At 38.6% G+C, this 72089-nt stretch overlaps 1 protein-coding gene across 1 annotated transcript; it reads right to left on the bottom strand.

Moving 5' to 3' along the window:
- Nucleotides 1–24624: 24624 nt before the first annotated feature.
- On the bottom strand, nt 24625–50025 carry MEX3C (mex-3 RNA binding family member C). The gene is made up of 2 exons (XM_043978547.1): nt 48992–50025; nt 24625–27695 (listed from the first exon to the last, which is right to left on the bottom strand). Exons 1-2 carry the CDS (start codon nt 49776–49778, stop codon nt 26470–26472), a joined length of 2013 nt encoding a protein of 670 aa, XP_043834482.1. The 5' UTR covers nt 49779–50025; the 3' UTR covers nt 24625–26469.
- Nucleotides 50026–72089: the final 22064 nt, after the last annotated feature.

Raw genomic sequence — 72089 nt, 5'->3', positions numbered from 1 at the left:
TATTATTCTGATTGAATTACATTGTGTGCCCCTAGTGTGAATAAAAACAACTCAAAATTATAGCACTCACAAAGGAGCACCGGGGGCAAACCATTTTAAGTGGGCATTTTTATCCCCATTTAACAACAGAGCAAACTAAGGTTCAAAGATGCTAATTTGCTCCAGGTCATATAACTAGTAAGAGTGAGAACCAGGACTCCTGGCTCTTCCTCCCACTGGACACCATCTTCTACCTGCAAGCATTTTCACTGGCTGTCCTCTAAGCCTGGAATGCTCTCTCTCCTCCTATCTGCCTCCTGGCTTCCTTGAAGTCTCAACTAAAACCCTGCTTTCTATAAACAGCCTTTCCTGTCCCCTCAAAGTTCCCCCTCTATCACTCATCTTCCCAGGTTCAAATGTGGTCCCAGATACTTAGTAGCTATATGACCCTGGGCAAGTCACTTCACCCTGTTTGCCTCGGTTCTTATCTGTAAAATGAGCCAGAGAAGAAAATGGCAAAGTACTCCAGGATCTTTGCCAAGAAAACCTCAAATGGGGTCACAGAGTCAGGCATGACTGAACAACAATTTTACCTTCTCAACATTTCTCTGATAAAACTCCAGTGACTCCCTATTACCTCTAGAATCAAATATACTTTTTCCTTTATTTTTCATAACCTTCATAACCTGTGCTTTCTCCCTACCCTTGCAGTTTTCTTACACCTTAAACCTCCCACTTCTCCCCTATACAACACACATTTGGAGATTCAGTGATCTTGGTCTCTTTGCTGTTCCTCAAACAAGACACTCCATCTCCCTGCTGGCCCTTCCTTATGCATGAGATGCTCTTCCACCTCATCTTTACCTCCTTGTTTCCTTCAAATTCCAGTTAAAATCCAATCTTTGGGGCAACTAAGTGGTGCAGTGGATAAAGCACTGGCCCTGGATTCAGTAGTACCTGAGTTCAAATCTGACCTCAGACACTTGACACTTACTAGCTGTGTGACCCTGGGCAAGTCACTTAACCCTCATTGCCCCACAAAAAAAAATGAAAAAAAAATCCCATTTTCTACAGGAAGCCTTTCCCAACTCCCCTTAATTATAATGCCTTCCCTCTGTTGATGAACTCCAATTTATCCTGCACACAGTAGGGACTTGTTTATGGACTGATTGTACAGTAGTTTGTTTGCAGGTTGTCTGCCCCACTAGACAGTGAGCTCCTTAAGAGCAGGGACCATTTTTTGTATCATTCTTTGTATCTCTAGCACTTAGCACACAGTGCCTGATACATAGTGGATGCTTAATAAATGTTGACTACTATGTATCTTGTTTGAACATAGTATCTGCACATTGTCTCCCCAACTTGATTTTAAGTGCCACAAGGGCAGGGACAGTTTTTGCCTTTCTTTGTGTGCCTGAAGCTCACCTTTGCCTCTCTTTGTATCCCTAGAACAGCGCCTGGCACAGAGCAAGTGCTTAATAAGTGCTTGTTGACTTGACTTGATTTAACAATTTCTCACAGCTTTGGTCCAGTCATAGAGTTACAAAGGTTCTATTTGACCTTACTCCCCAAGCAAAGAAACTGAAAAGGTATATACTGAAGATTTGGAAAATGAGGCAGAAAAGCTGAGTCTTGATAGTGGTTGGTAGTAGTAAAAGAAGGCTTTATAAAAGTGAGAAACTTGTTTTAAAAAGAGTTGAAGCAGACAGAGGTCTCATCCTGAGTCTAATTTGATTAGCAAGCCCCTACCCACAACTCTCAGTTGCTGACATCTGAAATCACACCCTTGTGTAAGTTTTAAGAACTTAAAAAATGGAAATACAATTGGGGATAGAGTGTCAGTGTCATCTCCCTGTGAGAATTTAATAAGATACTTTGTGACACCTGGGACCCAGGAAAAAGTCAGAGCTTAGGGCCTAGGGAGGAGGGGTTAAGAAGAGTGTTCTAGAACAAAGAGTAGAATAAGAAATTATCCAGTCCAACCAATTAATTTTACAGTAAGCAAACTAAAACCCAAAGAGGGGAATAGTTAGGCTGCTCAAAGTCTTATTTCACATTCTTCCCCTTTATGGAAGCCTGGGTTCAAGTCTTCTCTTTGGCATAGACTGTCTGAGAGACCCCACTCCCCACCCCCCAGTAAGTCTCTTAATCTCTTAGTGCCTCAGGCAACAAGACTAAATCTTGGAAAGAAGGGGCAGAGACTTGAGTTGGTAGAGGAAATTCTCTAAACTAATAAAATCACAGGTCCAAGTGCCTAGAATAATAGGCAGTTAGGAGGCACAGTGGATAGAGGATTGAACTTGGAGCTAGAAGTTGTGAGTTCAAATTCTTAAGTCTTTAAGTGTCCCTAGACTTACAATGTGACCCTAAGCAAATCACTCAACCTCTCTGTGCCTCAGTTTCCTCAACTGTAAAATGGAGATAACAGAACCTACCTTTCAGGATGGCAGTGAGGATACAATGAGATATCTGTAAAGTACTCTGCCAACCTTAAACACTTTAATAATAATAGCTGGCATTTCAAAAGCTTTTCAAAGAGCTTCATATATGTTTAATTTTATCCCTATCCCCTTCCTAAACCTTACAGAATAGCCAAAGTAGACTACTGGCTGTTCCCTGGCTGAGATCCTTCTTTTCCTTCAAGGATCAGCTGTGGTGCCACCTCCTCTATGAAGCTTTCTTTGATCCTCTCACCTAAAAATATTCCCTTCCTCATTTTTTGAGAGTACTTTGCCCCTAACCCATTTCACTTTATGTTATGCTTAATTGTATATCTGTTGTATAGGCTCCTTGAATTAAGTTCCTTGAGTGTTAAGCTGTTTTTTAATCTTTGTACTCCTAATGCCTTGCACATAAATGTTTGTGGAATTGAATTGAGAAGGGCAGGATTTGGAGTTTGGAATTGGTGGGGTTGACTCTAAGGGGAGCTACTTGCTTTTCTTGTTAACTATCAACTTAAGTCGGGGCTGGATGCATAGGAGCTGGCATGATTCTACGATGAATGGCTACATTCTGAAATTATAGGGGATAAATTTACCAGCTTATTATAGAAGAAAAATCACTGCTTCTGGAGTATAGGATCTTGGTTCCAATCCCAGATTTGCTACTTGCTACCTACATGACTTGGGCAAATCCTATCATTTCTCTGGACTTCCTATAGGGAGCTGGATTAGAACAAAGGTTCTTAGCTTTTTTTTTTGTGGCACAGAACACTGGCAATGTGATGAAGCATATAGAGTCTTTCAGAATAATATTTTAAAATGCATAGAATAAAATATGTAGGATTTAAAAAGAGTCCCAATGTCTTGAAATATGGTTATGATTTTTTAAAGTTGTTGAACCCCAGGTTAAGAATCCCTGGATTGGAGGATCTGTAGGGTTCCTTCCAGCTCTAGAACCTATAATTTAATGAGAAATGTGAGTGGTGCTGTATAGAGTATCATGTTCATGATAAACAGGTGATAGAGAATTTGACAGTAATTATTCATACTTTAGAAGCCTGTCAATAAGTTGGCATTCCAAATCCCTTTCCTATAGTGGGATTCACAATGGGGAGGGGATGCAAATTGAGGGGAACAAGTTGAGTTGCTGATTTACCAGTTAGTCTTTTCAGGAAACATTAAAGTTTTACATGATAGTACATGTACAACCTATAGCAAATTGATTACTGTCTGGGAGGGGAGAGATGAGGGAGGGAGGGAGGGATAGAATTTGGAATTCAAGATTTAAAAAACAACAACAATGGATGTTAAAAATTGTTTTTTATAACTAATTGAGGAAAAAATATTAAATTCCAAAGAAACATTAAAAAATCTCTTCTCCTTCAGAGAAGCTCCATCACCTTCCACTGTATCCATTATCATCTCTGTTTTATTGCTTCTCAAATCTACTTATCTATCCCTAACCTCTCTGCTGACCTCCAGTATCATATCTCTGACTACTTGTTTCATATCTTGAACTGGACATCTGAAATCCAACTTGCTCAAAAACAAACTCATTCCTGCCCCCATGCCCCCAAGTTTTCCTTCTCTTTCTAACTTTCTTATTGCTGAAGAGGGTACCCCCATCCTCCAAGTCACCTTGTTTTTTTTTCTAGGTTCCCTCATTCATTACATTCTTTCTCTAGAGACCTATTTCTCAGCTGAAGATGCCAAACTTCTGTCCTCCCATCCAATTGCAAATGCCATATATATGTATATACATACACACATAAATTTATCTATCTATCTATCTATATCTTAGACCTGTAACAATCACTCAGTCCTGGATTCTGTCAATAAAAGTGAAAGTTATGTCCTCAATAGGAGTACTAACTACTTCTTGGTACAAAAATATAATGGAATATTACTGTACTTTAAGAAATGATGAATATAATGAATACCTAAAGCATCTGAATGCTACAAGGTAAGCAGTAGGAAGAAAAAATGCATATGATTAAACCAAAATAATTGAAGCCCAATGTTATGAAATGATAATGATCAAAATCAGCCCCAAAGAAGAGACCACTACTCCATCACTTTAGAATGGGAGGGCTATGGGTGGAATACTACAGATGTCAGACTTTTTTATTGTGATGGTTAGTTTTGCTGAATTGTTTTTTTTTTTCTTTTTTTTCTTTTTTTTGCATTTCTTTTTTTGGTGAGGCAATTGGGGTTAAGTGACTTGCCTAGGGTCACACAACTAATAAGTGTCAAGTTTCTGAGGCTGGATTTGAACTCAGGTCCTCCTGACCCCAGGGCTGGTGCTCTATTCACTGCGCCACTTAGCTGTCCCATTTTTTCCTTTTCTTAAAAAATATTTTTGTTATAAAGGCTGATTCTCTGGGAGGGGAAAGGAAGAAGAAAATGTGGATGATGTAAAACCAAAATATATCAATGACAATTTACTTTAAAAAGGAATACTGTTTCTTAAAGTCCCAGAAGAAACTATGCTTAAGTGGATATGCTTCATTGGGATTCAGGGCAGTTTTCCTTAAAGACCTGTGACAATTTGCTGAGCATTCCTTTCACTGATAAAGATCCCAAACCTAGTCCTCATTAAGGACATAGTCTATAGGGATTGTTTTGACCTAAACAAACAAATAATTGAATAAACAAAGCAAAAAAGAAAAAAGAAATCACCTGGCAGCTAAACCTTCTAGGACTGAGCCTCTTCCAATTTAGCTATGTGGGTGGGTCCTCCAGCACAGGCTTTGCTCAAAGGTGGGTTGTGTCTAAGCTTGTACTCTGCCAGCATGGCCTTTAAAACCCAGCGTCACCTTCATGATCAGGTCACACAATGGAAATGAAAGTCTGCTTCCAGATCAAAATCAGGTTAAGAAAAGCTCCACGTTATTTTGCAAGCATCTGTGGATCTTTTTGTGATCGATCAAAGTCTACTGTGACACACCTCATCACCAAGTGGAGGTCAGTGACCCTGGGGACTGGAAGATTATGCCAAAGGAGCACAAGCTCTGGCAGGTTTACCAGTTCTCTCAAAGGCTTTGAGTAAACAGACTACATCTGTTTCCTGAGGGCCAGCTTCTAAGAATGGTCAGTCTGGTCAGTCAATAAGAATTGATTAAGTGCTTACTGTGTGCCAAAAACTATGCTAAGCTGTGTTACAGAGAGATTCGTGACTAGTAGGCTGGCAATGTGATGATGAATTCTTTGGCCATGGAAACCCATGAAACAAAGAAAAGTATGCCACGTAGTACTGAATTCTCTGGCCATGTCAATATATGAAATAAAAATATAACATGATGATAATACAGGCTAGCATTTATAAAGCACCTTCAGGTTTGTAAAAACCTTTTACAAATATCTCATTGTATCCTCACAGTAACCCGGAGAGGTAAAAGGTAGGTATTATCAACAATTTTCATGTGAGGAAACTGAGGCAGGAAGAAGTAAAGTAGATTTGCTCAGGGTCACACAGCTAGTAAAGTGTCTGAGGCTGGATTAGATTTCAGGTCTTCCTGACATGGAAGCCCTTTATCCCCAGACCACACTGCTTCTTGGGAAGTTTGAGTGATCAAGTGTTTGCAACCAGAAGGCAAAAGAAGCCTAGAAACTGCTTCATCCAGTAAACCCCTTATTATCTTTGCCAAGTGTAGTCAGATGGAAGCCAAGGGTAATAATAATTTACAATAAAATTTATTTGTAAAATCTTATGGAAAAGAATAGAAAATTACAAGTGGTATGCCTTTATAAAATGAAGTAACTGAGGGGAATGAGCTTACAAAAAGATTGGTTAGAGACTTAATTAAACCACATCTTTCCAATTATATTTTAAGATCTGGAAGGAAGGCAACAGATAAAAAATATTTTTAAACTTCTGCAAATTTTTTATAATAAATGCCTTTCTCAATCAAAGACCCCTAACAACAAAATTCTTAGTGTGTCTCATTGAGCTTCTCTGGTTTTTCTTCATAAGATAGTACCTTCCTACCTTTCCAGGCTTTTTATACTTTGCCGCCCCCCACCCCCCAGTACATATTCTATGATCCAAAAGCACAGGCCTACCTGCTATTGTTTGAATATGACACTCCCTCTCCTGTAGTGCAGGATGAGATAGTGTGGGTTGTAAACTGTCTTCTTGGAGGCAGTACTTACATCAGTGAGATCCATCAAAGTACAGACAGAGACACTAGACACCTTATTTTGGGCAAGAGAGTCGTCATTCCTTTTTTATAGTTTTAAAAAATGTTATTCTCAACTTAATAAACATTTCCATAAGAATAGAAAAAAGATAATTGCACATGAAACTGAAAATCTATTATGTATAACTTGCTTTTCCTTTTAAATATAATAAAGTTATCATGTAAATTTTTTCCTTCCCTCCATTAGACATAACTATGTATAAATATGTGAAATCATACAACACATACTTCTATTTATCAGTTCTTTCTCTGGATGCAGATAGCATCTTACTAGGTCCTTTGTAGTTAAATTGGGTATTTATAACAGTCAAAATGGTCGTTCAAAGTTGTCCTTAAAATGATATTGCCATTACTGTATAAACATTCTGCTTGTTTCACTCTTCATTATTTCATGCAAGTCTTTCCATGTTTTTCTAAAATCATCAAGCTCTTTATGTCTTATAGCCCAGTAGTAATCCATCACAATCCTATACCACAACTTGGTTAGCCAGTATCCCCTCAATTTCTAGTTCTTTGCCACCACAAAGAGAGCTTCTATTGATATTTTAGAACATATAAGTCCTTTTCCTTTTTCTCTAATCACTCTGGGAAACAGAAATAATAGTGGTATTCCCGGGTCAAAGGGTGTAACTCTAGATTGTTTTCCAAAATCCATTCACAGTTCCACTAACAGTGTAGTGCCCCAATATTTTCACATCCCTTCTAACATTTGCCATTCCCCCCTCCATAATTTTAACCAACCTGATAAGTGTAAGATGATATCTGTTATTTTAATTTGCATTTCTCTAGTCAATTGTGAATTAGAGCAATTTTTTTTTTCATCTGACTATAGTTTTGATTTGTTCATCCCCAAACTGACTATTCATGTCTTTTGAGAGTGTCATCATTCTTTAAGACATGTGGGATACAAAGTTTTCTAGATGGACGCTTGAATGATTAAACTTAGCCACATTCCTTGTGTCTACATCCCCAGGACCCCTAGGTCTTGCCATTAGCCCTGCCCACTCCAGCCTAAAGTTAGAGATTTTTCCTCTCACCTGTATTTAAGCACATAAGTGATGTCTCTTCTATATAGAATGTAGGGTCTTTGAGAGTAATCTGTCATGCTTTTGTATTTGAATCCCAAGTTTTTAGCAAAGCGTTTAACAGAAAGGAGGTGCTTAATGAATGTTTTTTCATTTACTCCTTCATGAAGCAAAATTAAATGAAGTTCTGTGAAAAGCTTTGTGAATTACCATACCATATCAGTTTATAAACTGTTGTGTCCTAGTATATATCTATCTATATGTGCTATCTGAGGGCTGGACAAACCAAGAATGGAGGCTCATCACTATCCCATGCCACAGCCACTAGGTACTACGCTCTTTGGTCATCGTGATCAGTGAAGCAAAAGGCAGTAATTCCTGTGTGGCCTCTGTCTGCTTTTGCAGTGATAGTGATGATGCAAGGAAAGGGGGGAAATGTTAAAAACCAGTGTTTAGACTGCTTATAAAGGTCAATTAGCCACAATTTTGTTCTACAGAGAAAGCTAGTGTGTTGCCTCTTGATACTACAAGGTCAGGGTGGCTATTTTGGACAATCAATGGCTTAGAACCTCCATCTAAGGAAAACTCTTTCATACTATACCATTTAAGATATATAAATATATATTTAAGATATATAGTACCTCCTCCAATCCTCCTGAGTCATCTCCCCAACTTGGAACTTGAATGTTACAGGTTGGGTTCCCAGTAGAGCCACTATTTATTATCCAGGGTTCAATGTACTCTTTTGGGTCAACACTCTTAAAGCTAAAGGCATGAAGCTCCTACTGGTGTGTTTATTAATCATTAGCAGTCTCAATTAGCTCATGGCAAAGGGATTAACTATGAAAACATAATAAAAATGATAGCAATACACATTTGCCTCCCAAATCTGAGGCTCATTCTTGCACAAATACATACAGTATTATCGGGAAGAGGGGAGACATGCATAGGATACACTGGTAGAGAGGCACACATATGGCCAAGGCAACCTATGTTTCCACTGCTGGGTAGGTTTCTCAGCAGGGTTCCCATGGTCAGCAGTGTCAAATTAAAATAAAAGGGGGGGTCACTAAACTATATATAATTATCTGTGCAGACTGCATATTGATTTCATTTTAAAATGCAATCTTATATATGCTTTATTGTATTTTATTTTGTTAAAAATTTCTCAATTATTTTAATCTGGTTTGGGCTACACACAGGAGTGCTATAGGTCACATGTTTGACACCTGTACCCTAGGCCTAGCTTAATTCTTAATTACCAGCTCTTTAAAATCTATAGCTGGTTCTCTTCTCTACTGTCAGTCATCTGCAAGGTGCCATGGCTAATGATATGAGGAAAGAAAAAGACATTTCCTCTCCCTTCTCTCCAACCGATCTGGCTGTTCTCTGATAAAGACCCAAGAGGAAAACCCAAGGGCCATATCCTGTTAAACACTAAATTTTTCCTCTTCCCACCCCCATAACTGGCTCCTCTTTTTCCTTCCAAGAATCATATTCTTTAAGAGTTGTCTAAACTGACCACTTAGAGAGTATATGTCAATTTATTTAGTTTGTTTTTGTTTTGTTTTTTAGTGAGGCAATTGGGGTTAAGTGACTTGCCCAGGGTCACACAGCTAGTAAGTGTTAAGTATCTGAGGTCGGATTTGAAGTCAGGTCCTCCTGAATCCAGGGCTGGTGCTCTATCCACTGCACCACCTAGCTGCCCCTATGTCAATTTATTTTGAAGGATCCTTCTAATCCAAAGGCTACCTGCCATTTAATTTAATCAATAACATCACATCATAAAGAGGTAGCAGTGAAAACCCTTCTCTGCATTCAGTTTAAGACATTAACACCCAGTGGTCTTTGTTGCCTGCCTGTTCTATTATTTCATCTAGGGGCTGGAGTGTCCTGCCCAACACCTCCCACCTCCACTATAGATTCAAAAATTCAATAGTAAATACATTTAATTAAGGCATATGATTATGTAAATAACAAGGAAGGGAATCAATTAGTAAACATCATGCACCAATTATCTATGCCTTTAGGGGAGTTGATATCAGGAAAAGGAAATAATCACTTCAGAACTCAAGGCTCCAGTGGTAAATATTTAGAATGCAGTTATATCTGCCTCATGAGTTTCTTGCCTAGAAGTCTCTCATAACAGAGTGGGAAATGGTTGAAATCACTTACCTAATACTGGAGAGTATAATTTAGTTGCAACTCCAGTGTCTAGAAAACCATTCCACGTGTCATTTGCCCCTGGCAGCCCCACTTTAAACCTCCTACCTCGTAGAGGATTCCTCAGCAGAGTCTTCATCTGGTGACATTTCCGTATTACAGATGCAAATACAACCCTCTGGGAAACATAGTCCAGAGAATCTCCCATACTGATTGATATTCTCTGGGCTCCAAGCACTGTAGGAACTGGGGTCCTAGAGATATGCCTTTTACACTAACCCAGAAGCATGGAAATACATGAAGATGACATTCTGAGGTTTTAGGTAATCTAGATCAGTCAACAAGCATTTATAAGTACTTAACAATGTGTCAGGTACTTCACCAGGTGTTGGGAATACAAAGAAAGTCACTGCTCTCAAGGAGTTGTCAATAACTAGGTACACGAGATTTCTACAGAGTAGGAAATCTCAGAGGGGATGATACTGTTATTTGTGGGGACTGGAAAAGGACTCTTGGAGAAGTTGAGGTTTTGAGCTGAATTAGAAGGAAAGTAGAGAATCTAAGAGGTAGAAATGAGGGGGCAAAGCATTCCAGGAATGGGGATCAGGCAATACAAAGGAACAGAGAAAGGAAGACAGTTACGGTATGTGCAGGGAGGCCACTGTGGCTGGATTACAGAGTGCAGAGAGGAGTGAGGTGCAAGAAGACTGGACAGGTGGGAAGAGGGCAGCTAATAAAGTACTTTAAATGCCAGACAGTTTACATTTAATACTGGAGTTACTGAAGTGTACTGAGCAGGTGGGTGAAATGGTCACAGACCTTTGCTTTAGAAAAATCACCTTAGCAGATAAGATTAGGGAAGCTAGGTGGCAAAGCAGATCGAATGCTGGGCCAGGCATCAGGAAGACTCATCTTCCTGATTTCAGATCTGGCCTCAGATACTTTCTAGTTGTGTGACTCTTGGGCAAGTCACTTAACCTTGTTTGCCTCAGTTTCCTCATTTGTAAAATGAGCTGGAGTAAAATGGCAAGTAAAATGAGGTCACAAAGAGTCAAACACAACTAAACAAGGATGAAGAACAATCAAAGAAACCTGAGGAGATAAAACATAAAAGACTCAGGAGAGAGAAGTGTTACAAAAATCTAGAGAACTTCTAGGAGGACATGGTGATTAATACATGATGTCAAATGCTGCAAGAGAGTTTTTTTCCTTTTCTTTTTCAATTAAAATTTTTTATTTAAAAGTTTTGAGGGGGCAGCTAGATGGCGCAGTGGATAAAGCACTGGCCCTGGATTCAGGAGTACCCGAGTTCAAATCCGGCCTCAGACGCTTGACACTTACTAGCTGTGTGACCCTGGGCAAGTCACTTAACCCCCATTGCCCCACAAAAAAAAAGTTTTGAGTTTCAAATTCTCTTCCTTTGTCCTTCCCTCCCTCTCCTCCCCTCCCCTCTCCCTGAGGCAGCAAACAATCAGATATAGGTTATACATGTACAATTATGTAAAGCATTACTATATTAGTCATTTTGTATGAGAAGACTTGAATAAATTCAAGAAAAGGTTAAGAGGGATGAAGATTGAGGAAAGATCATTAGATTTGGCAATTAAGAGATCAGTGACAACTTTGGAGAGGGCAGTTTTGTTCAATGTCAGATTGCAGAGAATTTGAAATGGAGAGGAAAAGAAGTGGAGGCACCAATTGTAAGATGGCTTTCTCAAGGAGTTTAGCAGAAAGGAAAAAGATACAGGACAGAAGCTAGCAGGGAAAGCAGATGGACATTTTTTAAAGATAGGAGAGAGATGGGCATGTTTGTAGGCAACATGCAAAGAGTCAATATATTGGGAATTAGAAGAGGAAAAAATGGGGATGATAGTGGGTGCAATTTGCTGGAGAAGTTTAGAGATGATGGGCATCAAAGGGGCATGTAGAAGGTTTGCTTTGCAATAAGGATGACCATCGCTTCATCCAAAACCATAATCAAGGAAGAGAGGAGAAAGAACAACGAAACTGAATATTGCAAAATTACAATGACCAAGCCTGGTTCCAGAGAAGAACTAAGACACTTCCCAACCTTCCCTTTGCAGAGGTGGGTGACTATGCATGTGGGAAAGTACATAAATGTCTGACTTTGTTGATATGTTGACTAGTTTTGCTGAACATTGTTTTCTTCCTCTTTTTCTTTGACAGTGACTGGGAGTTGGCCTCTAGTCTTGTGTAGGCAGAACCCCTCTTTCCTAGTTCTTCCCTTCAATGATCCTACAGAGTATGATTTGACTTTAGTCACCACCCTCCATTTTGAGGGATTATAGGGGAAAGGATGAACTTCTTTTAACCTACGTGAGAAATAAAAAATAGGAAGGGTATTTTTTCCAGAGGCTGACTTCCTCAGAGGAGTTTAGAAAAAAGCTTTTCCCTACCAAGTCTCCTTCCCATCCAAATATCACTAGTTCACTTAGTGTCTAGGTCCAGATTCATTTGGGATTCTTCGCTTTGGGGGAAGTTCATAATATGCTTTCAATAAAGAACCCTTTGGTTTATGTCAAGGCCCAAGCTGGACACCGCTGCAATCTGCAAAGAGAATTTCCTCCTTTGCATGTTCCAGAGAAGCCATAGCCAATCTTGGATTGTTTCCTTTTAATCCTCACAAAGACACCCCCCCCCACACACAGAATGATAAATTGGAGAAACTGGTTTCTTTTTGAGAACACTTAGCTAAAACAGAAATAGAACAGACTGTTTGAAAGAAATAAGGAACAGGAAGTAGAGTCTGTGAGAGAGCTGGCACTAAGTAAAAGATGGTAGGGTGAGAAATTCAACATTGTAGTCCCTAGTAGACAGGGACAGATTACAGTCTCCATCCTCTTACTCTTATTCTCTCTCAAGGTCAGAGCAACAGCCTTTCATGGCCAAGTGACTTCCCTAGCCCTGGCCAAATCACACTTTTCATCCTACCTCTAGTGCCTCTTGGAGGATTTATGATCTATTCATTTGGATGAGGGGAGAGGGAAACTCTCTTTTCCTGGGCCAGTCACAACCCCTAAGTATTCTAAGATTAGAATACACTAGTGATTTCTATCTTCCTTGCCAGCTTTCATCTCAGTTGTATTTCAAATCCTTGGGTAGAAGTCTGGGGAATATGTGGGAAGCAACTACATTCGTACATGTATGTACAGATACATTACATACACAAGGGAAGGCTCTCTGGGAGGAGGTTGGGGAAAGGATAAGTAAAACAACAAGATATAGCAAAACACTTTTGAATGATATAATTGCTGTTCACTGTCAGTGATTTTTGAAAGATCATGCACAATTGGAAGTGTTATATGACTAAAGAAAAGCACATGTTCCAATTTCCCAAAGAGAGAGGAAGGTGAAATCTTTAGGCGGGTGAGCTTAACTTCAATTCTTGGAAAAATTCTGAAAAGTATTATTAAAGGGATGATTTGTGAATGAGAAGTGGTGATCACTAAGTAACAGCACAGCTTCATAAAAAGCAGGTCATAAGAGAATAACTGCATTTCCTTATTTGACTGTCTTCCTAGGCTGGTAAAACTAATAGATCATGATAATAACTAACATTTAAAGGTTTTCAAAGGATCTTATTTGAGCCTTACAACATCATAGTGAAGTACATTTTACAGATGGGGAAAACTGAGGGCCAGAGCTCATTTCGGAGGTGAGATTCAAACTCGGCTCTAGCCGGCTCCAAGTGAAACACTCTTTGTGCTATACTTCTCTGTTCCTGTGGATCAGGGGTAGGTACGCTGTAGACACAATATATTGTGAGATTACGGCCAAACATTTGACAAGGTCTCTTCATGCTTGATGACAGTATTGCATAGTAGATTCAAAAGTGGGTGAATGACCAGACTAAAAAAACCAAATCAATGTGGTCATGTCCAGTTTTTTGCAGCAAGCAAATTCATAACCATGTGACCCTGATATCAGGATGATGAATACATGAAGAAAAGCAAATGGTTTTTTGGAACCATGATTCTTCTTCCCCAACCACCTCTTTTGTTTCAAAAGGTTTTTTGTTTTTCCACATTATTTCTGAATATATTCCTCTGTACTCCCCAACCCAGGGGAATAACCCCTGTAACAAAGATTTTAAAAGAGGGAAAAGTATGGCAAAATGGGCAAATATTTTGATGTTATCTGACAATCTGCAATGTCTTATATAGCCACAGTCCCTTCCAACTTCTCAGAGGCAAGCTTCACCATAATTATGGTATGATTTCTTTTCTTTTGGTTCTTTCAAATGACATCATTGTAGAAATTTCTTGGCTTTGCTTACTTCACTGTGGATCTGTTCATGTAAGCCTGTTTATGCTTCTTAAAATTTTTCAGATCATTGTTTCACATAGGGCAGTAATATCCCAATGATTTAATGTACCACAATTTGTTTAGTAAATTTCCCCAATAAACTGACATTTACTTTGTTTCCATTTTCCCCCACTACAAAAAGTGCTGCCATTAATATTTTGGTGTATATGAGACTTTCCTGGTTTTTTTAAATCTCCTTGGGGATGTCTAGCGATAGGATCCCTGGTTTAAAAAAGCCTGAACATTTAGGCATTTTTTAAAAAGCACAGTTTCAAAAACAAAACAAAACACTTTCTTGAAGTTGGACTGTTTCATAGTTTCTGCAACAGTGTATTTTGTACCTAATTTCCCAAAGCTCTTCCAATATATGTTCAGCATTAGATAGCTTTTAAAAACTTGACATCTATTGGGAGAATGTTATGTATGGAGGTTGGGGTGAGGAGAGAAACCAGACCTATGATTTTCATTAGCACAAGGAACTTTTAATTTTTATGCAACCCTGGGTATATAGATATATAAAATAGGTATGCATTACCTTTTACAGTTGCCAAATTTTTCACAACATCCATGTTCAATTATGCAACCCCATAAGGGATAGAGACCCACAGTTTAAGAAGCTTTGCTCTACACAGATCAGTAAAGTCTGTAAGTAAAGTAAGACTCTAGGGAATCTCAGAGTTGGTTGGGGCACAGAGAAGTTAACTGTGACTTGCCTGTGGTCACATAGCCACTGTCATTCATTTGCCAGAGAAAGGACTTAACAAGTCTTCCTAAGACTTATGAACTCTGATCAATGCATTGACCAACCAGGATTCCAGGGGACCAATGACTGATACATATTAACCAATTCCTGACAGGAATGATGGACTCAAGATGTAGAATGAAATGCATTTTTGGATATAGCTAACATGGGAATTTGTTTTCCTTGACTATGCATATGTTACAAGTTGTTTCCCCTCTTTCCCCACCCCATGGTGGGAGAGAGAGAAAAAAAAGATTTTGTAATTTCGGGGGGAGTGGGGGTGGGGGAGCCTTCCAGACTCTAAGGTCAGCCAATTACTACTACTTCATTCTGCCTCACACAACATGTATACAGAGAATTATAGAAGTATATAAAAACCTAAAAGAAGTTTCAAAAAAGGAGAGTACTAAATGTTGGAGGCTCAGGAAAGATCCCATATAAGATGCAACAAATGAAATGTGATTTGAAGGAAGCTAGGGATCCCAAAGGTGGAAGAAAGGAACACACACTTTAAGTAGTTTTTACAAGGTTCATTAATTTTCTACTAGTTCTACTAGTATGGAGGATCAGGGTTCCATGAATGCAAGTAGCACAAAGTAATGGAGAGAGCTTGTTGTACAGTTGTGTCCTGGCTCTTTGCGACCCTATTTGAGGTTTTCTTGGTTTGCCATTTCCTTCTCCTGTTTATTTATTTTTTTTTTAGTGAGGCAATTGGGGTCAAGTGACTTGCCCAGGGTCACACAGCTAGTGTTAAGTGTCTGAGGCTGGATTTGAAGCCAGGTACTCCTGACTCCAGGACCGGTGCTCTATCCACTGAGCCACCTAGCTGCCCCTCCTGTTCATTTTTATAGATGAGGAAACTGAGGCATACAGGGTTAAATGACTTGCCTAGGGTCACACAGCTACTAAGTATTTGAGTCCAGATTTGAACTTGGGGTGAGAGGGGAAGTAAGCAAGAAGAGGGCACTACCTGTGCAGAAGCTGGAAGGTTGGAGATGTCATGTAGAGGGTGGGCCAAAAGTCATGAAGGAGTTTCAATATTTAATAACTCCTTTATTTTTTGTTTCTAATTAAAATGCCATAGCACCATGTACAGTATAGGAAATGAATTTATATTACTGTGAAAAAAATCTCATAGATGGCAAAAAATAATTTTCAAAAAATTATTAAAATATTGTGACTTTTGGCCTACCCTTTAAAATGAACACCTAGCATGTTAGTTTGTCTACAATGGAGAAGATAGGAATGCCAGTAATATGAAATAAGACTGGAAAGATAAATGGAGACCATATTGTAAAGGTCCTTAAGTCCCAGGCTAAGGATTTTGCATTTTATCCCAGAAGAAATAGGGAACCACTGAAGCTTTTTTGATTAGCAGAGTGACATGGTCAGATCTGTCCTTCACTAATACCAAAGATTAGCAGAGGGATAGGTTAGAAGAAGGGAGACCAATTAGGAGTCTACTGACGAACAAAAATGAGAAAAGTGATAATTGGAGTATAGTATAGAAGAGTGGCCAGAGATTATGCAGGTGGAATCAACAAGCTTTGACAACTGACTAGAAATGCAAGGTGAGGGAAAGAGGCAAGAATGATTCCAGAACTGTTACAAACCTGGGTTAAGTAGAAAGATGGTGATACCTTCAACAGAAAAGGAAATTATGGAGAAAGGGTATATTTAAGGGGGGAAATGAGCTATTTTAGATATAGATTTGTACAGATAACTCCTATAGATAGCTCACTGAACCCACACAATCTGGTAAGGCCACCAAAGGAGTAGAGAGAAAAGAGGGCCTGGAACAGAGCCCTGAGGAGTTACCAACCCTAAGTGGATGGGAGGAAGATGACTGAACAAAGGAAACTGAGAAGGATCAGACAGGTTGAAGAACCAAGGGAGAAAGTCATTGAAGCCTAGGGAGGAATGTATCCAGAAGGGAAGGGAATAAGTATTTATTAAGCACCTACTATGTGCCAGGCACAGTGCTAAGTGCTTTACAAATCTTATTTGATCCTCACAACCACCCTGGGAGGTAGATGCTATTATTATCCCCATTTTATAATTGAGTAAACAGAGGAACAGAGGTGACTTGTGCAAGTTCACACTTGAACTCGTCTTCCTGACTCCAGGCCCAGTGTTCTACTGTGCCACCCAGTTTCCCGTAGGAAGAAGGGGTGGTCAACAGTGCCAAAAGCTGAAGAAATTTCAAGTAGAATACAAAATGAAGAAAAAGTAAATGCATTTAGGATGCAAAAGATTTTAGGCAACTTTTGTGGGTCAAACCCAGGTCTTTCCTGACTTCGGATTCAGCACTCTTGAAGAGCATCATATTAAGTCCCCTTTCAGCTCTAAACTATTATGATCATTTAGTCTACCACCTCATTATTTTACAAAGAAACTAGCCTCCCCCCCCAAAAGAAACTATGGCCCAGAGAGATTACATCTTGACAAAGGTTAGAGTTCATGGAAAAGGCATTAGATGACTTCCCCAGTTGAAACACTAAAGACACTTTTTCATTAGGTCCATCAGTATTCCTATCTTTTTTTTTTTTTTTTTTTTAGTGAGGCAATTGGGGTTGACTTCCCCAGGGTCACACAGCTAGTGTGTCAAGTGTCTGAGGCTGGATTTGAACTCAGGTACTCCTGACTCCAGGGCCAGTGCTCTATCCACTGTGCCACCTAGCTGCCCCCATGAGTCCATCAGTATTCAAAAAAGGAACTGCTTTTAGTCAGTCACCTCTATGTGGCTACCAAGCTCTTAAGTGGTATAGGACATGTGACTGACCTGATTACTTATGAGGATAAAATACACATTAATTATTGGATGGATTATCATCATTTATAAATTGTAAATCCTTTTAGGCAGGATTTATTGTTTAACTGGAGTTCCAAATTAAAGCAATAAAAGCCTGGCACTTAAGTTACTGTAAGACAGCATTTCTGTTATCAGAACAAATCTCTACTTTCATAAGCATATTTTAGCTCAAATTCAGCAAATCTCACTCTCTTGGGCCTCCATACATAAAAGATAATCCTATCAAATTTACACTATAACCTCTGCCCTGAGATTACACAATCTCAGAGCTGGAAGGAAACAAGAGGTCTAGGTGCCTAGACCAACTTGTCCGACAATTCTCATATAAAACCTCAAAGGTAAAAAGTACTCAATTCCTGCATCTGCAAACATTACCACACGTCCTATATAAGGAACAAATGACGGGGAATGTGGTATAATAACAGCTGCCATTTACTTCTATAGTAAGCAATTTATAACCATTATCTCATTTGATCCTCAACCCTGTGATATATGTTCAGCAGGTACTATAATTCCTATTTTACGGCAGAAATAGAGGCTCAAAGGGGCTGGGACTTGCCCATATTTATTCACAAAGATAGCAAGTGCCAGAGGTGGAATTTGAACTCACATTTCTCCTGACTCTGCATATACCATTCTTTCCACTAAACACCTCCAATGTGTATAGACAGCATGGAGTACAGGATGGAGTCAAATGATCTGTGTTGCAACCTCGTCTCTTTTACTAACTCACCTTTAGTATTGATTTGCCAAGAAGTTTCCCTAACTAAATTTGTGATTAAAAGGAGATCAGAGGCACTCCTAAACATAACATTTTGAGCAAATTTTTCTTGGTAGTTTGCTTGAATCAGAGGATTAGAACAGAAATTCTGTTAATTTAAAAATTTAAGTATAAAAGGTAGTTTTGTAAAGTAGAATCTTCCCTCCTTTAAGAGGAATTGTTTAATGGGTAACTGGACAAAAAACCATTTGGGGCAAATGTTTCAAATCACTCATAGTAAAAGAAATGGAAAAATTAAAACTCAGATTTCATCTCATAGCCTGAAAGGGAAGATTTAAAAAACAGAAATGGCCAATGTTGGAGGAGCTGTGGGAAATGAGGCATATAGTGGTAATATGGTCCAATAAAAGAAAATTTACAATTCCTAATTTATATATCTTTAGCTATCTCTCTATACCTACCTACCTACACAGAGATTCTTCTTCTTCTACTAGCACTAGTACTAGTACTACTACTAGCCTGATGGAGGTAAATGACAGAAACACCAATCTCACACATGCCTAAAGTCATAGCACCATTCTTTTTAATTTTTAATTTTTTAATTTTTGGTGAGGCAATTGGGATTAAGTGACTTGCCCAAGGGCACACAGCTCATAAGTGTTAAGTGTCTGAGGCTGGATTTGAACTCAGGTCCTCCTGAATCCAGGGCTGGTCCTCTATCCACTGTGCCACCTAGCTGCCCCCCAGCAAACTGTAAACAATGTATGTATACTTCAATGGGAGAATGGTTGAACAAACTAGATATAAATAAACATAATGTTGCTTTGCCCTAAAATAAATGAGGGATTAAGAGAAACATGGGGAAATGTCTTGCATAATAACTGTTTTTGTTAAAATAACAGGGCTTTATGGAGGGGGGCGTAGTACTGGAAAGTCAGTGATGTAAAAAAACATTAAAAGCCCACAAATAAATAATTGTTTAAACAAAAAGGTACCAATGATATGCTTTGGTGAAATGGAAGACTTTAGGATAGCACAGGCAACAGTTTGCATACTAAGGTTGATACTTAGACCTTTCCTCCCCATTCTTAATTCTGCTTAAGAAGAGAACATCTCTCTCTCCACTCTGCCTATCCTTTATAGGGTGGAAAAATAATGTGGAATACAGCTTGTTCCAATTTTATTTTTTAAAAAGAACACTTAACTAAAGAGAGGTAGGGAATAGGGCACTGGACTTGGAGTCCCTTCAAGCTCTAAACTGATGGTCCTATCAAAAACAACTAAATATTTTCAGCAGAGGTAAAAATTAATGAGCTTTAAAAAAAGTCATCTACCTAAACTGTGTCCCTCCTCCCTGAACTGACCTTGTCTTCATAGGCTGATTAAACAAAGAGCCAAAGATGCTGGGAAAACCCAGGAACACGTCTAAATTTAACTCAAAAAGCATTATTAACACCTAGAAGGATCAGAATTTAAGCATAACTTTAAAGGACCAAGCTGAGATGATTGACATAATGCATTTTTTTTAAGTCCATAAGGCAAAGAAATGGGGTGGAAATTCTTATTTTTTTGTATCAATTAACCGACATGGATCTACTAGTGTTAACTACCAACCATATGCAAAGCACTAGATAAAGGACCAAAAAACCTAAACTCCATCCCCTGCCCTCAAATCAAAGACCACTGTCCCCTCCTTTCAAGGAGTTTGCAATCTCTTTTGAAATATTTTTAAAATTAGGTATACTTCTGCAAAGACAACTGGGCTTCTAAGTCAGACAACTTAGCTGATATTCTGGACTCAATACTTAATAGTTTTGTTTGCCTGAGCAATTTATGAATCACTTAATATGCATTAGACATCTAACACATGCCAGTTGCTTTGAATACAAAGACAAAAATGTTCTGAACAGTTATACCCATTTCTTCAACTCTAAAATGGAAATGTTCATACCTCACAGAACTGAAGAAAGTATTTTGCAGACTGAAAAATGCTATGTATACAGCTATTATGGTATAGATTCCCATTTGGCCCTGGACAATATAGATATGGGTAGTAGGTAATTCAAATTAATAAAAAAAAATCCATGAGATGCTGGCCAAGTGGCTAGAGAACTGGCCTTCCCCCTAGGACAACTTGGGTTTTAAGTCTTGTGACATAGCTGCCAGGGATCATGGGGAAGTCATTTACCCTTTCCTGGGTAAATCTTTAAAGGAGGGTTTTTTTTGGGGGGGGGGGGATAATTATTTCAATATAATTGGCTCTTTGTAATACCATTTTATGCATTTAAAAACCAGCCTCCCAAAGAGAAAAAAGAACCCTTGCTCTGAAGACCATTCTTTATTTCTGAGTTAATGATCTTGAGTTTCCAAATCTTCTTCAGACAAAATCATTTTAAAGACAAAATAAGGTTTTAAAAAACTAAGGTGGATCTTGTTTTTTTGTTTTTTTCCACAGCACTCAGAAGATAAGGAATAGTAGGGTAAGTTCCTATAGGGCATGGACTGTATACCTTTCACACACAGTAGGCATTTAATGTCATTGAATAGACAAAAGTAAACCCAGGAAAATTTGAATCTAACCTTTTGACATAACTTTTTCTTGATATTAAATATCCAAATTTAAGGAAACTATCAGTAGGAAAGAAGCCACATTGGGGGACAAATTAAACCAGTCAATACTGGATTATTCCAATCCATGACTAATCCATGGCACTACAGTGTCCCATCCCCCCCCTCCATCCCCTCCCTCCCTAATCAGTTACTCTACCCAGCGATTCCCCAAGTATCATCTATGAGTTTATTAGAAATACAGGAGGAATGTTTTCCCCATACAACCCCTGAGCAAAGGAAAAGTTAATATTCTTAACATCATTAGTTTACTTATGTGCCTACATTAAGAATTATCATACCTGTCCCAGAATGATTTCTAACAAGTCAAAAAAAAAAATGTCAAATGCTTTTCAAGCATGGTGTTACTTTCAGTGAGTCTATATTATACTCTTTCACAATAAGCAATGGAAATTGTCAGTCTGTCTGCATTGGCTTCTGCATTAGAAGCCAAAAAACCTCTTCTTCTAATTCAAGGTACATGTGCCCTTACCAACTGTAAATAATACTAGTAACCCCAAAACACCAGAAATGGAAATTTTGCTTTTTGGACAATTTCCAGTGTTCATTTCCTATTGGAATTGTTTTATTTTTATTTTAGGCATTAAATTTTGACCATTTAATGGATGGAAAACTTATTGTAAGTGATTTACAAATGCTTAGAATTCAAAAAACACATTGTAGTAGGTCATCAGCTATTCCCACTTTCTCCCCAACCCTACTTTGGAAACAGAAAACCCATTTTTTTTCTTCTTCATGTTTTTCTAAGTGTGGTCTCTAGTTTCCACAAGTCAACAAAAATAATTCATGAATGACTCAAACCTCTAACCTATTCCAGTCGTGTACTGAGTGCTTTGGCATTCCCCACCTCTTGGAGAAATAATATCAGGTCAAAAGTAGAACACATTATGTTTTCTGATCTTGGGCATCTGATTATAAAAGATTTAGGTGCCTTTGTATTCAAATGGGGAAATGTTTACAATTCATTTATCAGTTCCATTTCAGCTTTATATCCATAAGTTTTCTAGTGCATTAAAAAAATCAGCTTGTAATCTTCATTCTGAATGCATTGACATTTCAGCTTACTTAGTATTATCTTTGAGTGCACCCCAAAACTGGGAAAGCCCTTTTCTGGGCATTGTGCAGTCAGTGAGAGGAGATGTATCTAATTTCCCCCTCTTGTGGTACTTTAATATAAATTAAAATTCATGCAAACATGACAAGTTGTGTGGTACTTTTTACTGTGTTGGTGGATGATGCAAACATAATCCTCATTATTATTAATCTTTACATTCTTAACAAGTTTATCTTTATAGGAGTTTCTTAGTTTTGATTGGAATTAAATTATTTCATGCAGTTCCAAATTGACAAGTAATATGGTAAAGTGGGAAGGGCACTGGATTTGGGAGTCAAGTTCAAATGGGTTCAAATTTTTGTTCCTACATGTGGTCCATTGCTGTGACCACAGGCAAGTAACTTTAACCTATCTGGGAGCTAAACATTTGCACTACTGCACAAGGATACTGTAAGGAGTGAACTTTTAAAAATGTTAATGCACTACAGACATCTGAAATGTTTAAGATCTTACCACAGAACAATGCATGTCACACAGCAAATGCTTTCTTTTAAGAGTTATGGGGTTTAATTTTAAAGACTGGCATTAACTGAGAGCAAAAAAAAATTTGCTTATTTTTATCTTCCTTATTTTAGGCATCAGGTTACAAAGCATCCTGGTTTTTCATGAGATACATTAATGTTAGTTTAAAGAAGGGTTTTTAAACCATTAAGTCAAATATCACCATTGATATAAATTTGGCACACTTACATGTAAAAATCTAAGGAATTAAAATACTCCTTTTTATAATCACCTGTCCTCCCATATGAATTCCTGTTTGCATTATTGTGCAGGCTCTAATCTTAGAAATGAAGAACAAGTCAACATTAATAATTTACAAGGGAGTCTTAAGCAAAAAGTCAGAGCAGTTGGAAATCATATTTCATAAGTGCTTCTCAACCGTTGCATATTTTGTACAATATTTCTCCCTTCAGCAGCTGAATTATCAGTTGGTACAATAATAATGATGGAATAAGTGCTTGTTATGTCTCCTCCTTGTTTGGGCTCTCCATAATCCTTCCCTCTCTCAACGAAGTGCTTCATACTACAGAATTACTTTAAGGCTCAGTATTCTTGATGAAACAATATTGGTGGGGTTTTTTCTTTGGGAGGGGGGGAGGATTAAAAAAAAAAAGTATTGTAGTATACTGGAAAGAGGTTAGGTGGTTTCAAATTCCAGCGCTTTACTAGGCTGTGTGACCTCGGATAGGTACCCAGTTTCCTAATCTGTAAAATGGAAATATATGCATTACTTACCTGATTGGGTTGGGAGAATAGAAGAAAATGAATGCAAAATATAAACTAATATAGAAGTGCAAGCTATTATAGTTTTGATAAAATAAATCTCTTTAGATTATAAAAGTAAAAAATGTCTGGACTAATTTTATTACAATGGCACCCATTCCTCCTGTTTTGTGGAAGAGAAAGAAAAGTTCTTTGTATTTTAAAGTTTGGTCAACTTTTGTATATTTATATTGCTAATTATCTCTTAAGTGTGGCATTTAGGTTCCTCAGCCTCGTGAGAGGATGAGGCAAAGTACTTGACTGAATCGCAAAATGGCTTCCTCCCCACAAAAGGCAAGATCAGACTTACCAGATTTTCTAGTTGTAAGATGGAAGGTTCCAGAATAAAAAATTAAAGTTCATATAAAGACAATGAATCCTGACCACATAGCAAACAGAAGTTAATAAAATGAAAAAGGAACTTAAAAATGCATTCTATCTAAATTGGTGTGAAAATACTAGAAAACATCCAAGAATTAAGTAAGTCTTATGTTTCTCTTGGGTAATCCTAAAATAGCAAAACCGCCAGTAGCTGGTTTCAGTCTACTTTATCCACATATTCTAGGCATGTATGTTTTGCATTCTGGCATGTACTAAAGAGCATTTGTCAAATTCTATTATAAAATAACTTTATGGCAGTCATACAATAACAATTTCCATATTTGAAATTGTTTCTTTGAATGAACACTTAAAAGTTTTGAAAACCTTTTCTTTTGCTTTTAAAAATAATGCAGCAATTCCTCTCAACATTACTAGATCAATTATACTTTAAGAGCACTTTTCAGTCACAAAACCTTTCAGTGGATGTTTAGCAAATCAAGTACACTTTACACTTTTTATTTAGTTTGGGGAGTTTAGGAATACTAGCTTAAGAAAGGTGTAAACAAGGCTAGAGAATGACCTCATAACTGTGCAAAACCACTACCTTTCAAAAATGTAATTAAATGGTCTTGAAAAATCAGTTCATCTCACTCTAACCTCACCCCCCCAAATGGTAGCAAAAGGAATAGCCAGATTTTGGTATTAGTAAAGAAAGTTTTAGCACCACTATTCTACACTAAAAATAATAGCTAATCATAATCCTTTGATTGAAGCTCTCTCTCTTTTAAAGTAAAGGGAAGAACCCATAAAAGAAAATTTACACTTGGTAATAAATGGATCATGCTACTTCAAATTGCCAATGACAAGATGAAAACAGCAAGGAGAATACATTCAAGTTAATGGAAACAAGTCTTTATTAAGTAACTTTTAATATCAGAAAAATAAAACTCTTATAATTCTCTTTACAGCAAATATATAATATCAGTGCTTTGGCCATCTTCAGTTAAAGGCCCTTTATCATAAAATATATGGTTTTTAAACTTTACTCAAATTGAATTTATAATCCCTATGACCTCCCTACATATACATAACAAAAAGTGTAGTAAAATTAGCAAATACTAAACTATATTGATAGTTTTATCATTCTTAGTTTGTAGTTTATAGAAATGGTACACGCACCTAATATATGTCGATTCCTTGGCTTATTAGTTGCAGTGTACGATGCAATAAAATACAAAATACATGCTTGGTGAACATTCGTTCATATCTACAAGACGGCAGCTAAAGATTAGGCTTCAATACTGACATTTAACTATCCTACAAGCAATTAGCATTAAAGGTATGCATTACATCATAATATGCCATCAAGGCAACTTTTATACTGAAAAAATCAAAATAAAAACCGTTATTTGTAAACTTTTATACGAAATGTAACTCTTCAAGTGGAAATAAAAAATAAAATTTGTTTATTTACTAGTTCAATACACATAGGATTTAATTTTTTTCTGTTATACTGAGAAAAAAAGCTCTTTTGCGTCTTGGGAAAATAATGCTTCAAAAATAATTAGTAGAAAAATCCGTTGGGATACTGTTTTTATCCTTTTTGATGCCAACACAGATTTAGGGTTGTACTGAGGATGATGAAGTTAAAGACATCCACAGGTTGAAATGTAAAAGCTCATTTTAAATAAATCTTTCCTTATGATTGGAAATAGTTTTGAAATGAAGTAAACTGATTGCAGGTTATTGTCACAGCTGCTTTTTGTGTATTATGCTTAGGGCATTGCTATCCCTCCCATCCCCACCCCCCCTTTCGATTACTAAAAATAAAATATATTTATAATGTGCAAGACAAATATGGTTTGAACATAAAAATGTTTCACATTTAGATCTATATACTCTCTAAAAGTAATTAATAATAGCTTGATCGGACTAATGAATGGAATGTTAGCATCCTCACTATTAGCCAAAATATGTGCACCCCAAAGCTCTTAGTGAAATGAGAAAAATCCAGGTAAGATTTTTCCACATTACATTAAGAGAAACAATGGGTAGGAATTCACAATTGAGACAAATCCATTCCTGATCCTCTGATCACACCATCCACAAGAACTCTGGGCGAGATGAAGGTCAATGTAGCAGTTTTCTTCCCAAATTATTAACAGTGATCTATTCAACTGCCACCAGCCCTATCCATTCTAATAAGTCAAAACTATGCATTAAAAAGTTACTTGCAATCCTGCAGAATTAGGCATAAGTTGTTGTAAAATAAAAAAACCTGTTTTTCAAAACTGGCAGTGTAAAGAAGGCAGCACTGGAAGTGTCTGATAGATCAATAATGCCAAGTACCCTCCATAAACTTTTAATATGGTTAGGCTACGGGACGTATCGCCTTCAAATATTGGAAGTCACAACTTCTCTCATAGGCCTATATAGCCTATCATCTCTATTGTTATGAAAGCTGAGGTGAACTCAACTTTTAATCAATCTTATGTGAGCTATGTCTCTGTTTATTAGAACAGTAATTAAAACCAAACTAGTAGACAGAGACCACCTAGGTTTAGTGTTACCATAGCAGCCTTTTAGAAAATACAAGTTTACTAACAACTTTAGCCTAATCCCAATAAAGCCTGATAACAGTCATAAGAATTCATTAGGAAGTTTACTGGGGGTACCATTATACCCATGCTTTTAAGAGTCCATATAGAGATATAATATTATGTATATATATATATTTAAGAGTGAATTTGGATTGCCTGAGTAACAGCTGTCTGGCAAACTGGACATGATGGCGTTCTCTTTTCACAGATCTTGTTGGCACATTCCATGCAGAAGAGGTTGTGGCCACATGGAACTAGGGCAGCAATAACTTCATTCTCAAAGCAAATCACACAGTCGTGCTTTCGTCTTGATTCTGGAGGTGAACTAGACGTGGAACCACCATTGGAAGAGGAGTAACTGTTGGTACCATTAGAAAAAGCAGGGATATATATTGGAAGGCCAACATGGTTGCCTGTACTAGGCGGGTCACTCCTAACCCTCCGAGCAAGTGGATGTTCTATGCCTTCAGGAAATGTGGGAGAGAGTCGAGGAGTTGATGGCTGACTTCCTCTACGCTGAGTCTTCATGTTACCAGAAGGGTCACCACCAAAACCAGAGAGTGGGTTAACTGGTTCAAAAGGAGTCCAGATAGTTTGGGAGGATGTTGGTAAAGAGTCAAAGGCAGGAGAATCAACTGCAAGATCTTCTGAGCCCACAGATGGTAGTGTTTCTCCAAACCAAAAGTTTCCTGTGCTGAATGGGCTTGTTGGGCTGAAGTCAGCCAATCTATTGCTTCCAAAGTAAGAATCGGTAGAACCACTTCCCAAAGAACTGGAGCTATCATTTCGATAATTGGATATCATTCTGGTGCGGCTAGGAGGAACTGGATTGGAAGAAAGCCATGCTGAGCTAAGGGTGCCCCCTTCAAAGCTCACATCTGTACCATTGTAATGGAAATCGTTCTCTTCATTTAGCTCAATGTAGTTTCCAGTACGCATGGCAATATGCATTTCTATTTCTTCCCGTGCTCGGTCTACATTTTCAGGCATACCTGTCACCTCAAAGACAGGCTCCTTATCTCTGCTTGGAGTAACTATATATGTGTGGGTCTGCTGCTGAATCCTTTTAATTGTGGCTCCTTTGGGTCCAACCACCAGTCCTACAACACGGTAAGGTACCCTGACTTGGACTGTGGTCTGACCAGGCAAGTTAGGTGTGCATGGCAACCCCCCCAGTGCAGGACCATTTTTGTTGCGAGATGCTCGAATCATGGAGAAGTGCTCAGCAGCTGAGAGAATTTCCCTTTTGGCCATGGCTACATCTTCTTTCCGTCCAGTGACAACAAAAATAGGATCTTCACCACGAACAGGTGTTTTGATATATGTATTTGTCTTGGCCCTTAGTGCTTTAATTTTACAACCTGTCAGAGAAAGAAAAAAAAAAGCCTTTAGTGGAAGGGGGAGGGGATCCAAGAATCGATACCTTGTTTTTCAATGTTTTGTAATGCCAAATGACTTGTATTATTGGAACCAGAGAGAATCATTGAAAACTTAACACTTTCCTATTTTGAAAACTAGCAACTGCCAAAAATCAAGGAATCATTTACTAACTACCACCTATTACCAACTAGATAGTTGGCAAGAACAAATCAGTTTTTTAGTTTGTTCCCTCTGTTGTACAAGTGCATCACCACTGAAAAAGAATATGAAATGGAATGCTCTTTTCCCTATCAACTATGCAAAATACAGTATAAATACTGTATTGTACTCAGGATGCAACACATAAAGATTACTATCACTCAGAGGTATAGTCTTTGATTGAGATCAGGGAAATGGAAGATGGCCTTTATTAGATGACCACTCTCATGCTTAGAAACAGATGAGTATTAAGGACTTTGACCAAGCTGAAGCAGATTGTTGTGAGAATTATGAATAGCACTACAAAACTAAGGGTTCTGGGAGAGGGGCTACTTTTAGGAAAGAAGCTATAGTTAAATAATAAGATATGTGTACCATTATGAATGTAACATTCTTAGACCCAGCAGTTACAATTATAATAATTGAATCATTGAAACAACAGAACATGAGTGGGTTTTTCCCCCCACATTGTCCAAGCTGACAATCTGGATCAGCCAAGAGATTATCCTCTGGTATAGATAGCTCATGCTGGCTAAAAACTCTACAATTCCTGTAATAGCTCTAACAAATAAATTTATAGAATGCTGATGGAAAAACTACCTGAAAATTGTAAATGTTATAAGAAGGTACAGCCCAAGTTCTTGAGAACATAGTTCTTTGAAATACTCATATGCTATAGGTTTTAAAGCAGAAATGCTAATTCAAGGTCAATAGTTTGTGAAAGAATTTTCTAAGTCTTGCTCACTAAAAAATAGTTGTTTTGCTTTGAATACAATGCCAATATTAAGACATTATAAACACTAATACATATAGGAAAACTAGGTCAACTACTTATAATTACAATAAGATGATTCAATTCAATAAGGATTTATTTATTCTGTACCTAGCACAGGGGGATACAAAAACAAAACAAAAACAAAACAAAAACACAACCTACTCTGTAGGTCCCTAAGCACCCTTCAAGGACCATACCAATTCTCCTAGGAGAAAACACGTTTGCAGGTAAATAGCTACAAAATACATACAGAGTAAATACAAAGTAGTTTTACAGGCAGGAAGCCAGAGACCACTAAGAACTACAAAGATCAAGAAGGTCTGGAGGCATCCGAATTGAGCTTTGAAGAAAGCTAGGGATTTGGGTAAGAAAAGGGGAAGAGGGAGAGCATTTGGGCAGGGGGCAATCTGTGCAAAGACAAGATGACAGGTGAATATGGAAAACATAAGTAGGGCAATCTGGCTGGAGCATAAAGTGGGAGTGAGGGGAAAGTGGGATATGAGAACAGTCTGGAAAGATAGGTGGGAGCCAAAGTATGAAGGACTTTAAGTGAAAACAGAAGAGTCTGTATTTTATCCTAAAGGCAATAAAGAGCCATTGTAGCTTTTTAAGCAAGGGGGTCGAGATTTTCAGATATGCATGTGGAAGACAGAATGAGGAAAAGAAGAGTCTAAATTATTTTAGTCATGTGTTCTGTCCCAATTTTTATATATTAAAACAACAGCATAGGAAAAATGTAAAAACAATTATATAGCATGACATCAAATTTCTATTATGACACTATAGGAGCTGAAATGCATGTGCTATCTATGCTTTTGTTCTGCATCCAGCTCAAACTGGGGGTGGGCTGTAGGGAGTCTGTGATCAATATTAAATAGGCTTCTATATATCTGTGATGATTTTTTTTTGGCCTTTTAAAAAAAATGCATACTTTTTTGGGGGGGGGGCAGGGCAATGAAGGTTAAGTGACTTGCCCAGGGTCACACAGCTAGTGTCAAGTGTCTGAAGCCAGATTTGAACTCAGGTCCTCCTGAATCCAGGACCAGAGCTTTATCCACTGTGACACCTAGCTGCCCCTGCCTTCTATGTATCTGTAATAATAACATATAATAAGGATGCAATTTGTGATAACATTAATTGAATTACTAGGTCAGAAACCTGAACATCAGCCTACAAACTCATTTAGGCCATAATACTTAACTACAGATTCAGAGAGCTGGATCATTCAAAATTTCAAAACAAAAAAGTCCACACATGTAAACATAAAAGGGCAGTCTTACTACTTATGCTATTGTAACAGTGAACTTCAAAAGTGAGTAAATTAACTTTTTTTTAAAAAAATTACTTTTTTCTATCAGTTGCTTCATGGAATGTCTAATGAACATTTCCTTTTCTTGCTATATCCCACCTTTCAAGGCCAATCCTTTTGATGGCTAAGAGAAAATATTTGCCATATTTGATCTATGGGAAACCAATTCTCTATCTAGGGACAGCTGCCAAGCTAAGCAATGAATGGATATAGGTTACGGGAGTCAGCGGAAGTCTGGAGATAATGGGCAAGAAGTTTCGACAGAACAATTCTCTTACTTGTGGTGGGAGTTGTCATCACTGTATAAGTTGTCTTTCTATTGTAAAAAACAAACAAGCAAGCAAACAAAATTACTTGATGCTAGGGAGGTATGTGAAGTGGGGTGGACAGAGGGAAAGAAAAGATGTTAAGAGTTAGAACTACTTCTCCCTCATTCCAATGATATTGAGGTCACATGTACACCAGATAAATAGAAAACAGGTGAAGTCAGGGGTTTAATCAATGAATAGCAGACTTACATGATGCAAAAAGGATAGAAGTGGAAAGTGAAAAAACTTTTAGTGAAAGAGTGGAAAAAACAGCTAGTGGAAATAAAATGAACACATTTACTACTATCAGGGAAGTAGTTGCATTCTGTCAACATAAAAGATAAAATGTCTTGTGTTATTCATGGCTGGGAAGGAAAATAGAGGAGCAGCAAAGTGTCTAGGAAATCTCAGAGTTTCTTGGTACTCTTAGAAACAAACAATGGTAGATACTTTGTAGGAATAGCAATCAAGTACAGAGTGTGTGTGTGTGTGTGTGTGTGTGTGTGTGTGTGTATGTGTATGTATGAAAACCAGGTCAACACTACTGGATAAGGTTATCAAGGAGAAGCAGAGAAGAAAACAAAATGGAATAAAAATATCCTGGGAGCTTAATTGTGGTTTTATAACTTCTATCTGTGGATGAAGTACAGGGAAGTTGAGGCAACACCAGACCAAGTCAAATTTGATAGTCATTTCTGAAATATTCATTTCAGCCTTGCCTCTTAGCCTCTTTTGGAATACTTTGGGGGCTTGCTGAGCTTTAGACTTGACTTTTCTGATTGCTGGGCGTTAGCAATCCCCAAAAGATAAGACAGGAACAAAGTCATACATACAGTATAGGCTGTATACATCTTGCTTCTGGGGAAAGGATTCTTAACCTTGTCCTTTTTTTTTTTTTTTTTTAAATCAGGAAGCAGAGCAAGGCACTCTCAGGGAGAGGCAGCATGTGCCTGGCAAGTCACAGCATTAATGCAGCCACCACTGCCACCTCCCCATGGACCCCAAAACAGACAGTCCAGGAACCTCAACATGAGAACCTTTGGGATAGCTGTGCTTCCAGCCCACTCCCTGCATTTATCATGCTGGGAAACAGTTTCTGTGGAGGACCAGCAACTTCAACTGCAGGTGCAACAGTCTTATCTATTATAGGCTCAGAAAAAAGAAGGAAGAAAGGAGGATCCTTTCCTACCTTTCCAGTCTTCTTTCACTTTATTTCCTCCTTCCATCCCCATCACTTACTCTTTCATCCATTGTGAATGTCCTACTTGATAGTTTTAGCACAAGACCCTCCAACTTTGAGCATTTTCACTGGCCTGGAGCTCCTTCCTGGTTTCCCTCAAGCCTGTTTAAAACTCTCCATTATTCAATAAGCCTTTTTCAGACTCTTTAATCTTAGTGCCACACCCCCTCCAATTTATCTTGCATATATCATGGTCGTGCATGGTTATCTGCATGTTGTCTATCCCATGACACTGTGAGCTCTTTAAGAGCAAGGACCAGTTGTGTGTGTGTGTGTGTGGCGCCTTTCTTTGTATCCCCCTAGTGTTAATTAACACAGCGCCTGGCACAAAGTAGCTATTTATGGTTATTGACTTAGTGGATAACCAGTGCAAAAACTACAGAGGTGGGAAATGGAAATGTGTGCAGGGCCACAGCTTGGCTACAGCACAGTGCGAGAGGAAGTGCATGCATGTAAAGACAGGATGGAATCAGATTGTAAGGCTTTATTCTGAAGATAATGGGAAACCACTTAAGCTTCTAGAAAAGAATAATGAAATTGTGTTAGGCATTTTTAGTGGAGTTAGAGTTGGCCAATAAGCACTGGCTGTGTGCCAAGTACTATGTGCCAAGCCCTAGGGATACAAAGAAAGGTAAAGGGTAGTTCCTGACCTCAAGGAGCTCACAATCCAATGGAGGAGAAAACAAGCAAACAAATATGTACCCCCCCCCCCAAAAGCTATATACACAAGACAAACAGGAAATTGTTAACCGACAGAAGGCAATAGGATTAAGAGGGTTTGGGAAAGGCTTCTTGTAGGTGAGATTTTAGCTGAGACTTGAAGGAAGCCTGAGAAGTTATAGCAGATGTTCCAATCCTTTCCAATAGCAAAGGAGATATTTCCTTATTATTCCCCGAGCAAGAGGTTGGGGGTAGGGAGTAGGAGATAAGCACCTTCAGGGCAGATGGCAAGATACCAGAAGACAGTACTGGTGGATGGATGTGATTAGCATGGTAAATTCTGGTTTTACTTCTCCTATCACCTCAACAGCTAAGGCAACTAAAAGGATTAATTTGTCTCAAGATGAGGCCCAGGACTGAGTGAATTAACATTCCTAGAGTTGGGGAAAAAGGTTTCTGGGAAGTCTGGAGGCCTACTGTTGCTCTTGGTGGTGAGAAGTGGGGGCAGTGGAACAGGTTACATGAAGTCAAGTGGCCAGTTTGGGGTATTAGAATTTCATTCTCCTCAAAGGCAGTTTCCATTAAAATCCAAATTCCTTAGCTTAGGGCTCAGGACCCTCTCTGCAACCTAGCCCCAAACTGCCTTTTTTGGGTGTTTGTTTGTCCCTACCCCATAAAACTAAGTATCAGCCAAAAGGCTCATTACACTTCTCCAGCTCTGTATCTTTGGCTCATGCAGTCCTCAACACATCTTTTAAAAAAGGCCAGCTAAAATGGAACAGTAGAAAATGTCAGGAAACATGGGTTCCCTTGGCTTCCTTCAAGTCACATCTATTTAGGAAGCCTTTTCAAATCGCCCTTAATTTCAGGCAGGAAGACTAGAGTGCAAATCACAGGTCTTGCCCGTTGCTCACCTCAGATTTCTCAGCTGTAAAGCGGGAATAATAATAAATGGGTTGTTTTGAAGATCAAATGAGAAGATATTGTAAAAAGTACTTGGCGCACATTAAGTAGTATATACTATTGTTTGATATTATTAAAAGGCTGGGTGTTATTATCACCCATTTGCCTTGCCTATATTTTGTTTGTACATAATTGTTTACAGGTTGTCTCCCCCTTTAGACTCACTGTGAGCCTATGAGAACAGGGGATGTCTTTTGCCTTTCTTTCTATGTTCAGGTAGCATAGTGCCTTGGCACAGAGTAGATGCTATGCTAAATAAATGTTTATTGACTGTCACAGCTCTGCTTCTAAGAAGCTGTGTTATTTTGGTCTAGTCTTACTTGCCTTTCACTAGTTTCCTCCTCATTAACAAAATAAGGAGGCTGAATTTCTCCTTTCAATTCTATTATTCTAAACCCACCATAGCTACTGCATTGTAACCATTTCCTTAACTCCTTAACCCAAGTCAACTTAACCTAACAGCCTTGACAAAATACTGTCATTTGATAGTTAGCTACTGAGTGACTAACCTTAGTTTTCCATAAACCAGTGTCCATTCAAAGGCACCTAAGGTGGCAAACTGAAGAGAGTGCCAAAGTTGTAAAGGTTTGAGTTCAAATCCTGTTTCAGGTACTAAACTATGTGTGACCCTGGTAACCTCTGTCTCAGTCTTCTCATTGGTAAAATGGAGATAATACAGGGTATCAAATGAGAATACACACACATATGCGTGTGTACATTATATATATATGTGTATATACATATAAACACTTTGTAAACCCTTAAAGTAATATACAAATGCTAGCAATTATTATTCTCAACAAGGTTTTAAGTTGCTCAAATGAAGTCAATATCTGATGCTTGTTTATAACAAAACAACTGTTACAGATGTACAGTCAAGCAAAATAAATTCGCACATTATTCAACAAACTTAAAAAAAAGGAAAACAGCTTCATAAATTGAGCATACAACTAAAAGGACATTATTTTCACTTGCTTTCTGGTATAACAATTGGAGAGAAATTTAAGATATTTCAATTATTTTAAAGAAAATTCCAGGTTCATTATCTTATATGATTCAGTATTGGATATTTTAGAAAGTCCTCAATACAATGAAGATACTTTAAGTATTAATGTATGCAAAGAACAACCTTGTTAGTTAAAAACAGATCATGGAACTGTAATATTCACATCCTTTAGTGAAATTAAACTTAGTTTGCTGATTGCAATTTGCTAAATCTCAGCACAAAACCAAACTGCTGTCACTGTTAATTTTTTTTTCTTGTTTTTTTTGGGGGGGGGAGGGGCAATGAGGGTTAAGTGACTTGCCCAGTGTCACACAGCTTCACAAGTGTTTGAAGCTGGATTTGAACTCAGGTCCTCCTGAATCCAGGGCTGATGCTTTATCCATCTAGCTGCCCCCTCACTGTTAATTTTTAAGGTTCTTAGGAAGGCATAATTCTCCATTTTTTCAAATGCTTTTAACATGTCCCATGTTATAGTATAACAATGGCTGACTTTCACATAACATAATGGTTTTGTGGAAATTAAGTAGCTAAGGTGTCATATCAAGGTAATGTTTGGAAAAAGAAAATGGGTAAACAAAGGATATACAATTCAACAGTTTACTGGTCTGTTTAAAAATTGTTCAACCACCACCACCACCAAACCTATAGAAAAGCCTCTAGCTAGAGAGAGGGAGTGGAAAAGAATCATACATGACATGAGGGGGTAGATGGGTAGGGAAGAGATAAGCATTTATATAGTGCCTACACTGTGACAAACGCTTAAAAAAAAATCTCATTTCATCTTCATAACAACCCTGAAAAGTGGGTGCTATTTATTATCATTCCCATTTTATAGCTGAGGAAATTAAGGCAAGCAGAGTAAATGATTTTACAGGGTCATAAAAGCTAGTAAGTATCTAGGGCCAAATTTGAACTCAGATCTCTTTGACTCTTTCCAATGTACCACCATCTGCCTCCAAACTGTAAAACTGGCAGGTGACAAATCCATTGAAATATTAAAGAATAAAGTAGATCTTAAGAAAACAATTTTAAAGTTAAATGTGTATTTAGCACAGAAAGACAAAAGACCTCAAAATTCTGACTGATGCCTTAGTGAATAAGCATATTTATACAGAAATTCTTCTCTGAAAAATCCCCTTAAATTCAACTAATATGATAAAATAGAAGGGTTGGGGGGAAATGTTAAGAAACTAGAAAATAATGGTGGAAATTCTAAAATTACAATTGCATTCAATACTATGTGTTAAATACTAAAATGGCTCTTCCTACCAAAATGGTTACTTTGAACAGTTTATCATTGGTTAACTGTTTTCCCATTTATAAAGTGGGAAGGCAGAGAGGCTGTGATTTGTCATTAAAATGCTACAACTTCACAAATGCTGTGGAAGTACTTACTGTATTCAGTTCTAAGTCTTCAGTACCACTCTTTCTCAAGTTTCCAAAACTTAAAACCAAAAACAACCTTTCTTCACCCCCCCCCCCCCAAAACCACCCCAAACTCCCACACAACTGGAAGAAAGCAATCACTGCTGAACTTTTGGGTATAGCTATAAGCAAGTTAACCTATTATTAGTGTGTAGTAATGGGGAGCTAGTTCCCAGATTATTTAAATTTACTACAGGTCATTTGTGGTAGGTACATTGTGGTAAAATTGTTCATCCATTCTTATTTCTTCTTGTACAGGGTTCCCCCTCACTCTTCTCTTCATGCTCCTAAGAGGGTTGCAGTACCCCTTTGTGGGATGTGGGAGTGATGTACTTCATCTCCAGAAACCCATCCTTCTGCAAGATGAAATCAATTTCGGAAACTATCACATTCTCAGATCATTTCTCACCTTGTGTGCAGAACTTCTCATCATGACCATCATGTTGCCCCACCCCAATTACACTGTGAACTCCTTGAGGGCAAGGCCTTTCTAATACCTTTCTTCAGATCCCTTAACTCAGGGCCTGGAACATAGGCACTTAATGTTTAATGACTCCTACTCTGCCCTTCCTCTCCCCGCTGCTGCTGCTGCTGCTGCTGCTGCTGCTGCTGCTGCTGCTGCTGCTGCTGCTGCTGCTACAACTACAATTCCTATCACAAGGACACTCCACCTCCTGACTCTGGACTTTTTCACCTCCCATAAGCCTGGAATTTTCCTACAGAATTGCCACCTCCTGGCTTTTCTGGCTTTCTTCAAGTCTTAGCTAAAACCCCACCTTCCAGAAGAAGGCTTTTCAGACCTCCCCCTTCCCTCCCTTTAATGCTAATGTCTTCCCTTTGTTGATTATCTTCAAATTATCTTTTATATATTGTATATTAGTTATTTGCATGATGTCTCCCCATTAGAGTATCTTTTGTCATTTTTTGTATCCCCAGCACTTATCACAGTACAGGGTCCATAGCAGGACCTTAAAAAAATGCTTACAGATTGATTTTTTATAGTGAGTCTGAGTTTAAAAATTAGAATATTCTATATGTGATAAACTATATAAATCTGAAAGACTGACAATAATTTTGACAATACCCAAAAGCTAACAAATTTTCTTTACAAATATCTGAATATAGTTAATAGAAGCAGCACAAAAGAGAAACCAATTATTTGACAACATAAAATTATAAAAAAGAGTTTGATTCATGAATTCTCTGATGTTCTAAGACACCGTGAACTTTATTCCCTCTATTCTTTGTCAATGACTCATCTCTTTTCACTAACACCTTCAAGTAGTTGCTTTAAACATTACCAACAATGGATTAGGTTGTTCAAGGGAAACGGTTTCCTCTTAAAAAAGGAGCAGACCATCATCTGTTCATTTTGTTGTTCAGTCGTTTCAGTCCTGTCCACTTATTTGTGACCCAATTTGGGGTTTTCTTGGGAAAGATATTGGAGTGGTTTGCCATTTCCTTCTCCAGCTCATTTTAAAGATGAGGAAACTATGGCCAATAGGGTTAAGTGATTTGCCTAGGGTCACATAGCTAGTAAATGTCACCTGAGGTCATATTTGAACTGGGGAGGAAGAGTGTTCCTGATATCAGGCCTGGTACTCTATCCTGGCTGCCTCTCATTTACTCATACCTAGGACCTATTGTGCATATAGAGTTGGAACTTAGGGTAGCAGAACTTCCACACACTTATTCCCTCACAGTTTTTATAAACAAGATCTTTTTTGTTGTTGTTGAAAGTTTGTGTGACCTCAGGAATTTGAACTAGTTAAGAGATCCCCCCATCTCTTTTTTGGGGAAAAAAGGCCACAGAACAATTTACATTAAAACACACCAAAACCCACTGAATAGTTGGGACCCAATTGGAAGTTTAGACTTGTCCATATTACCTTAAATATCAAAAATAAACCAGAAAGTATTATTTTCTGATTAAGTAGTAAACCATGATTTAAAATATATAGAAAATTGCACAATTAATTTTATTTTAAAACCTCAAGAATTAAGCATTTTTCATTCTATCACATTAGAGGTTAATAGTGTTGTTAACTATTACAAAGAACAAAGGGCTAGTAATAATAAACCAGATTTTATTTGTCTTTGCCAATCTCTTGTCATGTAATTCTAAGCAGTTCATTTGTAAAATGGGATACAACTATTTGCCTAATCTAAGTCATAAGTCTGTTGTGAGGCTAAAATGAAAATAAATGTGGTTATGTTTTGAAAAAAGATAAAAGCACCATAGAAATATAAAGAATATATCAACATGTTCTGGGCCAATGACCTGAATTTTATTAGATATTGTAGTAAACATACATTAAAAGAAGAAAATGCCAGAAAGTTGTGGGTCTGAAGTCATATATTCCTCCGGGTTGAATGAAATTCCTGTGGTTTTGAAGGATAGCAGTTAAAAGATATCCCAGAGTTTCAGTAAGTGCTTCAAGACAGTCTATTTCTAGGAGAGAATCAGGGCATAATATTATTACTGTTTTTACTTCAATGCCCAGAATGCCATGGGACCTAGTCACCATCTTAACCAACCTGAAATCAATTGATTGAGTAACTATGTACAAAGTGTAGGGGATATAAATGGGTTGAATGCAGCACCTGTCCTCAAGGAACTTTTCAAATTAAAAAAATGGAAATTAAGGGTATTAATTCATTTTACAAACATTTTATACTGATCTTTTAACTTCTGAAAAGTAGCCAGTGGTTTTAGTATTCTAACTTGTAGATTTATGCATCTTAACCAGGGTAGATAAAAATGTATTTTCATGCCTTTTTGCTTATAGATGTAAACTGTAATTTTAAAGAAATATCATTTTCAACAGTAAACACTATCTCTGACTCATCTCAATTATTCTCTCAAATCAATTCAATCTCCCTTGCCTAGAAATTTAAGATTTCAAAATAATACTTTCAATTTTTAAAAAAAGCATATAAACTACCATGTTGTCCCTCTTAGCCCCCAAATTTGACATACCAAATTTTTATAATATGTTTATTCCACAGCACATATGCCAGGTTTCTTGAAGGACAGGGACTATATGTCTTTGTATCCCCAGAGTCTAGTATAATGTTGGCTTCCTAACAGGCACTTTAAAAATGTTTGTTGGACTGAACTACACTAGCCATTCTAATGAGCAATTATCTGTCCACAGCCTTAGACCCATACTAGCTGTGATTGTGGGCAAGTCGTTTAACCTCAATGCTCTAGGCTGGCAATTCTGAGATTATAAAATGCAAAAAAAAAAAAAAAAAAGAACAGAACAGAACAGGAATTGGTAAAAGGAGTTTCCTATGTCAATGAAATAGGTTTAGTCTCTACCCCAATCCCTTTCTGACAGCATAAAAACAATCTGGCAGCATTAATTAAAAGAAATTATCTCACCATTCATTTTCATCACTAAGACCTTATATTTGTTGAGCTCTTTGCATTACAATAGTATTTCATTTGATTAGGTAGAAAGGGCAGGTAAGAGATTTTACAGACTGCAAACCTAGCCTCTTCAAAGAAGTTAAATAATTTTTTTAAGGTTACTCCCACCAGCAGGTGGTAGAGCTGGGATCAGAACCCAGTCTTCTGATTCAGTTAGCACCAGTCTTTTCCACTGTGCCAAAAATATTTGTGAAAAGGTAAAGAAAACTAGAAAAAAAAAGAGAAAAAAAGTTGGTAAAAACGGATAAAAACATTTGTAGGCTTAATTTTCTAAACCTTTAATATACCCTTAAACTAGGATATTCAAAATACTTTAACAGGTATCTTTCAAACCTCTAAAAGTTAACGTTTCTTTCTTTCTTTTTTAGTGAGGCAATTGGGGTTAAGTGACTTGCCCAGGGTCACACAGCTAGTAAGTGTTAAATGTCTGAGGCCAGATTTGAACTCAGGTCCTCCTGACTCCAGGGCCAGTGCTCTATCCACTGCACCACCTAGCTGCCCCCAAGTTAACGTTTCTTAAAGAATTTTCTTACTATAGTAAAATTCAATTACGAAAAGCAATTCACTATACTATATAGTTTCATTTATACAGGTCAGACCATATGCCCCACATATACATTGAAGAAGTTTGTTCATATTACTCTTATAACAACACAAATTCGAAGGTACAGAGATACATTCTCTTTATACTTCAACATTAGCATTCAACAAAATTCAATTTAAGCATTTAAGTGCTTAATATCTACTGCAACACACTTTGAAAATGAAAAGCAATTACTGACCTCAAGGAACTTACAGTCTACTGGGAGGGGAAGAGAAATAAGATATGCACAATTAAATGATTTATTCAAGATAATGTTGGTCTATTATATTTATACAGAATAATCAGCAAAGAGTTTCTATTAAGAAAAGCTTCCCCATTAATTACTGAATTAACAGAGTATTTATGTCAATGTATAACAGTGCTGCATTAATTTGTGCATTCATTCACATCATTATAGTTAAGATTATCGGCACTACCATTAGAAAACTATTTTCAGAGCCTTAAATATCATCACCAGGGTTAATCTTTGCAAATCTCTATGGTAACCACAGATAGCACTAGAGGAAAGTAAAAGGCATAATGGCCACTAGGGAAGCACAAGAAATGAAATTTATTTTAAACAAAAGCAATGAAAACTGTTATGTACTGCTCCTTAAAATTCCCATCAACAGATGATTCAAAAGAGATTATCACGAAGCCAATTTGTATCTCCTTAAACTAAAGTTAAAGGTTTTTTCATTAGTACCTTTTTAAGATCTATAGGTAGTACTACACTGTACTTTGGGTTGCATATTGACAGTTTAAAAATATAACATTTCCTATGTTTTATTGCATTTCTTATTTATTTTAAAATATTTCCCAATTATGTGTAATCTGGTTCTGTGGCACTTGGGGTGTTGCTGGTGGCCATGTGTTTTGACTCCTGTTTTAAATAATAATGAACATCCACTAGCAATCCACTTTCTTAAGGTTTCCTTTTAAATGAAAAGATGTTAGAGGGCATTGGTTTTTTTTTTTCTGCTTAGCAGACAATAATAATAAGTAGGAAACAAGACAGATGTCTAACAGCTACTCAAATAACCTGGACAAATTGCCTGAGTTGTGACATGAAGTGGGGGGAAAATGATAGAGGATCTTGGAAGGAAAAAAAAAGGTGAAGCAGCAATAGTGATGAATAGATTAAGGATAATGACTAAAAATCAGGTTTATTATTCAAAGCAATTTAGGAGCCTCACCTCACATCTGTATAGCAAAAATGTGGTTTCTCATTCACTTCTACTAATCCTTAGAATATCTCTTTAAAGTAGATAGGGTAGGCAGTTTCTCCCTTCCATCTGAAGCTCAGAGAAGTTAAAGTGACTTGAATTTGGCATTCCTTAATGAAGTAGGGAGTTAAATGTTCTTTACACTATACTATATTGCCTCTGTAGAAGCAAGAATGTCAAGATGAAGAACATCTAAAGTTCACAATATGTATTTCAGTGAAATTGAAATTATCACATTCTAGAAACTGATAGTTGTATTACAATTTTCCTAAAACATTCAGTTTGCTTAATGTTTAAGCACTACTTTCCAAAAGAGCAGTAAGCATTTTCTTGTGGCAAAAGTTCTACCTTTTCTATAAAAGGTTAAGTATCATTGTGATAAATATTACAAAGGATCTGAAGGGATCCTTATGTATAGATTATAGAACCCAATTCCTTTTGGTGTTTGATACCACTGATTTACAGTATATTAACATTCAAAAGAACAAACCAATAAGTGTATGCCCAGAGAGGTCAGAGGTAGACAAATAGGTACAAATCTCCTACAGAAGAATTTTCAGACACTTGAACTTCTTGAATAATTTTCTAGATGGCTGTTAACTAGGGGGTAGAGAAAACACCCTTCAAATGCAATTGTTTTTATTTTCCACTTCCTCTCCAGTGAATAATATTGTTCATTAGCTGAACAAGGCAGGAAGAAAAGGCAATAGAATCTCCACCCACTTGCAAAACAATTACAGTCACTTGGTTTTTTCCAATAGTTTGCTAGTGCAAACTGATCTACTAAGATAAAACTTATAAATTCTAGAAATATATTTCTTAAAGCTGTTGTCAATATTAGATTTGATAGTCATGATTTTTACAAACCTTACTGAAATATCTGAAATCAGTAATTAACCTAACACACCATTACATTTCTGCAAACAATATACTCTTATCAATAGTGAATATTAATTGAAATAGAAACTGGACCTATGATTTCATAGTTTTCATAGGAACTCCAAGATGAAGAAATTCCCTTTAAAATAAGAGATCAAAACCTTTTCAAAAATTTCCTTCCTTCCACATAGCTAGTGTCAAGTGTCTGAGGCTGGATTTGAACTCAGGTTCTCCTGAATCCAGGGCCAGTGCTTTATCCACTGCAACACCTAGCTGCCCCCCCCCCCCATATTTCTAATCTTAGAGAATTGCCTAGATGGCAATGAGGGTTAAGGGCTTTGCCCACAATCACATGACCTAGATGACCTAGCACGACATTCAATCAATATTTATTAAGAGGCTAGACCTGAACCCAAGTCTTCCTAGTTTCCAGACCATCTTATCTATTAGATCCTTCCTTCCTATTTAAGAATATGACTTATATAATAACCATGATATGTGCATTAAAAGAATATTTTCCCCAAAGAATGAGATTTCTGATAACACAATTCAAGACAAAGTTAGCCATATTCATTTTTCCTTGTCAAACTTCAAAATTCTAGAGTATGAAAAATCAGTCAAGTGCACAATGCACACATATGAATTTAAACAAATTGCAACTACTGTTTCAATCACCTATGAAATGGTCAACGTAACATAGAAATTTAAATTTTAATTTAGGCTTTCCCTGGGGATCTGTGCTAAATTTAAAATTTTCATCTATGATGATACTTAATGGAATTATTATAAGATGACAAGTTTAGGAGAAATGGCTAACACTGGATGACAGAGTCACATTCCAAAAATATCTTGAAAGGTTAAAATGTTGGACTAAATTTACAAAAACAAAATGTAATAGAGATAAAAGTAAAATGGAATGTTTGGGTTGTGAGCTGCATTAATGGAGTGGAATACTCACATACATGAGATCATATACTTGGGTCTATAAATAAATACAAACATGGTTACATGGACAAGCTAAGGGAAGTTTGGCTATACAGCGGCATGTATTTTAAAAGATTTGTAGGTTTTAATATGCCACAAACTCAACTAGGCAACACTGTGATGAGTCAAGAAATGTAATGCATTGTAGTTTGCAGTAAGGAGGTGATAGTACAGTGGTATCACATCTGGGGTACTGAAACTATTTACGTATGTCAGATTTTAGAAAGGAAGGGAATGAGCATTTATTAAGCACCAACAATGTGCTAGGAACTGTGCTAAGCCTTTTACAAATATTATCTAATTTGATCCTCATAACAATCCTGTGAGATAGGTGCTATTATAAGAGCTTCTTCAGCTTGCAGTTGAGGAAACTGAGGTAAATAGACATTTGGAGAATTACACAGTTGTGTAAGTGTCTAAGGCCACACATGAACTCATCTTCCTGACTCTAGGCCCAGAGCTCTATCCATAGCACCATGGTGGAAAAGCCACTGAGAAAGTGGAATAGTGGCTGAAGGAGGACAAGTAGGATGATAAACAGCCCTGAGATTAAGTCAACTGATGACTATGATCGCCTGGAGAGGACAGGCAGAATAGAACATGATAGCCGTCTTCCCAGTATGTGAAAGCCTGTCTTCTGGAAGAGGGTTTAGCCTGGTCCCAAGAAAGCAGAGCAGGTGCAATGGGTAGAAATTTCAAACAGGCAAATTTAGGCTTGCTATGAGGATTTTTTTTTACTTAGATTGAAGTTATTCAAAGGTGGGTTTCCTTGCTAGGTGGCGCAGATAGAGCGCCGGCCCTGGATTCAGGAGGACCTGAGTTCAAATCCGGCCTCAGACACTTAACACTTACTAGCTGTGTGACCCTGGGCAAGTCACTTAACCCCAATTGCCTCACTTAAAAAAAAAAAAAGGTGGGTTTCCCTTTTCACTGGAAATCTTTAAGCAAAGGCTGGATCACCACTTGTTAAGGTATGAGTTGGATCTAAGATTTTGTAATTTATTACTAGTGCATCTTTGAGCACTTTTTACACACTGTAAAATGAGGGGATAGGACTAGATTATCTCTAAAGTCTCTTCCAATTCTAAACCCTGCCAATCTTTATGGAATAAGAAAATTATTAATAGTGTGTATTAAATACAATTTAGCTGTGCTAAAAATCGAGAGCTGATTCACAAAGAGAATCCTAACTAGAACCACCCCAGGAAATTGGGAAGAGACCTGAAGTAATTACTTTAGAATATAATTATAACAATTATGGCAGCAACACATACCATACCAGTGGGTCAACAGAAAAGTGATGTTCCATTTGCAAGAGGACAATGCTGGAAGAGAATTTAAAGAACTCTCCTCAATCTATAAGCTCTACAAACATCCTATTCATTAATGAAAAGAATACAAAAATCCTCTTTGGGGCATTCAAAATCCCTCATAACCTACACCTCTTGCACCACCCTGCCCCCCTACTTTCCAGCCATTTTAGCCCTTATTTCTGATAGGTGCTCTTCCATCAGGTTATACCAGCTTCCTGGCTGTTCCTCAGACAAAACTCTGGGCATTCTCTGTAGCTGTCCCCCATGCTTGGAAGCTCTTCTTTCTTATCTCCACTTACTGACTTCCTTTTTAAGCCCCAACTAAAATCTGACCTACAGGAAATCCTTCTCAATCCCTCTTAATAATTTCCTATTTACTTTGTATACAGCTTGTCTGTACATATTTGTTTGCCTGTAGTGGCTCCCTTTAGATTGTGAGCTCCTTGAGAGCAGGGAATGTCTTTTGCCTCTCGGTGTCTCCAGAGCTTAGCACAGTGCCTGGCATATAGTAGGCACTTATAAATCCTTATTAGTGTAGACCACAGATGATATCTTTTTTTTTTCTTCTTCTTTTTCTGCAGGCAATAGGGGGTTAAGTGACTTGCCCAGGGTCACACAGCTAGTAAGTGTCAAGTGTCTGAGGCTGGATTTGAACTCAGGTACTCCTGAATCCAGGGCCGGTGCTTTAACCACTGAGCCATCTAGCTGCCCCCCCACAGATCATATCTCAAGTGAAACTTTGGATTACAAGGCAATAAGACAATTGAACCATTATTGTAACATTACTGTAAATCAAGTCTATTTAGAATTCTACCACTTGTTCTCTTTTAGTCAATTTCATATTACTCTGACCAAATGAGGGTATTTGACTGTCCATGTCACTTTCTACCCAGAAAACTGCAATAGCTCCCTATTCCCCTAAGGATCCAGTATAAAATCTTGCCTGGCATTTAAAGCTCTTTATAACTTGGCACTTTCCTCCTTTACACTTTCTTTCCATCACACACAATAATCCAACTACAGTGGTCTACTTGCTGTTCCTAGGACACTGCATTTCACCTCTTGTTCCCATGCCTTTGTAATGGTTATTCCTCAAGCTTGGCCTCAGTTTCCCTGGCTTCATTCATCACTCAATTTTCCCAGTTCCTCCAGCTGCTAGGGTCTTCCCTTAAAAATCACAGTACCTGACGCAGTTAAGAGTTTAATAAATGCTTGTTGAATGACAATCCACCCCAACAAATATGATTAGGTTGTGGGCATTTAGGATGCAAAGACAAAAGCAGTACCTGCCATCTGGAAGCATACATTCTAAGGGGTGGGGATGGATGTACAAGTCAACATAATTTGAGAAAAGAGAACATAGGCAACTAGGAGACAACCTCTTAACTAAACAAATATTTGGGTTTTTCTCCCCATGGCTAATACCTTTACAAATGCAGATTACAAGTTTTTCTAATTTTGGAGGGAAAGTTTATAAAAATACCATGAAATCTTTTCATAATCCAATTTTATAGTGCCTTTACATTTACTAGAGTTCTCACTGCCCTTTCTTTTAATTATAGCCCATAGTACTTTTCATTTCAAAGTAAGAGAAAAAACTAATGCCTCCAGACCAATTAAACATTTACAAACACCCACAAGCTGTTGGGGGTAAATTTAAGTTTTGTTTTTCTTTTAAAATTTTTGAAAGACACTACCCAGGGACTATTGACAGGTAAAGGCTCTTTGTGACTTCAAATTCCATTTGTCACGTATTTTACAGAACCAGTTAAGAGATGCCAAACAGCATGACGGCCTCAGGTAATGAATAAAAATGGCAGGCGTAGATAGTCTTTAGGACAATTTTTTTTCCATTAAAAAAACTCCCCAAATGGAACAAATCATCTAACTTTAGTCGCTTTAAAAAAAAAAAGGCAAACAAAAAGAGAGGCAGTATTGTGTATTAGAGAAAACCCTGGACTTGGGAGACAGGAGACCTGGGTTCAAATTCCACTTTAGCCACCTGCAGGGAGAGCTTGGGCAAGATAAGTAATCTCATTAGTTTCAGCCTCTTCCACTGTGAAATGAGAAGGCTGGGCTTAATGACACCGATATTTAAATCTATGATCCTATGAAACATGAAATGAGGTTGTTATTATATACCCTAGTGGGTAGGGGTTGGAGTAAATGTAAAAACTATCCTTAGTTCAAACTTGGCAGATTGGGTCCAAGAGCCAGTTTGCTGACCCGTTATAGGAGACAAATTACCACAATGTTCAAATATGTTTTTGAGAATCATTATAGAGCTCTTCGAGTTCTCTAATTAAATAGGTAGAAATACTTTGCTGTTACAGGAGTTTCTTTAGGTCAATAGTACAACACCAAATTAGGCTCACCAGTGGAATGGTATAAACTATGAAAAGGGGATGAATCTTTACTCTAAGACAAGATATAGAATAATATGAAATTTACTATTTCCCCTCCAAAATTGTGACTTCAATACGAAGTGAAATAATAAGCCTTAAGTTTAAATTGTATCCACATCCTAAGAAACATGATCTTGTTTGTTTCCTGGTTAATAAAGTGTATCTCCTCTGATTACTATACACTCCAGAAAACGAATTAAAAAGAATAACACTTTCAATGAGGTTTTGCTGTTGCAGTATGCCTTTGTCAAACCATGTGTTTCTAAGCCTGTAGTTTTGGTTGGAAAATATGGTCACAGTTAGCATGGTCCAAAGAAAAATCCCAGAACTCCAATCTCATTTGCTACCTCTTGATACTCAGCACAATGAGAAGCCTGGGATTAATTCAATTTACTTTGGTTTATGGGTTTTAAGTAGTGCTGTAAACGAAAACCTGATTAATGTCACCTTTATACTTTTTTAAAACAAAGGGGAAAGTCAACAAGATTATAAAACTTAATGTGTATTATTAAGCTCAAAACTTCCAAAATAATATTCTGAAAAATAGATAACAGTTTGTCCATTACTTAGTAGGAACCATATAAATGTTTCCACTTCATCTACACAGCATTTAACTCTGATCCCATTGCATTATACCTTCCTCTCCAGCCTTAGTTATTAGTAACTCTGATTTAAGAGCCCTATTTTACAAAGTGGACTATGTTTACATTCATTGAACAGGCTCTGCAGTTCTTTCCTACCTCCTCACTACATGTGTTCATATCTTTCCTCTGTTTTATCTCTAGATAAGAGAGAATCCTTCTCCATCCTTTCTTTCAGACCCAGCTCACATTCCAGTGGGACCGCCACCACTCTGAGCCCCATCCAACTTTGGGTGAACCATCTTTGACACACTTAGATACTACTTTGTATTGTAGTTTATGTACATGGCAGCCTTCACACAGGTTTTATAAGCTGCTTGAGGAGCTTATACTTAGTATCTAAGTCCCCCCTCCCCCCCCCCAATCTCAGCACTCTGACCTGAGCACAATTCCTCATGACTAAAATTTTTCACACAAAAAGTACTGGTAGTGTAGTGGACTTTGTGCTGGAAAACCTGCGTTTGAATCCAGATTCTGCCAATTTACTACTGGGACAAGACACTTCAAGTCCCAGTTTGTTGTTTGTAAAAAAGTGGGGTTGGACCCTACTACTTTCAAATAAAGTATCTCACAGGTCAACCAGGCTAAAACTATAGGATTCCTTTTCAGTTTAACTGTACCACCTCTGAATGATACAACACCAGAGAGAAGTTTGCAATGAGCCACCTTTAAATTTCAGATGTTTTTTGCTTTTTAAAATCCTAAAGGAATGAAGTGAGAAAATCTTGACATTTGAAGCCACCATTTTAACAGACCTCTTATTTATGTGTACTTTAGACCACTTGGGAAAGATGAGCTCATTTGGGCTGCAGCGCCACCATCTCTTTTCATTTGACCCCAACAATGCTGTCAGCCAGGCAAGAGCAAGAGAAATGGGTAAGGCTAAGGATCCATCTAGTTAAAAATGTACCCAACTCTTGTAGTTGGTCCTGGATGACTATAATTCCTTTAATTCATACAGGCTACACAAAAACCATCTGCTCTTTGCCAAAAAGATGTACGATATCGAAGTGCATTGGGCCTCACATTCCCTCTACCTTCACAAATCTACTCCTGGAATGTGAGACATAGGTTCTTTGTCTGAACAATGTGGGAGGAGTTTGTCTGAAGTACTGAGGTGCTGGCAAACGGAGAATTTACCGAATACTGTTTAAGTACCTATATTTATGAAAATTGTTAACTGAAATGCATATTACAGCTGCCATCATAGGTATATTTAATCGTATTCTTAAAAAAAATTTAAGATACTGTGTGTTTGTATGAAGCACTTTGGAAACACACTAAGTATCACTAATCCAATTATAGATCATCTCAGAAGAGGTAGCTCCTCCTCAGATGGCAAGTTTCCGAAGAGAAGGGGAAACCTGTAGAAGGGAAATATGTATCACACCAACATTCCCTTCGCCTCAAAGTTAGCTCGTTCTGCACTGTCGGCTTTGGTCAGTCCACTACCAGAATAGGCTACGTAAAGGACACCGAAAGCTATAGGCTGGGTGTCTTACAAGGAAGTTAGGGAAGCCTGTGATCTGCACGCGGGACGCTGCCCCGAGTCCGCGCGTCCACTTCCCATCTAACCGGCCTTTTACCACCTCGGGTCACGGACGCCCGGCAAAGTTGTAACTCACTCTGCTTTATCGGGGCTGGGGTGGGGAGCCTGACTACCTTTTGGCTTAGGCGACGTTAAACGGGTACCCGCGTTTTGAACCCGAAGTCCCCCTCCTCCCTGGGCATCCCGGCCCCGGAGCACCGGACGCAGCCCCCGGACCCGAGCAAACTCTGGTCCCCGAAAGCGCGGGGGGGTGGGGAAGCCGGTGGCTCCCGGTGGGGGGGGGCGGCCCTCGGGGCGTCTCTCCTCCCCCTCGCCACGCCCGCCCGCTCCCCGCTCCTTTGTCCCCACCCCGCCCCGGTGCCTCGGCCGCTACTCACCCTGGCGACCGACGATCTCGGCGACGTGCTCGGAGCTGGGCACCGGGACGCACTCCGTGGTGTTGACGCTCTTTCTCCGGAGGAGAGCAGCCTGCTCCCCGTTCAGTGCGGCGGCAGCGGCCGCCGCCGCCGCCGCCCCCCCGCAGCCGCCGGGGCCGTAGGCGTGGGACAGCATCGCCGCCATCATGCCCTGGGGATCGTCCCCTCCGTACAGCACCCCGGCCGCCGCCGCCGCCGCCTCCCGAGCGTCGAAGCCCGGGGCAGGGAGCAGCACCGAGCCTAGGGATCCGCCCGCGATCGGGTGGCTCTGGGAGGCGGCGGCGGCGGCGGGCGGCGAGAGTAGCAGCAGCGGCGGTCGGTCCTGGTCCTCCTCCTCGTCGTCGTCCTCCTCTTCCAGCTCCTCCTCCTCCTCCAGCAGGTCCCCGTCCACCTCTGCTTCCTCCTCCTCCTCCTCTAGCTCCAGCTCCAGCTCCGCCGTCTCCGGGGCCCCGGGCCGGCCGGGGTGAGCCCGCTCCTCTGGGGACAGCCCCACCATCCTCCTGGCCTGAGCTTGAGCCGCCGCCACCGCGGCCCGGAGCGACGGGTCGGTGGTGTCCGCCTGGCGGGGGTCGTCGAGGCCTAGCGCGGCCAGGCGCTCCCGCAGCAGGAGCCCGTCCCGCTCGGGCTCCGGACCCCCGGGGGGCGGCGGCGGCAGCGGCGGGGGGGGTGGCGGGGGCGGCGGCTGAGGCTGCGGCAGGGGGGCCGGGGCCGCCGCCAGGGCCAGGGCCGCGGAGCTGCCGCTCGGCATCGCGGCGGAGGCGGCGGCGGCGGCAGCAGCGCGCTGTCAATGGCGGCGGCGGGAGACCGGGTCAGGCGAGGCGGGAGGCGAGCCCCATGACCGACCGGGCCCGGGCCCTGCTCAAAGCGCAAACACCTTTCCTCAGGGGAGCCGGCAGCTGCGGCCGGAGAGCGCCAGCGCCGCCCGGGGACCGGAGGAGGAGGAGGAGGAGGGACGGTGGCAGGGGAGAAGAGAGGGAAGGAGAAGGCGGGGTGGCTGGGGGTGGGGGCAGCGGCCGGCGGGCGGGCAGGCGGGCGGCGGCAGCGGCTGCGGCTCCTCTCTCAGGGTTTCTTTTGTTTCATGGCCCCAACCAGCCCCAGGCGCGCGCGGCGGAGGCGACGCCCCACACCTCCCTCCGAATGAAGCCGACGCGCGCTGATTGGCCGCTTTCAAGCGCCGGCCGCCCGCCCACCGCCCGGAGAACCTTACCCTGCCCCTTGCCCCACCCCCACCCCCCCTTTTGGGGCCCCACCCCCTTCCCGCCCTGGGCTCACTGATTGGACGGCTTGGGGCTCGACGAGAACCCCGAACCCTTCTCCTTCCGCTCTCTCCTCTTGCCCCGCCCTCCACCCCCGACTAAGGTATTGAGAAAGACTGTGATTGTTCTCTCTCCGCGTCACTCTTTGTGACGTTACGGGCGTGGGCGGGGAAAGGAGGAGGGACGAAGTCCCTGCTGTCGCCGGGGTGGAGCTGAGGGGAAGAGGCTTCCTGGACTGGGGTCCTCCAGGTCGGGCCTGCCTCTTTCCTCACGCCCCTCACACGCGCGGGTCAGGTGGGGTCGACCTGCCTAAGTGCGCGGAGGGGGCTTGGGCGGTGCGAGTGGAGAGGGGGCGGGGCTTCTCTGCCAGAGCTGAGGCAGCGGTTTTCCCAGTGGAGGGGAGGCAAGGCTCGCTTGGAGCCGGTTCCTTTGGGGCCGGCGGCTGAGGCGGGGTTTCCCCGCCTGCCGGACTGGGCCGGGCAGCGGGGCTCGGGGAGCTCCGGTGCAGGCCTTCCCACGCTGAGCTGGCCTTGGTGCCTGGGCATGTGTTCCTGGGCATTGGGTACTCCCGGGCTGGGAGGCCGAAGTTCAGAAGCTCGGAGAAAACCTCCGGTTCTCTCCCGGCCCGTGAGCAGCGTCCTCCCGGCCGGACTAGCGGCCGCGGGGTCCCATCTTTCTCTCTCAAAGTTTCCTGTCCTCCTCCCCGCCCCCCAAGTTCGGGAGGGCGATTTCGCGGGCCGGTGTCCCGCCTCTTGGGCTGTCTTGCCCTGCCCCGCACGCCTGGTGGCCAGCCTGGGAGGAGATACCAGCCCCGGACTCGGGCTGAGCGCCCCGAGCCATTAAAAGGCTAGGAAAGAGCTTGTCACACCAGCCCAAACCACTGGTTTTAAAGGTGTGGAAACGCCCCCTCCCCCCCCCCACCGTCCTTAAAGCGGGTACCTCTTTGTGTGGCACAAGTGGCAACAATGTTTTAGAGAGAACAGAATCAAATACGTATTGCGATGCAGTTATCGTAAATAGGCACAGTCCCCACGACAAGAACTGTGGTTAAATGACTAACCACATTCACACAAGTTAATATTTGCAGTAATGTCTGGTGACCCAGGCTGCCTGCTCCCTCACACACGCCTTTCTCTGATCCCGCACCCCTTACACCGGGGTGCTCTGTGTGCTGTGCTTTATTGTTAAGCTATTCTTTCCATTTTCCCATTTCTTAACTTTTGCATTTGTTTTGACAGCCTTGCCCCTTCCTTGACTTCTCCCAAACAAGACCAAACCCTTCTGAATTATAGCTTCTGCAACCTATTTGTGTGCTGCTGCAACCTTTCCCTGGACCTCAGGCTATAGTGCTGTATATGACTCTGGGCTGAAAACTAATATTTTAATGCAGAGGTGGGTTTTTCTTTTAGCCCTATGGTATGAATTGGTTATGAGTAATTTTTATTTTTATTTTTTTGCTATCACTTCTCTACTTCCATATGTGGAAGAAATGTTTATTGATTTGCCTCACCTGCACTTTTTGTTATGCCCTTTTTATTCACTTCTAAATTTAAGTGATATCACTCAACTAAATATTTGATACCTCAAGAAAAAAAAAATGTATGTAGTGATTATCTTGGCATCTGCAGACCATACCAGATAATTAAAATATTGGTGAATAGCTGTATGTGTATTTTACACACCTGTCTAGAGATTCTGTTGTTTTACCTCTACAATCGAATATCAGCTTAATTTATAACCCTGACTTGAATCTTAGAAGTTCCTGTAAGGTAAATGTGATTAAGGAAGTAAACCAAATAAAACATACAGTGGCAACTCCCAGGATGTCCTAGGGGAAATTCCATCTGTGTAGGAAACAAGAAGTCTAGGGTTCAGATCCATGAGACTCCTTAGTGTAACTGCTTCCCCTAGCCTGATTCATCTGTTGTTATTTATTTAGCATCCCTTTAGCTTTGGGTTCTTTCTAGAGCCAAAGAAAAGCTGCTGTTACCATTTTCATCTACTCTGGAGCAAGGAAATCCTGTCAGACTTTTCTTCAGGGATGGGGGAGAGAGGGAGACTGAGAATAGATATTCCCAGGAGGCCTCACAGCCTTAAAGGATAAAGTTTCAGTTTCTTGACATATAAAGGATATAAGATAAAAAAGAGCTTATCTGAATTTTAGTGTAGTCATTATAATTATTTGGTATTTCAGTCCCAGATAATAAATTCATTTTCATGCATATTTATACATTACTACATTCTTATTCAATTAGTGTGATATAAGAATAAGACAAACTCATAAGCATTCCTATTTGACTATATATTTAGTATATTAAATATTGTTTATGAAACAACTTTAAGAAAATACTTTTGTGAGAGATCTCAAAGATGTTTGGAATTCTTTTTTTTCTTGAAAATTTTTTTCCACTAAACCTTTAACTAAGGAGTTTTTAATGAAACATTCCTTTTCTCTACTAAATCCTCCTGCATAAATATCATATAACATTTGGCTGACAACTAATATTTTTATGAATGTTTTTAGCCCTAAAGAATGAAGTTAGTGTGAGAAAATGAACTTTTTTTTAGTCCTTTTTGCTTATGAATCTTAGAACATCATGCCCTCTCCTAGCACTTTGTTTTTTTCTTTCATATACTTACCTCATTCTACTTTATATTATATTTGTTTGTATGTGTTTATTCTGGAAATCCAGAGCTTATATCAGTTGTGCAATGGGAGCTCCCAAGACTAAAATCTACCATGGTTTAATAAGGCAGGAAATGGGCTCTGATAATAACTGACACCCTCACAACACACTACTCCCCTATATGTGTAGTCTTCCTTTTTTAGAATGTAACTAATGAGGACTACCTTTGCATTTCTATTTGTATACCAGAGGCTAAGCAGTGATTGGCACTTAACAAATGCTTTCCCCATTCATTAATTCATCTTACTAGATTTTAAACTCCTTTGGGGTTGAAAACCAGTCAACTTTGTCAATAGGTGAGAAGTAAAAAGTAAGCCAAATTGAATGGTTAAGTAGACTTTTGGGCTACTTTTTAAATCTAATTCTAACAGTATTACTTTTGAAAGGTGTTGAAACCAAAGTAAAAAAGCAACTTGCTATTTAGATACATTAAGAGAAAAGTATATCTAGACTATCTGAAATGTTACAAAGTATTTACCAATAAGGCATTGTTTGCTAAGGTTTAGATCTTGTATCTACAACCAAGGATACCCTCTGTCTTCAGAGCCAGGTACAGTGGCATAGAAATTCTATACATCAGGATGAAAAATAGAAATATTTCAGCACTTCTCAACTTCTGGCTTTGATACCAGACACATTGAGTTCAGTGGGAGGATTGAGGTAAGGTCTACACTTGAATCCTGTACTGTCTTTTGCTTACTGGATCTTCTCCCTCAACATTTTCTTTCCTCTGAAATCTAATCCATTCCCATAGGTTTAATTGTTATCTCTATGATGAACTTCATACATAATCCTAAAACTCACATTTTTAAAAGTATTTTAAAATTTTGATTAATGCTTTTTTTTTAAAACATCACAATTCCAGTACAGTCAACCCCCTTCTGACAACAACAAAAACAGTTAAGTAAAAGGGTTCCAGACAGAATATGTAACTTTTCAGACTTCTAAAACACCCCTTTTCCATCAAGATGTGTCAGCACCAGCCATCTGTATATATTGATTGTGGCATTTGAAACAACCCTAGAATTTCAATTACCAACTAGATACTTGAATATCCGGCAGTCACCTCAAATAATATATAAAATAGAACTTTTTCTAAAAATAACAACTATCCCCTTTTATTAATCTAGCACTGTGTTCCAGATTCACAAACATCTAAATGACCTTCACTCTTGAACCTCTAAATAGGCCTTCAAAATGTCTTTTCTACTTATATTAACTGAAATAGAGGGAGAAGCAGAACATGGATGACCATATACACAGTGACCATAGTAAAGTAGAAAAGAACAACATTTACACATAGATAAACTCAGATTAAACACAATGATCAACTTTAGTACTGGAAAACAGATGATTAAATACTTTTCTCAGAGAGATAAGGGTAGACTGTTGCAGACAGTATTAGAAGCAGTACATTTTAAATAACTTTGTAACAATGGCTAGAGATACCTTGGGAAACAATTGGTGTAAAGAGCAAAAAGCATCAATGCACTTAAAAAAAAAGGTTTCTTCATATTTTCCTTTCCATTTCAACTGTTACTACCTTAGTTCAGGCCCTTCACAATTTGCGCCCAGCTTATTGTAATAACCTCCCAAATGATCTCTATACTCAGTAGATATTTAACAAATGAATGTGAAATTTAAATTGGTTCATGTACTCCAAACTACATCATGTATAATCCATTCTGTATTGCCACCAGGGAGCAAATTCTTCCCAAAGTACCACCTAGGTGTCTACTGATAATTTTTCTTTCAGAAACTTTCAGTAGTTACCTTTTGTCCATTAAAATTAAAATTCCTTGGCCTGAAGTTGAAGGCATTCCCCAGCATATTATTGGTGTTATAGAAAGAACATTAGGTTTGTAAGCCAGGGTATCTTGTCTTTGTACAAACTAGCTGGGTGACCTTGGACAATTTTTTTTTTTTTTTTAGTGAGGCAATTGGGGCTAAGTGACTTGCCCAGAGTCACACAGCTAGTAAGTGTTATGTGTCTGAGGCCGGATTTGAACTCAGGTACTCCTGACTCCAGGGCCAATGCTCTATCCACTGTGCCACCTAGCTGCCCCCCAATTTTTTTTTTAAACTACTCAGTTTCTTCATCTAAAAATGGTCAGACTGGATGATCTAGCTTTATTAAATTTTTTAATAAATATTTTTTATTTAAAGTTTTGAGTTCCAAATTCTATCCCTCCTTCCCTCCCTCCCCTCCCTCTTCCCTGGGGTAGTAAGCAATAAGATATAGGTTATACATGTGCAATTATGTAAAACTACCATATTAGATATTTTGTATAAGAAAATAAAAGAAATAGAAAAATAGCATTCTTTAGTTTGTGTTCAATCAATATGAGTTCTTTCTTTGGAGGTAGATAGTATCCTTCATTAGTTATTTGAGATTGCCCTGGATCATTGTATTGCTGAGAATATAGTTAAATCATTCACAGTTTTTCATCCAACAATATTGCTATCACTATGCACTATGTTCTTCTAGTTCTGCTCACTTCACTATACATCAGTTCATATAAGTCTTTCCAGTACTTTTTGAAGTCATCCAGCATCTCATTTCATATAGCACAATAATATTCTATTACAATCATATGCCACAGCTTGTTTATTTCCTAATTGATGGGCATTCTTTTGATTTTCAATTCTTAGCCTCCATAAAAAGAGCTACTATAAATATTTTTGTACAAATAGATCTTTTTTCCTATCTACATCCATATGAAAAAAATGTTCTCAATCACTACTGATTAGAGAAATGCAAATTAAAAGTACTCTGAGGTACCACCTCACACTTTTCCAATGGGCTAATATGACAAAAAAGGAAAATGATAACTGTTGGAGAAGATGTGGGAAAATTGGAACATTAATGCATCACTGGTGGAGCTGTGAACTGATTCAATCATTCTGAAGAGCAATTTGGAAACATGCCCAGAAGGCTTTAAAACTCTGCATACCCTTTGACCCAGCAATACCACCACTGGGTCTATATCCCAAAGAGATCATAAAAAAGAAAAGGATCCACATGTACAAAAATATTTATAGCTGCTCTTCTTGTGGTAGCAAGGAACTGGAAATTCAGGGGATGCTCATTAATTGGGGAATGGCTAAACCAGTTGTGGTATATGAATTAATGGAATACTATTGTGCTATAAGAAATGATAAGCAGATGATTTCAGAAAACCTGGAAAGACTTGCATGAATTGATGCTGAGTGAAATGAGCAGAACCAAAAGAACATTGAACACAGTATCAACAACATTGGGTGATGATCAACTGTGATAGACAATGATCCAAGACAATGCCTAAAGACTTATGGTAGAAAATGCTCTCCACATCCAGAAAAAGAACTGTGGAATCTGAATGCAGATTGAAGCATGCTATTTTCACTTTTGTTGTTGCTTTTTTTTGGTCTTGTTCTTGTTTATTCTTTCATTTTCCCCCCCTTTTTGTTCTGATCCTTCTCTTACAGCATGACTAAGGAGGAAATACGTTTAACATGATTATAATGTATAATGTTTATCAGAGTGCTTGCTGGCCTGGGGGGAGGGAGGGAGAGGAGAGTGGGGGAAAAATTTGGAACTCAAAAAAAAAATTAAATAAAAAAAAAACCCAAAATAGATCTCCCTCCCTCCCCCCCCCTTCTCCCCCTCTCTCTTTGGATCAATGATCTAGCTTTAAAATCCTGTGTATGAATAAAATTTTATTCTGCTCCTCCATTTAAGTACTATGATGCTTCTTAGAAATACAAAAACAAAATGAAAAACACTTAAGTGCACTTAAGGCACTTGGGTCTACTGTGGGATGCTAACATAAGTAATGCAAGATAATTTGAAGAGGGAGAGATCTATTTATATCTCTCCTAAGTTACAGTCCCATGTCACCAGCTGCCTCTAGAACCTTTCAAACTTGATGTCCCATAGATAAATTCAACAAGTCCATAACAAAATTCATGATCTCTTCCTGTCTTTCTTCACCAACCTTTGCTTCTTCTAAACTTATCTGTTGTTCTTGAGTGTACCAACATCCAGTCACCTAGGATGGCAACCTCAGTGTCATCTTTAATTGTTCACCAGCACCCACATATCCAATCTGTTGTCAAATCTTTCTGTTTCTACCTTCATGACATCTTGTGTATATGTCCCCTTCCCTTGGTGACTGTGAACCAAGACCTCTTTTACTTGGACTATTATAGTAGCCTTTTAGATGATTTCCTTGCCTTAAGTCACTCCCCATTCCTGTCTACTCAACTGTGTTAAGCAATCTTTCTAAAATGTGGATCATTCCTTTATTCATTAAACTCTAGTGACTCCCCATTACTCCAGGACCAAATATAAAATCCTGTTAAGTTTTTAAAACCCTTCACAACCAGGGCCCTTTCTACCTTTCTCTCCATGGACTCTATAATTTAGTGATACTATCCTTTTTTTGTTGTTCTCACACCAGACTCTATCTCTGGATTGTGTGACTCCATCCTTGCCTCCATCTGCCAGTTTCCCTGGCTTCCTTCAAGACTCAAATTCAAATTTCTGCAAGAGGCCTTTTCCAGTCATGGTACTGCTAATGCCTTTTCTTTGTCGTTCCTCTATATATCTTATGTGTAAATAGCACAAGATATGTGTAGTCATTAGCTTGTTATCTTTGGCATTAGAATGTTAGCTCCCTGAGGGCAGGGACTATGTTATTCACCTTTCTTTTTATCACTAACACTTAACCTTACATATAGCTTAATAAACATTCATTGATTGGGTGAGATTAGAATAGATTTCCCATAGGAGATAGCTTCTGAGTTGAACCTTGAAGGAGGCTGAAAATTCTAACAGTTGAAGATGAGGAATAACACATTTCTGGCATGGGGAACAGTTTGTGCCAAAGGATGGGATTAGGCAATGGAATACCAAGTCTGGGAAACAACCAATAGGCCTGGTGCTGCAAAGACAAAATGAAACAGTCCCTAACCTCAAGGAAGTTATAGTCTATTGGCGGACATGATGTTTACATATGTAATTACATTAGTATAAATAACTACTGACAATGAAGAAGATAGGGAAGGAGCCATTTGAGAAGCAGGGAGAAAGTCAGGATGAGAGATTACCTCAAAAGTCTAAGGAATAGTGTGTATCCAGGAGATGGGGCTGGTTCTCTCCTCATTAGCTAAGAATCTTTTCCCAAGATTCAGTCCTTGGCCCATTTTTCCCTCTAACCTAATTCCCTCAGGGAGCTTATCCCTCAAGTGATTTCAATTACCTCCTGTATATGAAAGACTCCCAGATCACTCAGAGATGTAAAAATATTTCTTAATTCTTTGAGCTTTCATTTTCTTAAAATTAAACATTTCTCTCTTTATGATAATTTAATTTTGGAAAGTGAGTGTAATGGTTGTCTCACATTACTAGAGGGTGAATTTTCTGAGGTAAAGATAATAGAGTTGGCAAGTATAATTTTCTTATCTTAAGAATATTCTTCAACCTTCATCAGGAAAGATCTCATATAATAATGAACATGGGATTTTGTTTATACATCAGTCCAGTTATGAGTTGCTTTGTTGTGTGAGAAAGCAGAAATTTTGAATTTTCACTGTATGGGCAAGGTGATTTTTGCCGTCTGCTGGAAACTAAACTGAGACTACTGACCTGTTTTTATCCAGGTCTCTGTATAACTATGATAGAGACATTTGGTCCCCATTGTCACTTTTGTGCTAAAGTCATTACAAAGGAAAAATTCCTTCAGGCTAAATTTTTATGGTTCACATTTAGAGTGTTGGTGCCATAGGAGCAATTAAAATAGGTGGAAAATGTTCATTTCCCCCCCCCCCCAACTGATGTGAATGGTCTGAAGTCTATTCATAGTCATATCAAGGGATTTGAAAAGACTGTTGTGATATATGGAATTGATCATTTTGTTTGATGTTTGTAAAGTTCAGAATAAAAAATAAAAAAAAACCAAACAAAAAAGACCATTGTGCTCATAATGATATAAACATTTATTCAATTTCCATAGCAGTGTCCATTGCAACCAAATCGATAAGTTGAAAATAAAAATATCTATAAAACATTTCTCCACATCCTTCAGACATGGAGCAATATCTTAACTCCTGTCCTCATGATCCTAAACTACAGGTTAGGCTAGTCTTTTCTTAAAAAGTATTGAGGTATTACTTAAGACTTAGTTGATTTAGGGGACAGACTAAGGGCTCAGAATGGGGATGTTACTTCCTCATTGCCTGAGTACAGAAGCAGCCATGAGAAGTTGAAGAGGCTGGGAGATGCTTGACTGCTGGAGGGAATGGTAGCCTGACTCGGCTGAAGCAACTCAGTGCTTATCCTTGTTGAATACCTTTCTCCTGGTATCACTAGATAAATCTTCTTTTGTTAACTTTTGAATGGCCTACAAGTGTCTCATTTTTTTCCATTATTTAACCTATACTATCAGAGGACCTGGCTGAGTTAGTCCCAGCCCAGAATAGCATGTATATCTTCCCAACCTGACTCTAAGCTTCCCTTTTCCCAAATAAATTTCTCATCATGTATCAAACAACACTGGTAATTCTACTGAAAAGTGAATAGTATTAAAGCAAAAAAGTTCATTAACACAAACACAATTTTCATGTCTCTATAGACTCAAGCAAGGTATATAAATAAAATTTAGAGATAAAAATGAATAATTCTCAAATGAGAGGCAGTTTGGTCTGGTGAATAAGGGCCACCCTAGAAATTATGGATACTTGGATTCAAGTTGTCTCTGATACATAATGGTTATGAGATTTTGGTCAAGTCATTTAACTTCCCAGTGACCACAGGCAACTCTCAGAAAACTACACATTGGTAGGAGTAGCCTCAGCAGGATATCATTACCCCATTGAAATCACAGATCTGGTGGGAGTGACGGTGAGGAAAGACAATTTAGAGAGAAGAGAGCTTGGGACAGAGCCTTAGCATAAACTTTGGCAGCTTGTTGATGGTGGTCTAGTGCTGGAAACTGAGCAGGAAATGCTACATAAGGAAGAGAACTAGGAGAGAGAAATGCCATGGGGCAGCTAGGTGATTCAATGAATAGAGCATTGGGCCTGGAGTCAGATAGACTTGAGTTCAAGAATGACCTTAGATACTTCCTAGCAGTGTGGCCCTGGGCAAGTCATTTAACCTTGTCTGCCTCAGTTTCCTCAACTGGAAAATGGGGGTAATAATAACTATCTTTCAGAATTGCTATGAGGATAAAAAGAAATAATATTTGTAAAGCACTTAGCATAGGGCCTGGCACATAGTTGGACTTTAATAAAATGCTGATTCCCTTCCCTCTCCCTTATGATGATATTGATATTAATAATCACAACCAGCCTACATGTTAAGTGTTTATAAAGCATCTATTAGGTACCAGGCACTGTGCTAAGCACTATTTTTTTTTACAAATATTTTTTCATTTTATCCTTACAATAATCCTGCTATAATTAATCCCCATTTTACAACTGGGAAAATTGAAGCAAACAGACATTTAGTGGCTTGTCCACCATCACACAGTAAGTAGCCAAGGCTGGATTTGAACTTGTCTTCCTGATTTTACACACAGTGCTCTCCCAGCTGCAATACTTGCTGCCCAAAACATTGTAAAAGGAAAGAGGGGAGTGAGCTTAAGAGGTAGGGAAAAATGGACAGAGAAGTAGCATAGTCAGTGTATATAAGGATAAAAAAGGAGCAACTCCTCCCTGACAGCTAATCTATGATCAAATTAAATCCATTTTTTCCTCTAAAGTGTCTGACATTAGTTCCTTCCTTTCCAGATTCCATTTGTTCAGTCATTTTCAGTTGTGCTGAACTCTTCATGACCCCATTTGAGGTTTTCTTAGTAAAGATACTGGAGTGGTTTGCCATTTCCTTTTACATGTACAGATGAGGAAACTGAGGCAAATTGGATTAAGTGACTTGCCCAGGGTCACATGGCTACTAAGTGTCTGAGGCTAGATTTGAACTCAGGAAGATGAATGATTCTTCCTGATTCCAGGCCTGGTTCTCTATCCACTGAGACACCTAGCTCTGAAATAAGAGCTTTATAACTGCTTTCTTTGCTTTCCTTTTGGCTATCTTTTATAATATAGAGCCTATACTACCACCTGGTGAATTTTCCTAAGACACAGCTTTAGATCTATCACATTCCACTAGGATTTTCTTTTTTAAAAAATTATTTCTATTGATGTCTTTTGTTTTTATATCCCATTCTTTTCTGACTATATATATTGTTCATCCTTTTTTTTTTTTTGGTAGGGCAATGAGGGTTAAATGACTTGCCCAGGGTCACACAGCTAGTGTCAAGTGTGTGAGGTCAGATTTGAACTCTGGACTTCCCAAACCCAGGGCTGGTGCTTTATCCACTGCTCCACCTAGCTGCCCCCCATCCTTCATTTTTGAAGAGGACCAATGACATCACAGATGATATCTTGAGTGAATTGGACTTGTGAGGCAGAGATGCAGAAAGTCATCAGTCTCACTCTCTCCCAGAGTCATTGAAGTCCAGTGGCAAGACAAAAGTCAAGATGACTGGTGATGGATCAGGATGCAGTGGATAATCTTGGTGTCTTCAATGCCTGACTGAGCTCTAAGCCTACACAGAACCTGCTTTCAGCTGTCTTCATGGCCACTGGAACAAATTGTTCTCATCTGCCTATTCCATCAGGGAAAGTCTTAACATCCCCAAACTTGATGAAGGATTTGAGGCCTGTTGGTTACCTTCAACCTGGTTCATCTCATCTGCCCAGGATATGCCCATTGTGCATGCTTCTTGGAGTCAGAGGTATATCCCATCAAGTCATTTTCTTGTAACAAAGAATGAAAAAGAAACAGGAAGACAAGTAGTTCAGTGAAACTAGCCAATACATTAACTGTTTGTGAGTGTGTATGCAATATTACAGGTTCATAGTCCCTTGCCAACATAATAAATTAGAAGACATAAATTTTCACAGTTCTGAGTTCTCAGGGGCCAGTCTTAGTTGGTCATTATGGTGTATGTGTGTGTGTGTGTGTGTGTGTGTAGATTTGATTCCTGCCTTCTTCCTGTCCCAGATAGTTGATATAGTCACAGAAAATAAGGAGCACATAAAAGAGGGAATCAGGTATTAATATGTTAAAAAAGTACAGGATTGAGGCTATGTCCTGTTATTCCTTTACAAGTGTAAAGTTCTTCCTGATAGATTAGAAATGCAGCTAGACATTGGCTTGGTGGGGACTGGCCACATGCTGGTTGACCTTAGAAAACACAGCCTTCCAGCCCTGGAGACAGTTGAATACTCAAGGATTTTGAGGCAAGGAGCAATGGTGACTCCAGAAACCCTATCAGAGATCAATAGGCAGAGGAGGAAACTTTCTCTCCTCCCCATAACCCTCACCCTCTCAGCCATTGCCCATGGTGTCTTTCAATAAAGCCCCTTTTCACTAGGAGATACTATCCCACAGGAAGCAGAGATATAGCTTTAATAATTTCAGAAATATAGATGCTATGTAAATGGAAAAAATCCTTTTAAAGTTTATTTCTACTTCTATTTTACTTATTTAGTTTTGTGAATTTTGAATAATAAGCTTTAAATATAACAAGACATAAATAACCCCTCTCCCCCAAAACAAACAAAAATATAACAAGACAGGGCACCCTATCATCCATTTTAGGTATGACAATATCTGAGTGAAGAGAAAGTAAGACTGATGACTTTGTGCAACTCTGCCTCACTTGAATCCAAGTCACAGAAGAATCAAGACATTACCCCATGATGTCATTTATCCTCTTCCAAAATGAAGGATGAACAGCAACAATGATACTTTCTTGGACCAGTAGCCACCTCAGTCACTTGATCTATCTCCATTAAACATTTTCTTATGGGGTCATGTCAAAACTGTAATCTATGTATTACCTGTGAATGATTTTAAGGTTAGGATTACAAATGCAATCCTTTCAGTTACTGAGCAGCAGGAGCAAGTTTTCAAAAAGTTAAAAAATTGACTAGAGTGATATACAGCACGAGATGGTGGTTATATGAATTTTAATAAGAAATTTACCAGTATTTTTGAAATTTAAATAATAAACCTTTCAATTTGGGGTGGTGGTGGTAATTTTGTAGCATTTATATTTCTAAAATCATTAAAGCCTAAAACTTAAATACTAAACAAAAAAAATCATAAAAGCCTTTTGGAACCATCCTCTATAATATCTATGGGTAGGAATAGAGATAGGGATTGGGATAGGAATAGGGCATGTGATTTCATTTGTTTTTGTTTTTGTTTATGGTGAGGCAATTGGGGTTAAGTGACTTGCCCCAGGGTCACACGGCTAGTAAGTGTCAAGTGTCTGAGGCAGGATTTGAACTCAGGTCCTCCTGAATCCAGGGCTGGTGCTCTATCTACTGCGCCACCTAGCTGCCCCATGTGATTTCATTTGTAAAGGCATGGGGAACTTCTTCCACCAGTGCAGATGACCACCATCTCTGTAACTTCTAGTCCTAGAGAGTAGCTTGTGAAGTGACTTGTCCAGGGTCACACAGCCATTAAGTGTCAGAGGTAGGGGACCTGAACCAACCCTATATACATACATGTATATATTTTGAGACTTTATTATATATTTTCTTAAGTTGTCCTCTAATTTTTTCTTGTATTTAAGTCTTGCCTCGCCTATAGAAGTAAGTACACTGAGGGCAAGGGCCATTTTAAAAAAGTTTTTAAAGGATCTCTTTTAGCATCTGGTACAGTGCATTAAAGGTAAGAGTAATTTAATAAGTGTTGATTGAATGAATGTCAAATATATATATATGTATATATAATTTTTTGCCCCCTCATATTACCTAGAATAGTTCAGCTCCCATGATATGGGCTTACTAAGTATTTGTTTAATGAACTTTAAATATATACATTTATATTTTCATATCCTCCCTTATTATGAAGCACAAATGCAAATACATAACTCAGATAAACACTTGCTTGATTGAACTGAACTGAATCTGCTGTTTTTAGGTATTGCTTGTTCTATTACTCAGATAAAGGGGAACAAAGATTACAGGATAATAAAATTATCTGCAGAGTCTTGCCTATACCTAATGAACTTTCCAATTTATTTTCTCTTCCCTGTTTTTTCTGTTGAATTATCCTGTTTGATATCATTAGGATTTGAATGTATTTTTTCTTATTTAATTTATTGATGAGTATGATGGGAACAAGTATCTTCATGATAATATAGTATTGCATAGGTATTAGATCCCCCCACTATATTATAGTTTTAAAAAATCCTATTTGACATCTTTTGTTTTTACATCATCATCATTTCCAAATATATACATTCCTCCTTTATCTAGAGAGCTATCCCTTGATACAAAGATTAAAAAAGAGAAAAAACCCTCAGCAGAAACAGCACATCAACTCTATCTGAAAATACTTACAATTTTCCACATTGTGGTATAGTTTTGATAATTGTGATATAGTTTTATAACATAGTTTCAGATCAGGTAAGTTATAATAACAATAAAAGCTAGCATTTATATAATACTTTAAGTTTTACAAAATACTTAAAAATATTATCTTATTGTTCCTTATAACAACTCTGGGTAATAAGTGCTATTATTACCTCCATTTAACAGATGAGGAGACTAAGGTATAGAAAGATTAAATGATTTGTCCAGGATCACATAAGTGTCTGAGGCAGGATTTGAACTCAATACTTCCTGACTTCAAGTCTAGTGATCTATCTACTGATCAAGTCCACTGTACTGTCTTGTGCCTCTAGTATAAAATATCCCCCCTTTAAAAAATATTTCCCTTAATATTAATGACAATTCACAAGTATATTAAAATTATTATTTTAATGTATTCCTTAGCTAGGGATATTATTTATGAATTGTTGTTATTGTTAGGTTGTATCTGACTCTTTGTGACCCCAAGGACCATAGCATACCAATACTGTCCATGGGGTTTTCTTGGCAAATTCTGGAGTGGTTTGCCATTTCCTTTCCCAGTGAATTGTTGGTTTTTTTTTTTTTTTTTGCAGGGCAATGAGGGTTAAATGACTTGCCCAGGGTCACACAGCTAGTGTCAAGTGTCTGAGGCTGGATTTGAACTCAGATCCTCCTGAATCCAGGGCTGATGCTTTATCCACTGCGCCACCTAGCTGCCCTCCCAGTGAATTAAGATGAACAAAAGTTATGTGACTTCTTCAGGATCACACAGTTAATAAGTGTCTGAGGCCAGATTTGAAATCAGGTCTTCCTGACTCCAGGTCCTGCAATCTATCCACTGAACCTCCTAGCTGTCTCTTTATTTATGAATAGAGAAATTATTCTCTATTCCCCCTTCCCATCCCCTGGAAAAATAAATTTTAGGAAGGAAGACCTTGATTTCTTTGACTCTCTGAATTAGTCTAGGGGAATGAAGGAGAAGCCTTTTTTCTTGATTTCTCTATACTTATTTTTTTCTGTATGTAAATTCTCCTCTTATTTCAAAGAAGACCTGCAGACCAAAGAAGTACAAAGAGGAGAAAGGAGTAGGTAGGAATAGGCTAAGATTATTCTCAAATCCCCAAGTTTATAAGATGTCTGCTCCTGAGTTGACCTTTATAGACTACATCCTGTCAGATTGATGGACCCAGCAACTTTCTTTGAATTTTGTTTTACAGTCAGTCACAGGATATTAAATTATATTAGCCCTGGCTAACAGCTGATATTTTGACGTCAAGATAGTGATCCATTATTAAAGTTAAAGGACAGGAGATTTTCATCAGAAAGCCTTTTATTCAAACTTACATAGAAACTCACTAACCAGTTTTCTTCTTCTTTTTTTTTTTTAAGTTTTATTGGTACCTTCTTCTTTTTCTTTTTAAAACAATAGTTATTTCCCTATATGCTGATCTCTTCTCCCTTGTCCAGTCATAGAACCCTAGTTGTTGTTTGGCTCTTTTCAGTCATGTCCCATTTTGGGTTTTCTGGGAAAGATACTGAAGTGGTTTGCCATTTTCTTCTCCAGCTCATTTTACAGATGAGGAAACTGAGGCAAACTGTTAAGTGTACCAAAGGAAAAAAGCTAAGCAAAATTGACTGACAGAGGGGCTTTGACAGCTTGTGCAACATTCTTTACCTTTAACCTCTCTTAACAGAGAGGAGGGAAGCGTGTTTCCTCCTCTGCTCTCTGGAACTAGAGTTGGTTACAGAATCACACACTCAAAAAATCTTACAGTTGGAAGGGCGCAAGCCACACCTGACCACTAATCCCTTGTACCTCTCTACATTGTATTTAATCTGAGTTCAGCCATGCCATTCAAAACAAACTAACAAGAAACCTCTGCAATTTCTTATACAAGCAATGTGCCCTTTAGTTACATGCCTCCTCAAAATAAAGGCTGCTGCTGGCCCTCCACTCTGTAACTGTTACCCCTCTTCCAACAGAGTAAAGCTTTAGCCTTCCATATCTCCATTATGAAAGGTGCTGAGTTCTGGAGGTCCAATAAGAGGAGTCATTATGGGAGCAAGCACCTTCTTGTCTTATCCCTATATGTTGCTGGAACATTCTGTCCAGTGAGCTCCCCACCCTCCCTGCTTTCTTTCTGAGCTCCTGGAACTCATGCCTTACTCTCCTACAACTCTGATTGTCAGAATCCTTGTTCTTACTCAGTGGAGAAAGAGGCAGTCTCTGGGCTAAAATTGTAGGGACAAGACTATAATCATCCTACTGGATATGTGTTCCTGTTATTTTAGGTTAGAATCCAGGGCTGTTTATTAAAAATAATCTTATAAAGGCTGTTAGGTTCTACAATATTATTAATATTACATTGCTACTGTATTATGAGTGTATTACATTGCTACTGTATTATGAGTGTTTGTGGGCTCTTCAGGGATTCTAACTATCTTTTCTAATGTGGTCTCTATGAGAAAATGCATTACAAATTCACACTAAATTAATAGAGCAGCTTTAGGAATATAGCCCGTTTATAAATCAGCAATTGTTTGTAGTGAATTCCAAACCAGAGGCAGGGTTTGTGTGTGGCAAGATCATGAAGTTAATCAGACAACTTATGTTTAAGTTTTGAGATTTTGAAAAAATACTTAGCTTTTGGAAACCCCATTTAGTTTCATTATTGTTACTCATATGCTTGCTGGCTGTACCCATTTCTTATTCATTACTGGATATTCTCACTAGTACCACAGCTGAAAAAAAATAGGCTTTACCATGATGAGAGTCTTCTGGATTTGACAGAATTTGCAGAAATCACATGCGGACCCCTTCCTTTCTGGCATGATGGAGGTGGTGCTGGTGGTCAAGTGTTGGCTGTGGGCCGGGAGTATTTAGGTCTATGTATAAAATACTATGCTAGGCACTGGGGATACAAAAATATAGATTTATGAAAGTGAATACTGACATAGACACTACTCTCATGGAGCTTAAAGTCTATTAGGGGGAATAAAATGTATATAAATAGGTATAATATAGGAGAGAAGTGAGAAGTACAGAGGAGAGGAATTTGGGGAAAGGGAGGATGTTTGTGAGTGGTCTGGGGTCAGGGAAGGCTTTTTGGACATGGGGGCTCTTGAATAGAGCCTTGAAGTAAGGTAAAAACTTCAACATGCAAAGGTTAATGGGGTATCCCATTACAAACACAGGGTATGGAGTGAACAGAAGTAGAGAGACGGGAGACAGCAGGACAAGAATAAAGGACAGTTAATAGTCCTGCTTGGTTGGCTCATATGGGAAAGAATCTGTGAAGAGAACTTGCATGAGAAAATATGGGGAAAAATAGGTGAGTCAGACCTTCAAAGGCATGAATGAGTTTATACTTGTTTCTTTAGGCTATGAGGAGAAACTGAAGATTTCTGAGCAGAAGAATGACATGATTAGAGCAGTTGGGGCAGGACTCTGGTCCTTACAGAGATGTGTATCTGAGTAGGGCACAAAGACTTCTTTGGGCATCAGTGTGTGGCATGGTTTAGAGAAGGGATAAATTGGAGGAAGCTTCAATCTACCACTCTGGAAGCTACTACAAGTGCTAATACCTTAGATGAGAGGAAATCAAGGTCTGAACTAGGGTGGTTTCTCTGTGAGGAGAAAAGAAAGAACAGATATGAGAGATATTCTGGATGTATACCTGATAGAATGTGGCAATAGATTGGATGGAAGGCTGGTGAGGGAATGGGGAAAAAAGTTGATGATTACTATAAGGTTTTGAGGCCAAGATGGTGCCATCATCATAAACAAATTATAGGTAGGGGCAGGATTTTTTTGAGTGCAGGGGGACATAATGAATTCATAAGATAATTAGTCTTGAGCTGGAAAGGGACTTGAGGGGCCATCTAGTCTAACTCAGTAATTTTACATTTGAGGAAACTGAGGTCTAGAAAGGTTAAGTGCATGACTAATATGGAAATATGTTTTGCATGACTGCACATGTGCAACCTATATCAAATTGCTTGCTTTCTCAATGAGGGGGGAGAGGAGGAAGGGTAGGAGGGAATTTTGACCTCAAAATTTTTAAAAAAAGAATGTTAAAATTGTTTTTATATGTAATTGGGGGAAAAAGATTTTAAAACACCCTAAAGATTTATGCAAAGTAAAATTCAAGGGATGGAAAACTTGTGACTTGCTTAAGGTTGCCCCTTGCTACTAAATAAGGTTTGAACTGCAGACTTGTGATTCCATAGCCAGAGCTTTTTCCACTATATTACTCTATGTCCAGTTTTTTAAATGCTCAATTTGGGATCCTGGAGGTATTTATCAGGGATCTGGAAGGGAGCTATGCAACTGTGGCTCTGGAGATATGTTGGAAGTAGAAATAGAAACTTGAGAATCATCTGATTAAAGTCAACAACTGAAGCCATAGAGTATAAGAGATCATCAAAGGAGAGAGAGGGGAGAGGAGGGCCAAAGCATAAACTTTTTTTTTTTGCAGAGCAATGAGGGTTAAATGACTTGCTCAGGGTCACAGCTAATAAGTGTCAAGTGTCTGAGGCTGGATTTGAACTCGGGTCTTCCTGAATCCAGGGTGGGTGCTTTATCCACTGCACCACCTAGCTGCCCCCAGAATAAACTTTTGAAGACATCTGTGCTCTATGGATGAGAAGCCAATAAAGGGGACAGAAAAGGAGTGGTTGAAGAGGTAGAAGTTCTTAATGAGTGGGAATAGTTTGGGAAAATTTTAGTTCTAAACAGAAAAGTTATTCAAGGTCAAATTCCTTAGGTTCTTTAAAAGGGATAAGCACTTTTGTGAGATGCCTAGCAACAGTCATAAACTCTACTGTGAGTCTGCAACTTCTGTGTCCATGAAAATTATAATTATGAATCACAATTACAGAGCCCGATTTCATGGAAGTCATGAATACCATCATAATGCTTGCCTTGGTAGAAAATGCCATTTCCAGGCTTATAGAAGTTACAAGTCTTGAGTCTTAAGCAGAACTTTGCAAACTTTGGAATCATGTTTTTGGTGATTCCAAATTAGATGGTCCAGGTTTTTTGTTGGTTTCAATTTTCATATTTTAACTTAGTATAATTTCCTCTTTATTTCTGAGATTTTATCTTAATAGGGGATCATGGAAATAGAAACTTCTAGCACTTTTACCTATATATCTTCCCTTTCTGGTTTGGAGATTTTTCTCTCTGACCTCTGTCTTCTTGAAAAATTTTAATTAAATTGATTTCAATCATCATCTTTCTAACTTTGAATATATAAAGTACATTTATCCCAGAATGGCACTTAATTAAAAAAATGTAACATCTACTTTAATCTTCTACTATTTCTCTGAGACAAGTGAAAAAAATAATTTTTTTATCATTTTATGAAAAAATGCTCAAATTCTGAAAAGGTAACCACTTTATTTTGTGGAATGAGTATTAATTACCCAAACTTTTGAATCTTGGTTTAGGGTATAGAATGGGTGTTATAAGGTTGAACTTGGAAGACTCAGGCTTCACAAAACATTTTGGGGGTATATTTTTTGCTTCTTGACTTTGTTTTAAAATATATTTTGTTAAATTCATCTGGAAGAACAAAAGCTCAAGGATATCAAGGAAATTAATGAAAAAATGCAAAAGAAGGTAGTATAACATCACCAGATCTCAAACCGTATTATAAAGTAGTAATTATTATAACAATCTGGTACTGGGGGGCAGTTAGGTGGTGCAGTGGATAAAGCACTGGCCCTGGATTCAGGAGGACCTGAGTTCAAATCCAGCTTCAGACTCTTGACACTTACTAGCTGTGTGATCCTGGGCAAGTCACTTAACCCTCATTGCCCCACAAAATAAATAAATAAAATAAAAACAATAAAAACAATCTGGTACTGGCTAAGAAATAGAGTGGTGGATCAGTGGAAGAGGATAGGTATAAATCACATTGTAGTAAACGACTATAGTAACCTAGTATATGATAAACCCAAAGATCCAAGGTTTTGGAACAAAAACTCATTATATTTGACAAAAACTGCTGGGAAAACTGGAAAACACTATGGCAGAAATTTGGTATAGACCAACACCTAACACCATATACTAAAATAAGGTTAAAATAGGTACATGATCTTAAAGGGGGATGCATAAGCAAATTAAAAGAGCATGAAATAGTTTATTTGTCAGATTTATGGAGAGAGGAAGAATTTAGGACCAAAGAAGATAAAAAGAGCAATACGAAATGTAAAATAGATCATTTTGATTATATAAAATTGAAAAGTTTTTGCTTAAACAAAATTAATGTAACCAAGATTATAAGGGAAGGAGAAAACTGGGAATTTTTGAAACTAGTATCTCTGACAAAGGCCTCATTTCTCAAATATGTAGAGAATGGAGTCAAATTTATAAAAATATAAGTCATTCCCCAATTGATAAATGGTCAAAGGATATGAACAGGCAGTTTTCAGATAAAGAAATCAAAGCTATCTATAGTCATTTGGAGAAAATGCTCTACATCATTTTTGATCAGAGAAATGTACATTAAAACAACTCTGAGGTACCACCTCATGCCTATTAGAGTGGCAAATATAACAAAAAAGGAAAATAATTGGATGTTGGAGGGGATGTGGGAAAACTGGGACACTAATCCATTGTTGGTGGAGTTGTGAAGTGATCTAACCATTCTTCTTTTTTTTTTTCTTTTGGTGAGGCAATTGGGGTTAAGTGACTTGCCCAAGGTCACACAGCTAGTAAGTGTCAAGTGTCTGAGGCCGGATTTGAACTCAGGTTGTCCTGAATCCAGGGCCAGTGCTTTATTCACTGTGCCACCTAGCTGCCCCATGATACAACCATTCTTGAGAGCAATTTGGAACTAAGCCCAAAAGGCTATAAAACTGTGGATACCCTTTGATCCAGTAATACCACTGTTAGGTTTATATCCCAAAGACATACCAAGGAAGAGAAAAAGACCTATATATACAAAAATATTTATAGCAGTTCTTTTTGTGGAGGCTAAGAATTGGAAATCAAAGGAATGCTTATCAATTGGGGAATGACTAAAGAAGCTGTGGTATATGATTGTGATGGAATGTTATTGAGCTATAAAAAAATGAGAAGCAGGATGACTTCAGAAAGACCTGGAAATACTTATATTAACTGATATATAGTGAAGTAAGCAGAACCAGGAGAATATCGTGCACAGTGACAGCAATATTTGTTTGTTTGTTTGTTTGTTTTTTTTCGGTAAGGCAATTGGGGTTAAGTGACTTGCCCAGGGTTACACAGCTAGTAAGTGTTAAGTGTCTGAGGCCGGATTTGAACTCAGGTACTCCTGACTCCAGGGCCAGTGCTTTATCCACTGCGCCACCTAGCTGCCCCCGACAGCAATATTTTTTGATGAAGAATTGTAAATGACTTAACTGTTTTCTCAGCAATACAATGATCCAAGACAATCCCAAAGGACTGATGATGAAGCATACTATCCACCTCCAAAGAAAGAACTGATTATTTTTTACTTTCATTTTTTCTTTTATTCAAGTTTTCGTATACAAAATGACTAATATGGTAATGTTTTACATAATTGTACATGTATAACCCATATCTGATTGTTTACTGCCTCAGGGAGGGAGAAGGTGGGGGAAGGAGGGGATAGAATTTGGAACTCAAAACTTTAAATAAAAATGTTTATCATTTTTTAAGTGCCTAAAATACATCTTGTTTTCTTTTCC

This window comes from Dromiciops gliroides, chromosome 1, assembly GCF_019393635.1.
Source record: "Dromiciops gliroides isolate mDroGli1 chromosome 1, mDroGli1.pri, whole genome shotgun sequence".
NCBI lineage: Eukaryota > Metazoa > Chordata > Mammalia > Microbiotheria > Microbiotheriidae > Dromiciops > Dromiciops gliroides.
The sequence above is the reverse complement of the archived record's forward strand: the minus strand, read 5'-3'. Positions and strand labels throughout refer to the sequence as shown.

Bases quoted from the DNA above. Each gene is read 5' to 3' on its own strand.
- MEX3C (XM_043978547.1), bottom strand. From the start codon at position 49,778: ATGCCGAGCGGCAGCTCCGCGGCCCTGGCCCTGGCGGCGGCCCCGGCC. The intron at 27,696-48,991 runs GTGAGTAGCGGC...TTTCTCTGACAG, and splicing joins CGAGATCGTCGGTCGCCAGG to GTTGTAAAATTAAAGCACTA.